Here is a 72,089-nt window from a genome sequence, read left to right as displayed (position 1 = left end):
AAATGAAAATGGGGAGATGGCACCAACTAACGATGAACCACTTGGCAGTACAGAAAATGAACTGCTCGGTACTGCAGAAAACAGCGAGTCCTCTGATCCAATACAACCTGGAGAAAAAGATCCCACACTGTCTCACTCAATCACAGATATAGAAGGATCAAAACTTAAAGTTGGACAAATAATTAAATACACAGACAAAGAAACAGGTCAAACATATGCTGGAAAAATAATCAGTCGAGCAGGAAAAGCCACTGGGAAAAACAGAAAGTGGTACAACATGGAGTACAGTGAGCCAGAGGAAATTGCTGGATCCATGGGTTCCATTAATGTGGAGCAAGTAAACAACCTTCATGTGACACTATCTAAGGATGCCAAGTCATGCACAGATAAAAACAGAGATGAAATATTAGTGGTGAAGGAAGACATCTATGGGCAGAAATCTGTGCCATCAGAAACTGAATTTGAATAAGTTAAATTTGAATTTGAATTGCTCGGATTGAATCGGAATTGTAACTTGAATAAATGCTTTTGAAAACTGAATTTGAATTAGTCTAATTTGAAATTGAATTTATGGTTTGAAAATGATCATCACTAAATTGAAATTGAATTTTAATTTGAAATTGAATTTATGGTTTGAAAATGATCATCACTAAATTGAAATTGAATTTTATATTTTGAAAATGAATTGATTTGCTTTGAAACTGCATTTTATCCTTTAAAAATTCAGCTCTCGAATAATTTCAGATTCACTTCTCACCATTCAGTTTCAGTTCTACAATTCAATTTCAGTTCCAAAATTCAGTTTTTTGGAACTTACATCCGGTTCCGGTTCAGACCTGACATCATGTGTGACATTTCCATCCTGGCATCAAGCACAAAACATGCTACCATTCAGACAATGCACTGCACAAACAAACTGATCAGAAAACTTAAATCAGAGGAGGTTACCCTGCGGTTTCAGTTCTTGGGTGAAAGCAAATCCCTCAAATTAGTGGTGTTTAGTGATTCCTCCATGGGCAACCTCTCAGACGGAGGCACACAAGGTGGACATTTTATCATGTTGATGGGAGAAGTAGGAAAGTTTTCGCCCATATGTTGGCAGTCAAAACGGATCAGCAGGGTGGCACGGAGTACACTAGCAGGAGAGACTTTGGCCCTTGTAGATGGGATCAACAGTGCTGTTTTTCTGGCTGCACTCTATTCTGAGCTCACCACTGGTGATGGTACACACAACATCTTGCCAATTGTCTGTGTAACAGACAACCATTCCCTTCTTGATGCTATCAAGTCCACAAAATCTGTAACTGAGAAGAGGCTTCGGCTCGACATCAGTAGCATCAAAGAACTTATGCACACAGGGACTATTCAGCACATCATATGGACATCTACTAAAGAGCAGCTTGCTAACTGCCTGACAAAAGTGGGAACATCAGCACTTGGACTGCTAAGAGCCCTGAGAGAAGGGGAATGGCAGCTAGAAAGCTGAAAGGACAAATGACAAAAAATAAAAATTAACACTCATAAAAATGTTTCTTTTAAACACTAGTTTGGAGTGTTATATTATGTTTAGCTGTTATATTGTTCAAAAAGAAAAAAAGGAAATTGTTCTAATCTGTTTTCCTTTAAAGAATGGTAAATGGCCTGCATTTGTATAGCACTTTACTCAGTCCCTAAGGACCCCAAAGCGCTTTACACTACATTCAGTCATTCACACACACATTCACACACTGGTGATGGCAAGCTACTTTGTAGCCACAGCTGCCCAACTGACAGAGGCGAGGCTGCCGGACACTGGCGCCACCGGGCCCTCTGACCACCACCAGTAGGCAAACATGGGGTTTGCCTACTGTACCTGTTAGCATCTTGCCCAAGGATATTTGGCATGCAGCCAGGAGGCAGCCTGGGATCGAACCACCAACCTTCTGATTAGTGGCTGACCTGCTCTGCCACCTGAGCTACAGCCACCCCGTGGGAAAAGGGGATATTGTTAAGATGTATCTGTCCCACTGTGCAAGTGTACAGTGAAGGGGGGCATGGCTACGTGTAGGCGGGAAGGGGACATAGAGGTTTCTGGGATGGGCAGTTCTTTTCCTCTTGTGTGTATGAATGAAAGAAGGTGACGATTAAAGTTGGAATTATCATACCAGTTGTGTGATTATTGGACTAACAACACAGACCCTCAGTCTTAAATACATGCTGAACATTTGTGGTTATATCCACATTCGCCTATTCACATAATTAACTGTGAGGGGACAACGTAGGGTTGTATATTTTCAAAAAAGATAAAGAATAAAATTATATTGCTTCTATTGATATTGTGTAACATTGCATACATAATCAATTTCATTCATAAACTCATGCTTGTGTACCTGCAGTGCTCAAAATCCTGGCCACATTCACTCAGATGTTACATTAAGGTTACAACTGCATATGTGGCATTAGTTTATGTGAACAGATGATTAAGAAATTCCTGAAGCAACAGCAGCTGCCCTTTTGCACATTTTGTTATGAGTCTGAGTAAAAAACAGCTTGAACAGTAAAACTGTTTTAATTTTAAAAGACGAAAAAACCTCTAAAATGTTTTGTTAGTTTCTTAAAAACTAAAATTCCTCTAAGCTGAGAAACGATTTGGATCAGTCGGTTTAGAAAAATAAAATAAAATAAAAAAGCTTGTAGTGTCTCAAATGTTTGCTTCGACTTATGAATGATCTTTATGTCATATCACTCAGCCATCATATCATCCAAACTATGATCTAGGATTTTAGTATTTTACTTGGTTGAGTAATTTAAACAGCCTTAGAGCACAGGATCAAATTAATTTAAAAAGCCATTCTCGGTATTGTGATGAATCTTATTACCCCCTTGCTTTGTGCTTTGATTCCTTTCGATCCTTCCTGTTATCCCAACCAGAACTCAGAGAGACTTCAAATCCCATGTGCCTGTAAAATAAATAGAAATATATATTTTTAGAACTATGTAGTTAAAGGTTTTTAGTCTTTTTAAAAAATATTTTCACATATCTGTGTTTATGTTTTTAGCTCCTATAACTGTGCCTTGCCTAGCCAGAGAACCAAACTGTCTTTCATTAAACAAACGAATTTAAATTAAAATAGTAATATTTAGACCCACACAGCATGCTCATCCAACTACTAATTTGGTTCTTAGTTGCTGAAGAAGATCCACATGTTAGAAAAAAAGAGTTATTCAGGAAAACGAAAATATTTCTGCTGCATACAGACTAAAATAAAATTTTCCTAACAGGAGTGTAAGGGATTTATGCTAACTTTATGCTAATGCTAAAATAAGATATTAAAGTTTAAGATAGGGTTTTCTTTTTTGGGGGGGTGGGGGGGGGGGGGGTCACCAAATATATTGTACACACTTTTTAAATATTTGAATTATTAAAAACAACATTTGTGAAATTACAGCAGTGTAATATCCTGCAAAATAATCGGCTAACTAAATCTGCAACCAGGTAACCGAACTTGCTAGCAAACCTGAGTAACTTGCTAAACATTATAGCTTATTAATCAAAACACAACAAAATTGTAAGAAAAAACAGGAGAAAGTCAATTCTTGTAGTCTTTCTAGTGTCCTAATGATTCATTCCAATCTTTTAGTAATATTTCCCTCAAAACAATTTTCAGAGTTACTCATCACTTATTGTAGCCACCTCACCTTTTCTGGCCGACTTTTGCTGGATCAGCGTTTGAATCATTAACTAGCAAGATGTGGTACTCCCTGTATGCAGAGAAATACAGTCTTCACCACAAAATTACACCACAGTGGTTAATAATAATCTCCATTCACATAAAAGCTGAGGGTGAGTTTAGCTCTTACTGTTTTAAATGTAAAAGTAGCTCCAGTCAGCTGAACCAAAGATGGAGGCAGTGTTGCCAACTCCTCAGTAAGGAAAATCGCTATTGGTTGTCCTAAAAGTCGCTAGAAGTCAAATGACGTCATTGTCTAATTTGCATAATTGGTCATGCTAATCTAATTGTAACCTATGTTGTTGGAGAGAGAAATAACATCATGGAAGAGACATAATGTGAGTAAAAAATGTCCTATGCATTTAGAGTTTATTTAGAACTACAACTTAAATTTCTTTTAGCAATTATTGTTTTTTTTAATGTCACAATTCCAACCCTGCTCCTTTACCCGGGCTTGGACCGGCAAAAGTGACCCGAAATAGGCACTGTGGTGATCACACCCACAAACTACACCCTTTTTGGCTCCTACCTCAAAGCACACTGTGTTCTGTTGATCTTATGTGCTGCACTAAATATTTAGTAGGCCTATTTACTGTTATATTCCCATATATCATTGTGATGTTGTTTATTCTATTACTCTTGTTCTCTTCTGCTTGTTTTCCTTTTTCTTTCTCAACAGGTGATCCAGGTGATCAATATATGCATTTTCTTTTTCTTTTCTTTTTTTTTCTGCCCATTCTGTTGGTTTTTGTTTTTTTCCCTTCTCCCCCGTTCCTCTTCTCAGCTGTTTCTCTTTCCCTCTTTCTTTCTCCCCTTCTTTCCCCCAGTCAAGTCTGTCCCGTATTCAGCAAGTGAAAATAAAATAAACAATAAAAGGTGAATCAAATAGACCATTATGGCAAGGCTGGGATGGTCAATTTGGTAAAGTAAATCCGTTGGGCATCTTTCTTTGCCTTTAGACAATAATTCTGATGGCAAAAGAGCCAAATGGGACAGGCAAAAAAAAAAAAAAACTGACTAGGTTACTTTTAAACATATAACACTGTCAAAAGTGTTAATTTAACACTCAGAGGTGTGGACCCATATAGACACTCTCTAGTGTTAATTTAACACTGGAGATTTTGCTGTAAACCTTGTGATCCACAAAACAGCATAAGAGTAAAAGAGTAAAAGAAGAACTTACAGCACCCGCTGCTTGTTAAGAGTAAAAGCAATACGCGCTTTCACGTCTTTTTTTAGCGACTTTTTTTTTTAAAAAGGGGTCTGAAAACTCGCTAAATATAGTGACAAAGTCGCTAAGTTCGCAACACTGGAAGGAGGGAACTTGGTTGGAGCAGAGGAAGGCAAACTGGCTAAAGCAGGAAGGAGGGGTTTCTGGTAGTGATGTGCGGATTGATCCTGAAATATCGATTCCTCCGATACCAGTCATTTATGTTCTAGAATCGATTCTCACATTAAAATATTGATATTTTTAGTAATTAAGGGTTAATTTGTAGTTTATCATTTACAGCAACACAGTGGAAAGAAACTATAACATTCGGATTGTCTACATTCAAAGAAACTACTTCCTCTTCCGCCTTTCATAATCATGTGCGAAATACGGCTGTATAAATGTCTCGCAGCCCCTTGGTGCGCGCACTCACAACAATGGCTGAGCGTAATTGTGCGGACGTATTTTACCTTCACAAACAGCTGAGACATGGTTTGCGATACATGTGGCAAAAAAGTGCTCCAAGAGTGAGGTGTTGTGGCTATACTTTCCCAACCTTGAGACCTCAGAATTAGGGAGACATTCAAAAGGGCTGTTGGGGGGGGGGGGTGATAAATACATTTTACAGGGTTTATTTATCGGATAAAATACGTTAAATGTCACCGTTATTATTGGCCGGCCCGGAAACAGCGGGGGTGTGCAAATTCAGAGGCTGCTTCCACTTGAGGACCCGCACTTCGCGGTCTAAAGAAAGCCGGGTAGTATGTCATGAGCTCCCTCGGTGGAGTGAAAATATAACCGGGCACTGACGTAAACTCTCGACCGTCTCACACTTTCTTTAATTAGTTTTCTGTTTGATGTTTATTCAGCTGTGTGAAAACCCCAGAGGAACCCTCCGGAGGGATTAATAAAGTTAAATTTAATTTAATCTAGTCGAATAACTTTAGTCTCAGCCAAACCGATTTACTCACGAACAAATAAAACACTGATAAAGCCAAACAATAACATTTTTAAGTTATCAAAGTGACTTATATATCATCTTTAACCCGAATAGGGAAAGACCGGGGGGGGGGGGGGGGGGGGGGGGTTGAAAACGATGTGTCGATGGGATCAGATATTTGAAGTTTATACAGCTACATTCTCACCTCAAAATATTGTAACGATGTTTAAGTGTTATTGGACAGTGACATGTTGGTTATCCCTGCACACTGTTGTTGTTCCTTTAAGATTCATGTTTGGTTGTGCTGCAGGAAGTAGTGAGGGGGGTGTACAGGAAGAGGTGGGGGGACCTGGTTGTTCTGTGTGTGTGCCAGACTGAAGAGAGGTGTAGTACGAGGGCGCTCTCCCCTGAGTTAGCAACCCGCTTGCTTATGTGCCGAATAAACGGACAAACTGAGACCCAACCGTCTGGTTCTTGTGAATGTTACATTGGTGTCAGAAGTGAAGAAAGAAAAAAGAACCCCAGAACGCCCGACGCCCTGTTGCTGGCGACACTTGCCGTTACGAGACGAGGATGTTGCCGGGCAGGATTAAGAAGGAGACGGAGGAGAGGGAGGTTCGTCCGCGCTCGCCCGCCCATGGAGTGAGGGAAACGGCGCTGCGGCTGTCTGCCGAGGCTGGATTTTCTCCAGGTTCGACTTGGCTCGGAAACTGTTCGCACAGCGGCCGCGATTCCGGCGGGAAGGAGTCGACCTCGCTTGGCGCGCCGTCACGTGATGTAAACAAACATGACGGCGCCCAGCAAGCTGCAGCGAATATAAAAACGCCTAAGTTCAGCGGCAAGACGCCATGGGAAGTGTTTATCGCACAGTTCGAGCTGTTAGCTGTTGCAGCTGGCTGGTCTGAGGAACATAAAGCTCTCCAATTGGCTTTGTGCCTGTGTGAGGATGCAGCTGCATGCCTGCTGCTGCTGACCGAGGAGCAGAGGGGAGATTATAATGCTCTGGTCGGAGCACTTCAGAGGCGCTTCGGGAAGTATAACCAACCTGTGCTGCTGAGGTCAGAGTTCCACAACAGACGCAGATTGCCAGGTGAGCCCCTCCGCATTTTGGCCCATGAAGTCGAGTGCCTTTGCTCCGTATGCAAACTCAGCTTGCTCGGCCGGCCACACTCTGAAGAGCTAGCGTTGGAGAGGGAGATGCTTGCAGGATCCTCTGGGGGCGCTGATGACGCACACGTGGTGAGGGCTGTGTCAGCACCTGTGGAACAGATGAAGACGCCAGTGGGCCTGTGCAGTTTGGTACAGGCAGCTTCGCTGCAGTCGCCTCCCCCTCGGGCTGGCCTACACCGCCGACCTCAGAGCTGCTGGGGATATGGACAAGTCGGACACATCATCAGGCAGTGCCCCAAGCTTGCAGCGGTTCAGGGAAACGCCCACGGGCCCGTGTAGGCGGGAGTACACGGGCCTGGGAGAACGACATCCCCGCACCACCGCCACCTCCACCCGGTGCGGCCATCACTGTGGGCTGGACCCAGGTTGGCGGCTTTTGCCATGTTCCAGTGACGATTGCGGGGGTGTCCTGTACGGCCCTGCTGGACACGGGGTCCAATGCAACGCTAGTCCGACCCGATGTTGTCCCAACCGGAGCTGCTGTGCAACCGACTAATGTGCAACTTAAGACTGTGACCGGTGACCTGGCCCCAATGAGAGGGAGGGGGGTGTTCCAGTTCAAGGTGGGGGACCTCGGTGTGTCTTATGCTGCCTGGGTGGCTAACGTGCAGGACGCCTGCATCCTTGGGCTGGATTTTTTACGAGCCATTGGTGGTGTACTGGACTTAAGCAAAGGCTTCCTCGTACTCCCTGATGGGAAGAAGGTGCCGCTTATTCCTCCCCCGGCCTGCACAGCATCTGCCGCGGCGTCCACCTCCACCCCTGCAGACCTGCCAGCAGAACAGCGAGCGGAGGAGGAGGAGGAGGAGAGGCTCTCAGCATTGAGGAGTATCTGGTCAAAGAACTGTGAGGGGCTGACTCCACAGCAGCAAGAGAGTCTATGGCAGGTACTAAAAGAGTTTAGTGACATTTTTGCCCTGAAAGAAAGTGATGTTGGCTTGACACACTTGGTAGAGCACGTCATTGAGACCGGGGATGCCCAGCCTATTAAAGTGCGCCCCCGCCGCCTGCCCCTGGCTCATCAGGAGGCTGCAGACAGAGAGCTGTGTGAAATGATGAAGGCGGGCATCATAGAGCCATCTGATAGCCCGTGGGCCTCCGCGGTGGTGATGGTGCCTAAGAAAAAAAGTCCTAGGATGCGTTTCTGTGTGGACTACAGACCACTCAACAAAGTGACGAAGAAAGACTCTTACCCCCTTCCCAGGATTGATGAGTCTCTCGACTTAGTAGCCGGGTCCTCCTGGTTTTCCACCCTGGACCTGCGGAGTGGCTACTGGCAGGTGCCACTGTCCCCGGAATCCAGACCGAAGACAGCCTTCTGCACTAACAGGGGACTATGGCAGTTCAAAGTCCTGAGCTTTGGCCTTTGCAGCGCTCCTGCGACCTTCGAGAGGCTTATGGACAGTGTACTGGCCGGCGTCCCACGGCAACGGTGTCTGGTTTACCTGGATGATCTTCTAGTGCACGGGAGCTCCTTTGATGCTGCCCTGGATGCCCTGAGACAAGTGTTGGAGAGGGTGGCGGCTGCAGGCTTGAAGCTGCATCCCGACAAGTGCCACTTCATGAGGAGGGAGGTGGAGTTTCTGGGCCACAAGCTGGGTCGTGAGGGCATCAGCACTTATGAGGAAAAAATTCACACCATTACCGAGTGGCCCACACCAGCAGACCAGAAACAGCTCAAAAGCTTCCTAGGATTGGCGTCTTATTACAGGAGGTTTGTGAAGGGCTTTTCCTCCATAGCCACACCACTCTTCCACCTGCTGCAGAAGGACCGTGACTTCATCTGGACCCAGGACTGTCAGCAGGCGTTCGACACCCTCCGGAGATCGCTGACAGAGTCCCCAGTCCTTGCCCCCCCTGACCCCGCCCTGCCTTTTTTCCTGGACACTGACGCAAGTAATGTGGGGCTGGGAGCGGTGTTGTCGCAGGTTGGGCCAGAAGGGGAGAAGGTGGTGGCGTACTTCAGCTGGGTCCTGAACAGGAGTGAGCGGCGCTACTGTGTCACACGACGAGAGCTGTTGGCTGTGGTGGCGGGGGTGAGACACTTTAAGTACTACCTGTGCGGCACAGCATTTGTTATCAGAACTGATCATGCTGCCCTTCAGTGGCTGATGTCTTTCAGGGAGCCAGAGGGACAGGTGGCTCGCTGGCTGGAGGAGCTTCAAGCCTTCAATTTTACTGTGGAGCACAGAGCAGGGATGCACCATTCTAACGCAGATGCCCTCTCTCGCCGCCCATGTGCTGCAGCTGGCTGCCGTTACTGTGAGAAGCGAGAGGAAATAGAGCGGGAACTCACGACAATAGACGGAGCAGCACAGCTCGCCTGCAGGGCTCTTCTGGTGGTGGATGCAGCGGAGTGGAGGGCACGGCAGGAACAAGACACGGACCTGCTGCCGGTCCTGCAGTGGCTGGAGAAGGGGGAGCAACCCCTTTGGGATGAGGTCACTGGGTTTTGCATCTGTACCAGGGGCTGTGGGCCAAGTTTGCAGCTCTCAGGCTGAAGGAGGGGGTGTTGGAGCGTGCCTGGAAGGATCCTGCCACGGGGGAGGAGAGGTGGCAGGTTGTGGTGCCAAGGTCGCTGAGGTCAGCTGTGCTGGAAGCCTGCCATGGGAGCACTGGCTCCGGCCACTTTGGGGTCTCCAAGACTCTCCGCCGCCTACGCCAGGGCTATTACTGGGGTCAAAAGCGGAGGGATGTGGAGGACTTTTGCCGCAGCTGTGATGCATGTTCCTCACACAAAGGGCCACAGGACCAGTCCTGGGCTCAGCTTCAGCAGCAACCAGCAGGAGCCCCAACACTGGGATTGCCAGGCTTCTACCGTTCTACCTTTAAAAGCCGGAGAGCAGTCAAATGCTGGAAGTGGAAGCTAAATTGGCTAGTCATTCATATGTATATTAGGTTGTTAACTAGGAATTCTGGAGGGAGGGGAGTGGGGGTGTGTGATTGAAGGGGTGGGGGAGTGGAGTGTTTCAGTTTGCCATCTTAGGGAGAAATCAACACACATGGGTGTAGGTCCTTTGTTGCTGACATTTATTGATAAAAACAGTACAAAAAACCAACCATTTGTACACATATGTACAAATAATAATAAAAAGTGAGTGAGTACATTTCAACATTTTCAGCAATCACTCACAATCCTGGCACTGCCTCTTCCTCTGTATCCTCTGCATTTTCTTTCCTTGGAGAGGGGGTCCGTACACCACAGAATTCTTCAGGGCAATGAAGGATTAGGCTAAGTGCAGTGAGCTTGTATCATATATATACCCTTGATCACAATTGATCAGACATTATTCTGATACAGAGGAGGAGATACTGGAATTATAATTAGTATCTATGCATGCATTTGTGATTTTGCATGCATAGATACCTTCCCATTGCTCACAATTTGAATTTGTTGGAAATAACAATTTATCTTATTTCTTAGGTGTTTCAACCTCTGCTGCATTTACCACATGTGTATCTGTAGCAGTGAACACATTGCACAGTGGCCTGATTTTTCTTGCATATGTGTTTGACCTGACACGTGGCTCTTTTTCCAGGGCAACCCGTCACACCCCGCTTAGCGACACTGCAAGCGATGCCACAATGGACCACTGATCAAAGACCACTGATCAATTGTGATCAAGGGTATATATATGATACAATCTCACTGCACTTAGCCTAATCCTTCATTGCCCTGAATAATTGTGTGTAAAAGGGCTATGGAAATAACAATTTATCTTATTTCTTAGGTGTTTTCAACCTCTGCTGCCACGCTGACGGCGTATGCGGCCAAACGGAAGAAGACAGTCTATATTCTTAGCAGCATGCACAGCGTGGTTCAGACTGATAACACTACCAAAAGGAAGCCAAACACTGTCACCCTTTACAACAAAACAAAGTGTGGCGTGGATGTGATGGACCAGATGGTTCGGGAGTACACTGTCCGCAAAGGAACACGGCGCTGGCCAGTTGCCGTGTTTTATAACATGATTGACATGGCAGCACTGAATGCACATGTACTGTATCAAGCATGCACCGGGACGAAGGAAAGACGGGTGGACTTCCTGGTGGCGCTTGCAACAGAGTTGGCTCGCTCTCATGTACCTGCGAAGAAGGCAAGAAAAGAACAGTTGCTTTGGACACAACCCTCCACACCCTGGAAAAAGAGCCACGTGTCAGGTCAAACACAAATGCAAGAACAATCAGGCCACTGTGCGATGTGTTCACTGCTACAGATACACATGTGGTAAATGCAGACTACAGATACCATGGCAGTGCCAGGATTGTGAGTGATTGCTGAAAATGTTGAAATGTACTCACTCACTTTTTATTATTATTTGTACATATGTGTACAAATGGTTGTTTTTTTGTACTGTTTTTATCAATAAATGTCAGCAATAGGGGTGCAACGATACACAAAATTCACGGTTCGGTTCGGTTCGATACTTTGGTGTCACGGTTCGATATTTTTTCGATACAAAAAAAATGTTCATGCCTTTTTAATTTGTCATTTATTAAAATTATAAATATATATTTTAACTCAAAAGTACAGTTTTTAAATTTAACCCTAACCCTTGTACGTGTTTTTTATTTTGACAGCGAATGTGCACCACTTATGTGCACCCCTGGTTATTTAGCACAGCTTAACTTTCTGTCTCGCTAGCTTGCCCTGCGCTCTTCCTTCTGATGATGCTGTCTGTGTTGAGCGCTCAGTGGATCTGCGCTGGACAGTGCAGCCTAGGCGGAGTAGTTGAACGCAGATTCACTGAGCGCTCAACACAGACAGCATCGTCAGAAGGAAAGTTGATAAAAAAAATTACAAATTTTGTATTGTTCTTTTTTTTTCTCCCCTTTGGTTTTCTTTCTTTCTCTCCCCTCTTTCTTTCATTCTTTCCCTCTGTCCTATCCCACAGTCATGTCTGTCCCGTTTGCAACTGAAAATAAAATAAATTCATAATTATAATAAAGGTCAATCAAATGGACCAATATGATGATCCACTTGGTAAAATAAATCCGCTTGGCATCTTTCTTGGCCTCAAGACAACAATTCTGATGGCTATAGATCCAAACGGGACAAAAAAAAAAAAAAAAATTTTTTTTTTTTTAAAAATTGTATTGTTCGATACATATGCGTACCGAACCGAAAGCACTGTATCGAACGGTTCAATATCGATACGAATATCGTTGCACCCCTAGTCAGCAACAAAGGACCTACACCCATGTGTGTTGATTTCTCCCTAAGATGGCAAACTGAAACACTCCACTCCCCCACCCCCTCAATCACACACCCCCACTCCCCTCCCTCCAGAATTCCTAGTTAACAACCTAATATACATATGAATGACTAGCCAATTTAGCTTCCACTTCCAGCATTTGACTGCTCTCCGGCTTTTAAAGGTAGAAACGCAAAATGATGACTCCGCGGGGGTCTAAGTGCCAATGGAGCAAGTAGCTGTGGAAGTCACGGGCCCATTTCCTCGCACAGACAGAGGAAACCGCTATGTTCTTGTGGCCATGGACTATTTTACCAAGTGGCCGGAAGCATACGCCATCCCAGATCAGGAGGCTGAGACTGTCGCTGATGAGTGGAGGGGATGTTCAGCCGCTTTGGAACAGCAGAGACCCTCCACAGTGACCAGGGGCATAACTTTGAGTCCAAGGTATTTGCTGCCATGTGTGAACGCCTTGGGATTAAGAAAACCCGCACCACCCCACTTCACCCCCAAAGCGATGGGCTGGTGGAAAGGTTTAACAGGACGCTGGCCCAGCAGCTAGCCATCCTTACCTCAGAACACCAACGGGACTGGGATTACCATCTTCCCCTTACCCTCATGGCCTACAGGTCGGCAGTGCAGGACTCCACCCAATGTACGCCTGCCCTGCTCATGTTAGGGAGAGAGCTGAGAACTCCTGCAGAGTTGGCTTTTGGGAACCCCCCGGACGCGCCAGAGGCACCACCGGGCCGGGACTATGCAAGGAAGCTGCAGGACCGGCTGGATTCTGCACATTCCTAAGCCCGAGAGCAGCTGGCGAAGGCAGGCCTGCGCCAAAAGAGGAATTACGACATCACCACTAAGGGGAGGCACTTCCGTGCTGGGGAGCTGGTGTGGGTCTACAGCCCAAAGAGGAAGAAGGGACGGTGTCCTAAACTGGATAGCAGCTGGGTGGGGCCTTGCAGCGTCCTAGAGCGAGTGGGGGAGGTTGTTTACAGGGTGCAGTTGCCTCCTAGGGGGAGGATAGTAGCGCTGCACAGAGACCGGATGGCCCCCTACAGAGGACAGTCCCTCCCCTCCTTTCCATGACCCTGCTCAGAGGGGCCCCCGACCGGGGCTGCGTTCCCCTCCCTCGGACTCTTCACTCCAAAGCCCCGAAGCTCCGCGTCCACCTCAGGGGCTCAGGAGGTCAAGGAGGGAACGTAGGCTACCACCCCGCCTCAGAGACTGCGTCGTTCCCTCGGGGACGAGGAACTTATTGCTGGGGGGGCAGTGTAACGATGGTTAAGTGTTATTTGACAGTGACATGTTGGTTATCCCTGCACACTGTTGTTGTTCCTTTAAGATTCATGTTTGGTTGTGCTGCAGGAAGCAGTGAGGGGGGTGTACAGGAAGGGGTGGGGGGACTGTCACTACCCGATCCGTACCGGAAACCCGATCGGTACCCCACATGCGCAAATCTTACGTCACTTTCTCTTTTTGCCAACATTGCGACATTCAATATATTTGAATGATACGGTTAGCGCCCAGTTAGCTCCTAGCATTTCTCAGCAGCTCTGCCTCCTTTTTGACTACCAGGACATTTAAACAATGAATAATCTATATCCGCAACAAATTTTTGCTTTTCTCCTCAACAGAAAGCGTTCCCCGATTGAACAACAGCGCCGTAAAATAAGAAGAATGGTGCCTAATGACAGAGTTAATAATACAGACTTTATAATATGTCATGTTCAGCAGCCAGATGAAGTGTTTACTGGCAATTGACAGTGATAGCGGACATTATCATCACTTTTCCAACAATCCTCTCCACACAGACAAGCATAAACACACTCGATTATCACTAAATCAAATTTAACACACGTTTGTAATGACGCTAATTCAGTTTACAATAGGGTTCATTCGCTAAGTCAGCAGGTGGCGGTATCCTCGTACACTGGGGAGTACACTGCCATTAAACGAACAGAAGAAGAAGAAAACCCCTGCACATGCGCGGTACGGATCGGGTAGACCCGATTTGTACGGTCTGACTTTGCACATGCGCAGTAAGGATCGGGAGTCCCGATCCGTCACTATCTTTTAATTTTTTTTATTTTTGTCTACATTATATTAAATGTTTCATTAGCGGAAACATGTTAAGAGATACTTGTTATTCTTAACATCTTAACAGATACTCTGACCTGTAACTATCGTAAAATGCTTCGACCGGAAGTAGACACCTTTCGCGCATGCGGGGTACCGATCGGGTTTCCGGTACGGATCGGTAGTGACAGGGACCTGGTTGTTCTGTGTGTGTGCCAGACTGAAGAGAGGTGTAGTACGAGGGCGCTCTCCCCTGAGTTAGCAACCCGCTTGCTTATGTGCCGAATAAACGGACAAACTGAGACCCAACCGTCTGGTTCTTGTGAATGTTACAATATGTTAAAAGTTTTTTTTGCGACCCAGAAAGAGAAATAAGAGTAATATTAAAACTAAGTAGCTGCTGCCATTGTTGGAAACTGGAATTGGCTGGGCCGCGCTATGAATTCTGCAATATGGTTTTTCAATTTTGTTGTCCAGGTGGAAATTTGGGAGAATGGCGGCTCCGGGATTCTCCCGGAAAAATTGGGAGGGTTGGCATGTATGGTTGTGGCAACATCACTAACCTTGTCAAACACCTCAGAGTAAATCATATCACAGAATATGAGGAGCGTATGTTGAGGCGAACTGAAGAGGAGGAGAGGGACAGGTGCTGCTGGGGCGAGACAGACGTCTCTCATGGAGTCCTTTAGTGCTGCAGGCAGGCAAGGTGTTCAAATAGCGCACAACTTCAGTTTTTTTTACTTACTATATGATGAACTCTGCATTATTAAGTGATAAGAACAAGTTATCTGATGTCCTGTAATCATTATGACGCTATAATTTGAGAAACAATAAATAAAATACGTTTTTGTATAAAGTATCGGTATCGGATAGGTATCGTCGATACCACCCTGAATAATACTTGGTATTGGATCGGAAAGGAAATCAGTGGTATCGCACATCACTAGTTTCTGGGCATGTGTGTGTGTATGTGTGTGTGTGTGTGTGTGTAGGAGAGAGAGAGTATGTGATGCATCATGAGCAGTGTTGGGTTTAAATTACTTTTCCACTGAAAAGGTAGAGTAACTAATTACTGTTCATTTTTAGGTATTTTAAATACAGTTACTTACAATGTACTTGGGTTACATTGTAAAATAACTAAACTCGCTGAAAATCATTATTTAATTTCAATAATTTATCTTCTAAAGGTAAAAATAAACTCTGCCGCTTTAACATCGCTGTAGTGCAGATGCACGTCATTTCGTGCCACTTTGCTGCATAGTCGTATTCTACAGCGGAAGATGTCGGACTCGAGGGCGTTCCAAGATGGCCGAGTAAGTACACGCTTACTACCAAGCTTAGCAAATGTAACCCTATAATACGGTAGCAACACTGTGTCAACTCAGACCTTAGAAGCTTTTTCGGTATTTAAGCCAGAAAAGGACTGATTTTGATCAATTAAGAGACAAAATGTCACAGCGTGACAATAAAAGACCCTCGTCTAGCTCCAAGATGAAGCTACTGCTAAAGGCTAATGCTAGCCAAAAAACCGGTGGGGGCCAGAAGCTGACTGTGTGATTATGTTACAGTCTGTTTTGACTGGAAAGGCTCAGGAAGCTTATTCAGCACTCAGTGCAGTTGATTGTCGGAGTTTTGCTACTGTTAAAGATGCAGTTCTGAAGGCGTATGAGATGGTACCACAAGCTTACCGTCAACGTTTCAGATCATGGAGGAAGTCTGATAAGCAGTCGCATATAGAGTTTGCGAGGGATTTAACTAAACACTTCAACAGATGGTGTTCTGCACTGGGAGTGTCAACTTTTCAGGATTTATGTGAGTTAATGGTATTGGAGCAGTGTAAAAATTGTGTTCCTCCTGAGGTTGCCACTTACATTGCTGAAAAGGGAAGTGACAACAGTTTCTGACGCTGCTAAATTGGCAGATGAATATATCTTGGCACATAAGGGGCAGGTTGGTAGAACCTGTTTTTCAGTTGGTGCTCCCGCTAGAGCTTTTGGTCAAACTAAGTTTATGTCATCGGATCCTGCGAAGGCAATTGGTGGTGTGAAGCCCAGTAAGTTTGGTCAAGCATGCAACTACTGCCATGGCGATGGACACTGGAAAGCAGATTGTCCCTTGTTGAAAAGCAAGTTAGCGCGTACAGGCAAACAGGTTAAGCCTGCGGTTCTTACCATTCCTATACTGGAATTGCCTCAAGTGGCAAAGCAGGACGTTTTGCCACTTGAGGGCGTACATGTGATTTTGGGGAATGATTTGGCTGGAAATTGAGTCTGGGCTGACAATTCTTTACCTGTTAAATCTAGAGTTCTGAATGAGTCCCATGAGTGTGAATAGGGTTTTTCTGACTTTGCAGCTTGTGCTGTTACAAGGGCTGCAGCTAAAAGGGATGCAGAGCCTGTAACTCAAGCAGAAGAGTGTAGAGTTGGATGTCTCGAGACTTTTACGTGGTCTTGGTCTCGTCTTGGTCTCGACGGACTTTTGTCTTGGTCTCGGTCTTGGTCTCGACGGACTTTTGTCTTGGTCTTGTCTTGGTCTCGACGGACTTTTGTCTTGGTCTCGGTCTTGGTCTCGCTGTTTCGGTCCTGCGTTCTCAAATCGACATAGTGTTCGGGAGATTTGGAGTCAACCATCAGCGGAGTGGGGGGGTGGCTTACTGGGCTTAAGCCCGGGTCATTTTTTCAGAAGCATGGGGTCTTTTGGAGTGTAATTTGTTAGTTAGATGCCTGACTGACAACTGTATAAAACAAAAACAACACACGAAGCACAGAGCGCACCGTCGTAAATTCCCCCTAATTTTGGTATGATCCGAGCTCAGGCACTAGGTGACTGAGCACAGCACCCATGTGAGCGAGGGGGGGAGAAGCTGCTGCAGACAGAGGAGAGCTTAAGGTTGACCAGTTACTAAAGAAAATCATTCGTACTGAACTAATAATGTAAATATGACGGTGTATCACAAAAGATTGATATCAAACTGATCACTTGTTTGCGTTACTTGCTCTTCGGGTGAATCCACAAATGGATAAATAAAAAGCCGAACGCAATGCTGATTTTTTTAGAGAGTCTTAGCTTACATTTCATATTTTTAGTTGTTACCCTCCACGGCTAAACAAACTCTCTAAATCGGTTTCAGTTGTGTACCGATGAACACAACAATGGACATAAGGAGCTTCTTTCAAAGAAAAAACTCAGGTAGATGTTATTTTATATATTATGCTTTGGATGTTGTTCAGTATATCTATGCAAAACAAGAGGAATTTCAATACACAGCAGTATATTCACACTTGAAACCAGATATTTACATACACTTTATGGAGAAAACATAAAAACTTTTTTTTTTACTTTTTTGTTAAACATCAATTTAGAGTAAACTTTTGTTTTAGGTAAATAAATGTTGAAATATCTTTTGAATTAGTTAAATGTCAGAATAAAAAGAGGGAGCTGTCTATTTTAATCACTTTCATCAAATTTAGGAGTACATGTACACTAAGTTTATCGTTAATTAATAAGAAAACTCCAGATGATTCCATTCTGAGCTGAAGAAGCTTCTGATAGGTTAGTAGAGTCCATGTGAGTAAATCGGTGGCACACCTGTGGATGCATATAAGGCAAAACACAGAGCCTGTTTCTTTGACATGGGAAAAATCAAGAGATGTCAACCAAAACACCAGGAAAAGAATTGTCGAGCTCCATAAGTGTGGCTCAATTTTGAATACAATTTGGTGCCATTTGCAATTAAGAAATACAGATAGTTTCTCTCTTTACTCTTAAAGTTAACAAATATGTTTTTTTATATTTATCAATCTAAAAAAATAAACATTTAGTCTGATTTGATGTTACAATTAAAAAAGTGTTTGTGTTTTTATCTGAAGAGTACATAAATATCTGGTTTCAACTGTATATTTGATGATGTTGGTGTTTGGCTTGATTGTCAGCACAGAGAGGGAGGGAGAGAGAGAGGAGAATGAGGACAGAACAGAGATGGAACAAGAGCAGGTGAGACACACATGTTAGTCAAATGGTTGTTTGCCAAAACTCATCAGAACATGTATCTCGTACCTAGTGTTTCTTTTTAGATACCATTTGTTACTTTTCAAATTCTATATTTATTAAGTTATGCAGGCTTGTTTGCACAACAAGGCTAAATAATTATATAAACTTTTCTCAATCTAAATATTGTACTTTGGTAGAATTAAAAAATAAGTGTAGTGCAGGTCTATGATGATTTTTAGTGCTACTATCATCTAGTTCTGATTCTGGTTCTGTCTTGGTTACTGTTGTAGTCCTGTTTTAATTCCGGATCAGTTCTGGGTCTTGTTGAATTGGGGATTAGTCCCTGTGTCTTGATACAGGCCCGACTTTGTTCTGCCTTGCTGCTTAAAACCCCTGGGTGGTCTTGGGGTCATTTTGTGGTTTTTTCAAATTTTGATTACATGCCATTTGCACAGTGTTGAATGGACTTCCAGAAGACGTCCTTCTGACCCGGCTGCCGGCCGTTGCGTCCTTCAAATACTTTTTATGTTTTTTTGGTGCAGATACACGGTAATTGGGCGGGTTAATAGGCAGGCAGATTTTCATCGCTGCGCTGAAAAGAATTAGTGCAATTCAGAGCACGCGCCCATTCGGCCCGACGCGACTTGGCGGTAATCATTTGAGGTGAAGGAAGGGGTCACCGCATGCTTTGCTGGCCACTGAAGAGTAACTCGCATGACTTTTGCAGCTCTTCAGCAATTTGCGGCTTTCAAACAGGAAGTGAGCATCCTCTCAATGAAAAAACCCCGAGTTTCATTATTGTCCACAATGAAGGGTCTGCACCGACGATGTTGGGTCTTTGCTCTTTGCATACGGCGAAGATGGCCTTCCAAAAGACGTCCTTCTGGCCCGGGTGCCGAGCGCTGCGTCCTTCAAATACTTTTTAATTCTTTGGGCGCAGATACACGGCAATGGGGCGGTTAATATGCAGGCAGATTTTCATCCCTATGTTGAAAAGAATTAGTGCAATTCAGAGCACGTACATTTGGCCAGACGGGACTCGGTGATAATCATTTGAGGTGAAGGAAGGGGTCATCGCATGTTTTGCTGGCCACTAAAGAGTAACTCGCATGACTTTTGCAGCTCTTTAGCAATTTGCAGCTTTTAAATAGGAAGTAAGCATCCTCTCAAAGAATTGCGTATCAATATGCAGCCAGATTTCATCTCAACATTGAAAAAAAATTAGTGCAATTCAGGGTGGTGTTGTACCTGGCTGCTCCGATCTTCTCCAGCAAATCCTCGATTCGAGGCATGGGGTAGGCATCAAAATCTGAAATGGAATTAAGCTTCCGGAAATCAATGCAGATGCGTAGGGAGCCATCTTTCTTGAAGATGATGACCACCGGGCTACACCACTCTGAGCAGGACGGCTCTATCACCCCAAGCTCCAGCATCTTCTCCACCTCCTGTCGCAGTTTATCCACTAAGTGTTGTTGAATCCGGTATGGACGTTGGCGGATGGGATGTCCATCCTTTAGGCGTATCACATGTTTGACAAGGGTGGTCCTTGGATCGGATCCCTGCTCGGGTTCTGTCTTCCCTTCTCTTGGCCATTCTCTTGCCACCAGAGCTTTCGCAGGGGCCTGGTGGGCACGCTCTTCCCATTCTTTCAGGAGATTCACATGGTAAGTCTGCTTCGGTTTCCTCTTTTCAGGATGATGAATCTCATAGGTCACTGGCCCCATTCTGCGAAGAACTGTGTATGGCCCTTGCCATTTTGCCAGAAGTTTACTGTTGGCTGAGGGGAGAAGTAACAACACCTTTTGACCAGGTTGAAATTCACGTTGCCAGGCCTGTTGGTCATACCAGGTCTTCTGGCTTCGTTGAGCATCTCGTAGGTTGACCTCGGCCTCTTCATGGTATCTCCCCAACCGATCTCTCATTTCCAGCACAAATTGCACCACTCCTTTATCATTTGGAGCAGAAGCAGGAGACTCCCAACCCTTCCGGAGGAGATCCAACGGCCCCTGCACATCCCAACAATAGAGTAGCTCGAATGGTGAGAAACCAGTGGAAGCCTGGGGAACTTCTCTGTACACAAACAACAGGAAGGGTAGCCACTGGTCCCAGTCTTTCCCAGTGGCTGACACAAACTTCTGCAGCATCCTCTTCAGAGTTTGGTTGAACCTCTCCACCAACCCATCTGTCTGTGGATGGTAGGGTGACGTCCTGATGGCAGAGATGCCTAGCTGGTTGTGGAAGAGCTGCATCAACCTAGAGGTAAAGTTAGTCCCTTCTTCTTCTTCTTCTTCCTCCTAGCGTTTTTCCCGCTTGGTTGCAGGGTCCGCTTTTCTGCAAAGTCGTCTCCACTTGGGTCGGTCAAGGGCGTCGGTCAGATCGACTTCGATCTTCTTCACGTTGTCCTTGATTCGGTCCATCCATCTCCGCTTTGGTCTGCCTCTAGGTCGACGTCCTTGGGGGCTGAGCCGCAGTGCTGTTCTCACCACTGAGTTCTCATCGCTCCGAACCACATGTCCGTACCACCGCAACCTCGCTTCTTGCATCTTATCTGTGATTGGCGCGACTCCCATCCTCTTTCTAACGTCGGTGTTCATGACGTGGTCCCATCGTGTCAAGCCTAGGCACCATCGCAGCATCCGCATTTCCATCGTGTGGAGGGCTTGTTCGTGCTTTGCGGTGGCTGGCCAGCACTCGGATCCATAGAGGGCGACAGGGCGCACTACACTCTTGTAGATCTTTGACTTGAGGCGATTGGGCATTCTTCGGTCACACAGGACGCCAGTGACTTGGCGCCATTTCATCCACGCTGCGTTGATCCTGGCTCGTACATCTAGTAGGATATCGCCGTCATTGCTGATCATCGATCCGAGGTATTTGAAATGAGGTACTTTCGCCAGATCTTCTCCATCGACGTTGACCGTGCCGTCGGTCTGGGGGCCAGCCTCTAAGTATTCGGTCTTGTTGGTGTTAAGCCTCAGGCCGAAGTCAGCTAGGCGAGTCTTCCACTGCTGCGTTTGATATTGCAGTTCTATTCGCGATTCATCAGCCAGGAAGACATCGTCGGCGTAGAGAAGTGTCCAGGGATGGGGTGACTGGAGATCCGCCATCACAGTGTCCATGCAAAGGATGAAGAGCAGCAGGGAGAGTGCCGAACCTTGGTGGACGCCCACATTGATGTTAAAGGGCGACGATGTTCCCACTGGGCTTCTGACCACGCTGGTGACTTGTCGGTAGAGGAGCTTTGTCCAGTTGACGTAGGCTTCAGGAACTCCATGTGATCGCAGGGAGTGCCAGATGAGGTCGTGTGGGACACGGTCAAACGCCTTTTCCAAGTCGAGGAAGGCCATGTGGATGGTCTTGGACTTCTCTCGGTGCTTCTCCAAAAGCAGGCGGGCAGCATGGATGGCGTCTGTCGTGCCACGCCCCCTGATGAAGCCACATTGGTTGGGCGTTAAGTTGACGATTTCTCGCATCCTGGCGTCGATGATCCGTTCGTAAACCTTCATGGTATGGCTTAGGAGTCGGATCGGGCGGTAGTTGGAGCATTCAGCCACATCGCCTTTCCCTTTCCAGATGGGCACCGTTATGCTGGTTGACCAGGCTGCTGGGACGGTCCCGTCTCTGATGATGCTATTGAACAGGATGGCGAGGACTAAGGCGCCTTGGCGCCCGAGCAGTTTCCAGACATCGGCTGGTATGTCGTCTGGTCCAGTCGCTTTGCCATTCTTCATATTTTTAACGGCTGTTTCCACTTCCTTGACGGTGATTGGCGGGACAGGTCCTGGGACGGGCGGGGCACTGTGGATTGGCTGGTGAGGGAACTCCACGTTGCAGATATCGGAGAAATACTCGCTCCAGCGATTGAGGATGGCGGGTGGGTCGCGGAGGGTTTGATGGTTAGCATCCTTGATGTGTTTGACCTGGCCAATATCCTGTGTTGCTCGATGGCGGCTACTGGCAAGGCGGTAGATTTTGTTCGCTCCTCCGGGTGTGTCCAACTCTTCATACAGTTGGTCATAGTGCGATGCCTTTGCCGCTGCTACCGCCTTCTTTGCGGCCGATCGTAGGGCCCTGTATTGCTGGTAGTCGCCATCGCTGCGGGATTGAAGCCACACTTTGAGTGCCGACTTCTAGGCAAAGTTAGTCCCTTGGTCAGTCAAAATCTCATCTAGTATCCCCACCCGGGAGAACAGCTGTACCAGTGCACGCAGAACATTGGGTGCCGTGAGCGCACGCAGAGGGAAAGCTTCTGGGAAACGAGTCGCATAATCACACACCACCAAGATGTACTGATGACCCCGATTACTTTTTACCAGAGGACCCACAATGTCCATAGTTATCCTACGGAAGGGGGTGGAGATGACCGGAAGTGGCTGTAGCAGGGCCCTGTCAGACTTGCGAGCTGGACAAGTTTTCTGGCAGGTAGGGCATGTACGGCAATATTTTTGTATGTCTGTGTACATTGACGGCCAAAAGAAACGTGAGCTAACTCGCATATAGGTTTTTTGGCGACCCAGATGACCTGCCCAGGGGAGGGTATGTGCTAGGTGCATAATGAGGGGTCTACAACTAGAAGGTATCACAAGCTGTTGGTGGTCACCGTCAACTGCATACAACACATTTTTGTCAACAATGAACTTCTCTTTCCCTCCCCATTTTCCAGTTCTCCCTTCAGTCACATTAGCAAACGAAACTTTCAACGTTTCATCCTCCCTTGGCAACAAAGTGATATTTTCTGGTACATCCCTTTTCATGCTCTTAGTGTCCGGCCCATTTGACCATAGCTGCTTCTCAAAGCGGCGTTGGCGGCGGGATTTTCTTGGCCCATTAGTGCCACCCTCACACAGACTACTGTCAAAGTCTGGCAAGGGTTGGCATTCAGCCTTCGCCTTGGCTCTAGTGACCACTGGGCCAGACACATTTAATTTAGCATTCCCCTTATCCCCCACATCAGTCTCTGTCCACTGTTCTTCTTTTTATTGCAGCAAGTCCATGAGTACAGGCAAGTCCATCCCCAGAATAACCTCTACAGGCAAGTTCTGCACCACCCCAACTGACAACAGGTAGGGCTGTTCATTAATAGTCACTGTTACCGCCACTTTTGGGTATGGATGTTTATCACCATGCACACACAAAACTTCTTCCTATCTGCTATAGTCCACACTGTTCACTGGTACGAAACTATGCTTAATTAAAGATGTAAATGTCCAGTTTTGTTTATTGATCTAAGCCTGAACAGCTACGCGTAGTGTCCAGTAGAGGGCTCTGTTGTTTAGTTAGCGGCAAGCTGCACTTCCAGGTCAGACCGGTTTTTGTGGAGCACATGTCCCAGTAGGCAGCTCTCAATGAAGCGTGAAGCAGCGTGATACCGGACTCTAGCGAAATTAACAATTTGCAGCCCTTGGAATGCGGAGCGAGGTACATGTTTTAAGTTGTATTTCTTTGCTTAACTGATATTTTGTTGTATTTTCTGCTTTATTTGAGTTCATATTTGTAATAAGCGTCTAAGAAAATGTATTTTGTGTTTCTGTTTAGTTTTCACGGTGCATTGGTGCACCTCAGCACTGTTAGATTCTGAATGAATCTCAAAGTAAAAATTACTGCACCCGTCGAGGCTCTCTCTATTTCTTCCTTGGTCCAAGGGACTGCTACAAAAGACATAAAACTACCAGTGTCCAGCAAAGCAGTAGCTTGCTGACCATTGACCTTTACTTTTTTATAGCGTTGCACATCCACTGGCTGGACCCTTGTGGGCTCCATCTCCAGCCGGGGTGCATAGCAGGCACCAGTGACTGTAGCCTTCCGGATAGGGCATATCGAGGCTTTATGACCTGTAACAATAATAACAAAGAAAGTCCTTACCCGCTGCTCGTAAGTTTGATGCCTTGGGGTTTTCTGGTGGCTCTGGGATGCTCTCCCTCTTCAGAAGACCCGATGATGGGAGTGGTGGTCGCTGTGGCGTCCCACATGAGCGTGCAGGTGGTGCTCCTTTACGCACATTGAAGTACTGTGACACCAGCTTAGCAGCGGTCAGTCCATCTGCTGGCTCATGCTCCCTCACCTCCCCTGGAAGTACCCGGATTAACTGCTCCAAGATGATAGCTTCTCCCATCTCTTCTTTAGTATGCTACTCTGGTCGGATCCAGCACCGATAGAGGCCCTTCAGGCGATAATAGGTCTCAGTGGGGCTCTCACCAGGTGGAACTGTATTGGACCGGAACTTCTGCTGATACGTCTCAGGGGACATGTCAAATTTGGTTAGCAACTGTTACGGATTCAAATATTGGGGATGGATACAAGAGGAAAAACCACATGCTGACCCATGACTGCACTCCATCATATAGCTCCAACCTCTTCATCAAGTTTGCGGACGACACAACGGTGGAGGGTCTCATTAGCAACAGGGATGAGACCGACTACAGAAGTGAGGTGAGACGCCTGGCCACGTGGTGTGTTGACAACAATCTCTCTCTGAATGTGGAGAAGATGAAGGAGATTGTTGTGGACTTCAGGAGAATGCACACCCAACATGCTCCTCTGACCATTGACGGAGCGTCTGTGAAGAGAGTGAGCAGCACCAAGTTCTTGGGTGTGCACATCACAGAGGATCTCTCCTGGACGTACAACACCACAGCACTGGCCAAGAAATCACAGCAGCGTCTCTTCTTTCTCCGCAAACTACACTCAACAAAAATATAAACTGCTCCCATTCCCCATGGGATGGACGTAGAGACCTAAAATTCATTCCAGATACACAATATAACCATCCCTCCCAAACAGTGGTCACAAATCAGTCCAAATGTGTGGTAGTGGGCACATCTGCCATATTGAGATAATCCATCCCACCTCACAGGTGTGCCACATCAGGATGCTGATCTGACATCATGAGTAGTGCACAGGTGTACCTCAGACTGCCCACAACAAAAGGCCACCCTGGAATGTGCAGTTTTTTGCGCTATTGGGGGTCTGGGGACCCAGAACCGGTCAGTATCTGGTGTGACCACCATTTGCCTCATGCAGTGCAACACATCGTCGCATGGAGTCTATCAGATTGTCAATTGTGGCCTGTGGAATGTTGGTCCACTCCACTTCAATGGCTGTGCGAGGTTGTTGGATATTCGTGGGAACTGGTACACGCTGTCGTATACGCCGGTCAAGCACATCCCGAACATGCTCAATGGGTGACATGTCCGGTGAGTATGCTGGCCATGCAAGAACTGGGACATTCTCAGCTGCCATCTGCCCTGAACAATGTGAACCATGATTCATCCGTGAAGCGCACACCTCTCCAACGTGCCAGACGCCATCGGATGTGAGCATTTGCCCACACAAGTCTGTTACGGCAACGAGCTGGAGTCAGGTCAAGACCCCGATGAGGACGACGGGCATGCAGTTGAGCGTCCCTGAGACGGTTTCTGACAGTTTGTGCAGAAATTGTTTGGTTGTGCAAACCAATTGCTCCAGCAGCTGTCTGGGTGGCTGGTCTCAGACGATCTTGGAGGTGAACCTGCTGGATGTGGAGGTCCTGGGCTGGTGTGGTTACACGAGGTCTGCGGTTGTGAGGCCGGTTGGATGTGCTGCCATATTCTCTGAAACGCCTGTGGAGACGGCTTATGGTTGAGAAATGAACATTCAATGCACGGGCGACAGATCTGGTTGACATTCCTGCTGTCAGCATGCCAATTGCACGCTCCCTCATTGCTTGTGGCATCTGTGGCATTTTGCTGTGAGACAAAACTGCACATTCCAGGGTGGCCTTTTGTTGTGGGCAGTCTGAGGTACACCTGTGCACTACTCATGATGTCAGATCAGCATCCTGATGTGGCACACCTGTGAGGTGGGATGGATTATCTCAATATGGCAGATGTGCCCACTACCACACATTTGGACTGATTTGTGACCACTGTTTGGGAGGGATGGTTATATTGTGTATCTGGAATGAATTTTAGGTCTCTACGTCCATCCCATGGGGAATGGGAGCAGTAACAAAGGTGTTGCATTTATATTTTTGTTGAGTGTAAGAAGAGCAGGAGCACCAGCCCCCATCATGTACACTTTTTACAGAGGCACCATCGAGAGCATCCTGTCGAGCTGCATCACTGTGTGTTTTGGAGCCTGCAATGCGTCCTGTCATAGAACCCTCCAACGCATAGTGAGAGCTGCAGAGAGGATCATTGGTGTCTCTCTCCCCTCCCTCCAGGACATTTACAGCACCCGTCTCACTAAAAAAAGCCCTTTGCATAGCGGCTGATCCCATGCACCCAATTCAAAGCTTCTTCAAGCTGCTGCCGTCAGGGAGGAGACTGCGGAGTCTCCAGGCCAGGACCAGCAGACTGAAGGACAGCTTCATCCATCAGGCTGTCAGGAAGCTAAACTCCCTCCCGATTCTGCCCCCTCTCCCCTCTTCTCCTCCATGGTCTCACTGAACTCTGTCACACACACACACACACACACACACACACACACACACTCTCTCTCTCTCTGACTCACTCACTGGCCTGCACCAGTTACAAGTCACTTTGTGGAGCATTGGACTGCCATTACCTCATAAGACTTTGTTGTTACACTATCTTTTACCGTACATTACTAAATCTCCATTTGCACTATTTGCCTATTTGCACTACTCTGCCTGGTTTACACTCAATTTCATTTACCCTTACTTGAACATTGTATATTGTATATTGTATAGCTTTCTTGTTATATGTAAAATTGTATTGTATTTATTTAAATTTTTTACTTTTTAATTATTTTACTTGCATTTTTTAATCATTCTGTTATATTTAAATGTTCATTTGCTATTTCATTTAGGGTTTGAGAGTAACGAAATTTCTATTCTCTGTATGTCCTGTACATGTGGCAGAATTGACAAATAAAGTTGACTTGACTTGACAATAACAACACTGGTCCGGCCGGGTTGAGTCAAACGATGATTTTAATGATCACACGCATAGGAGATGGACACCGTACGCAGACAGCATCAGATCTCAAAATGGTGGAGCATTGATCAAACTCTTATAGCCTCTAGTGGCCCCCACCTAATCATAAAAGCCTAAACATTCACATTCTTTCTCTCACACAGCGCCTAAGCTACGACCTTGGCTCCCTGTTTACCTGCTCCTGCTGAGATGGGGCAGAAAACTCCAGCATGTTCGGTTCTCTTCTAATTAGATAAATAAGGCGATGACTTTCTGCGAACAGTATTTCTTATAACTCAGCAGTATAATGCATCATAAAACAATATCATTCATTCACAATAAATCAGCAGTCTAATGTAATGCAAATCAGTTTAACAAATGCAATAGTTATCACCTTCTAATTCAGGAGAATAATGCAAACTAAAACTACATAATAATTCACAATTTTTAATTAGGGGTCTAACATGGCATAAAGTAATATTATAATCCCACACTCCCCCTGATGAGCTCTTTAGAATAAAGAGATCACCTACACCCTGCAATCCAGAGTTGCCGGGTTCATTTCTTCTCACTCCTGAGGCCCTTTGTCCCCCTGTTGGGTGAACCATATGTGAGATGACCTCTGTGTTTGCGCAGTTCAGATGCAAGAAAAACTATTATTACAACAACAATAGCAGGTACAGATGACACTCCCATCACTCCCCAGTTCTCCCACAGCTTTATTTTGGTGCTACCTTATACCCTTCAGACGTACTCAGACTAGAACCTCTGTCCGAGGAGCTTTTAGCCTTTATTTTATTGCTGCAGCCACCAGTGTCTTCCAATCGGGTGATCCTCTGCTCTTCTTTTTCAACCTCAGGGGTTAGACAACCCTTCAGTCGTTGCACAGATCAGGGGATTATTCTGCCCCGATTTTAAACAACGATCTGTGTATTCTGGGGTCACAGCTGTGTCCCCCAGAGAAAAGAACAGGAACGTGTCCCCCTTTTGACCAAGAGCCTCTCGAACCTCGTCGGTCTGGTGTTCCTGGATTTCCACCAACCCCTTCATGGTTATTGCTGTGTTAATGGGATCCATCCTTTTGAGGTGACTAGCTGGAGCCCAAAATGCCATGACACTTGAACCCAGTTGGTGTCTCGGCAGTCTCCACGTCTATCTCTGCTGCCAAGGATCCTCGTATATCTGTGACCTCATCTGGTGTCTGTTCCTTTCTCTGTAAGAGACAGAAAACCAAAACACCTCTCTTCCTAGCTCCAATAATCTAATGTTGTTATCCATTGTTCCTCTAGTGATTCAAAATCGGTTTAGCACATCATGTTCAGGACCCCCTGACCAGTAACTTATTCTAATCACAATTTAAGTGTGTGTAAGCGTGTTTGCATTTAGCCCTCTGCACTCAAAGTCAATACCTGCAATATATCAGTCCGGACCATCACGCCGAACGAAGCTTATGACCTTCAAAAGACCGAGTGCCAACTCATTATAAGCACATTTGCAGGGTGTGTATGAAAATTATTAAAACCACTCATTTTAACAAAAGACATAAAAAACAAATTAGCCATTTTTAATTCTAACATTTGCCCCCCCCCTTTCACAAAAATCATGTGTTTCCTTCCGCCTACCGTTCCACGGTTTCCTCGGTGTGGTACTCAGCTTCTCATGAACACAGGCATTTTATCTTCTAAACGCTATTCAGTTCATTTTAATGATTAATGCTTAAACATGGAAATAATGATTTATGCTTCTCCCTGGTTCTCTAAAAAGTCTGGAAACCTTTTGGGTCATTATTGGCTTAAGTTTTACCATACCTAAGTTATTAAAAACACAAATGAAGTCATAAAAATGTTCATATAACCCTTGTTTGATGTTAAAACTCAACTCCCCCCCTTCTGACACATTCCCATGTGTCAATTCAACGGAGCTAGAAAATTAAAGGAAAAGGTTAGTGACCTCATACCTCAGAAAGTATCAGACATTCTCCTATCCAGTGTCGTTGCTCCAGTCCTGTCATCCTGTGCCAGGGAATGAAATCAATTTAATTGTCATGTTAGATCTGTTCAACTCCTGGCTCCGCCCAGAGCCTGCGTCCGCAGAATTGCCAAGAAACAAAACCTGTATTAATATGAAATTCACTTCAATATGAACCTGTTGACTACTTTTGACACGGCAAAGGAAGATTCTCTCCTCCTCGAAGACAGGCACTGACTCCCACTTATCTCCCGGAGCCAACTGTCCCTTATGGAGACACAACATTGCAGCTACAAGGTTCTGCAGATTGTTAAGTTGATCTGTGTGTAATGCTCTGAATCAGGTATGTAATATTAAATGAACAGTGTTGGGTAAGTTACTTTAAAATAGTAACTTAGTTACATTACTAGTTACTTCTCTCAAAAGTAACTCAGTTACTTCAAGTTACTCGTTACTTTCAAAGTAACTAGTTACTAGGGAAAGTAACTTTGGTTTTACTCAGAATTCTCTTGTTAATGTGTTGCTTCCATAACTTTGCCAGTCTTCTAGCTTGCTTACTTGCCACAAGTGCACTGTGCCACCTACCAATAGAAAGGAAAAGATAATGTTCATATTTCCACGAGAGAAATCCCACGCCTGGACCGTCAAATTCTATTTCAAATTCAAATTTTTATTTGTCACATACACAGTCATACACAGTACGATATGCAGTGAAATGCTTACACAACTGCTCGTGACCTAAAGAAAAATGAAAAGGCTATGAATAAGATAGGAAATAAATATGAAAAGGGTAAATTTAACTAGGAAGGAATAAAATAAAAATATATAAATTAAAGTTGAAAATAAAATAACTGTACAACAAAATACACAATACACAGTATAGAAATATATAAGAATGTATGAGAAATATAAATATATATACACAATAACAGCAGCTGTACAAGTATTAAATGGAAATGAAGAATATAATGTCCATGTTGTGCAATCCACATTTGTAAGTGTCTTGTGCAGTGCAAATATGCTTAAAGTGATGAAGTGAAAACAATGTCCAGAATGTCCAGTGTGTGTGTAAGAACCATATGTGTGGGTCAGTACTGTGTGGTGGTGTGATTGAGAGACCGTATTGCCTGCGGGAAGAAGCTCCTCCTCAGTCTCTCTGTGTTGGTCTTCAGGGACCGGAATCGCTTTCCTGACCTCAACAGAGAGAACAGTCTGTTGTTGGGATGGCTGAGGTCCTTCACGATCTTCCTGGCCTTGGTCCAGCACCGCCTGCTGTAGATTGCATTCCAAAGGTTTCTCCATGTAATGATCTGCTAGGGAGTGTGGGGAGCCACAGCCCTGTCCTCTATGGTATCAAGCAGGTATGGAGGAGATCAAAACTCCAGACATCCAGAGGCCCCCAGAACACAAGAGACCAAGGAAGACCCACAGAGGGGCAGCCGCATCACTGTCCCAGTAGGAGCTGAGAGTCCCAGATGAGGGCTCATTCAGCAGCCGCGGAGCAGAAGCCAGGGGGAGTTGCATGTGACGCGCCCGTGAGCTCCGCCGGCAGCCAGCTGTGCCTGAGTGACCGAGCCCCAGGCCGAGAGGCCGGGGGCACCCCACCTCCGAAGTGGCCCGAGCGAGCCCCAATAAGTGGCCGCCAAGGAGTGAGCCGGTGTGTACCCGGACACCCACCCCCAGATACAAAGAACCACCAACGCACCGACACCTGAGGGAGTCCACCACCAGCAGGGGAAGTGGTGGTGGGTGGAGATGGGCCTCCAAACCTTGGAGGGCCCGAGATGTCCCCAGAGAGGTGGCGTCTGATACCCAACCTGACATATAGACACAGACACACAGGCACACACAGACACAAACATCCATTCCCACCCTCGTGCTCTCATGTGCACTTCACACTCAATCGACGTGGAGACAGACATAAAGAGACGCTGTACACACGATCACACTCCCCAAGCGTACTCTACGAACCGGGTCTAGGTACCCTTGCCCCTGGAGGGGGAAAGTGCACCCAGACCCAGGTGGTGTTACCCTTTTCCCTGCGGTGGGGAGAGGCAGACCGCCCCGACTCCGCAGCAGCAGGGAGGCCCCACACCCCAGACCGCAGTCGGACGGCCGACACCTCCCAGCCCCCCGCTCCAGCAGGCCGCAGAGAACGGGGGTGAGAGAAGACTCCAAACCTCCCTCCACCCGCTCATTGTAGTGTTGATGCATGTGTGTTCTAAGGTGCAATTAAAACCCAGGAGGGCATGGAGCTACCTGCCAGAGAGCAGCAGGTAAGCGCATAGTCCCTCCTGCTAGCCCTCAATGTCTACGTGTATTTAAAATTGAGAGGTGGGCAACGATGCCAGGGGTGAGGTGTACACCCTGATGGTAACTTGGACTCCGTGTATCATGCCCACCCCCAAGATCCTATATGTATGTGTAATGAGGGTGTGAGTAATGTGAATGTCTAAGTTGTGGGATAAAATTGAGGCAGAGGCAGCCAGAAGGGGACAGAGGGGGAGGGTAGCCTCCTCTGCACCCTGGTGACATACCCCTACTCCAAGGCCCTGCATGTGTGGGTGGTTGTGGTGGAGCGGGAAGAGGGAGGCAGCTGGAGATGGGGAGGGAAGGAAGGGAGGGGCAGGTGACCCCTCCCTGGGGCCAGCTCCCCCACTGACCCCAGTAGGCACTCCCATACTCCGCGACCCGCCAGGGAAAGGGGGCTCAGGCCCATCCAGACCGGGGCCCAGCGCAGCAGCGCCCCCCGGCCCCACAGAGCCCGGGACAGTCCACCAGCCCCACCACAGAGAAAACTGCACCCACCCCACCATCCACTCATCTTCCAGACTACATGAGACAATAGACGCCCAGGCTGAGATCTTCCTCCACCTCTCCTGTATCTCCCCCTCCTGCAGAGAGTTCCTGAGGAGAGGAAAGCTCCTGCAAGGTGTGACAATCCCCCCCACCGGTTGAAGAGCCCCACAGACGGCTCGACACATCGGCGGCACCCTGCACCAGGGATGGGCCCCCATGCACCCACCCGCCCAAAACCCCGGCAACACACAAACCAGGACCCAAGGCCCCGAGGCCCGGCCAGGGCCCCGGCCCAGAGACGGAGCGCCCCCAGACCCCCACGCCCATCCCGGACCCACCCAGGGGCAGACAGGCTACCAGCTCAGTAACCCACGTCCATCAGCACAGACCCTCCCCTAGCCCCGCTGCACGCAGCCACGAGGAAATAGTCAGAAATGAGCCCCCAACCGGACATGACCACTACCCCGGGTTGAGCCCCCCAAGGAAGATGCCTCCGGGGAACCCCCCGACGCCCTAAGCCTGTCCCTATCCCCACACCAATCACAACATTGAAGGCGGGACCAAACTATGACCCCCCCACCCCCACTAGGTGATGGAGCTGATCAAAGGAGCCCAGAGCAGTTGATCTGATGTGGTGGCCGAGGCTGTATCAAAACTAATGTAATCTAATAGATAATTTCTATATTGGTTAGAATTAAGATTGTTTTTATTTTTCCAGTTCATGAGGACAGTTTTCTTGGCTATGCATAGGGCAGTGAAAACCATATGGGCTATATTCTTTTCTGAAGTGACATTATCTAAGCTGCCCAACAAACACACTAAGGGGGAAGTTGGAATGTTACATTTCAGACACTTTGATAAGTCTTCACATATCTTGCGCCAAAACTTCTGCACTGGTGGACAGAACCAAAGAGCGTGAATGTAATTGGTGTATTGCTTTGACAGTGTGAGCAGTTGTTGGAAGATGTAAAGCCCATCTTGAACATCCGATGACCTGTAAGTTCAACATCATTAACTTCATAGCACCCACCCAGCTGTATAGAAACTCCGTCATGCTAGCTAGCACGCAGTACGGAAAAAGTCAGAATAACGAAAATAAACTCCACCTAAACTTGGTTCATATCTGACCCAGAGAGACTGCAGGTCATAACTTCTTACCTGAAGTTCAGTTCACACTTGGACCGGCGGCCGCCTCGGGTCTCTTTTCCTTCTGCGTCCCCTTTCTCCAGCCCGAGAACATGTTGCTTTCTCTCATCCACCTGCTGGCCTCCACCACTTGCTAATGTTACTGAATCTGTGGAAGCTCCACAATAGCCACCACACGAAATAACGAGTAACGACCCTATCTAAATCCCAGTAACGACTAACGCGTTCCTGATTTTGGCATAATAACTAGTTACCGTGCTCGTTACCACAATAATAACGTAGTTACTTTAACGCGTTACTTAATAACGCGTTAGTCCCAACACTGTAAATGAATGTTGTTTAATTAACTGCCACTACTTAAAACTTAAAAGATATAACTGAATAAAAAATCACAAAGAAAAGCATGATATCAGTGTTATGTAAGCGCGTGCGGCCTTCTATGCTCAAAGTCACTCCAGTCCATAGATCAGCCAAACATCGCGCTGACTGTAGCTTTTAACCCTTATTAACTTGAGCACAACTCTATAATGAGCAACAAACTGCAATATGTATAAAAATGATCATGGTTACACCTGCAAGGAAAGATCATACTGTGGTGGACCACTAGAGGGCTCCACTCACACCCAGTGTATAGGAAGTGTGTTCCTGTGTTTTGTGGCGCGATATGCGCAGTTCATGTTGGAGACGAATAAAGAAGGAGTGAGAACTGAGAGCTCTGTGTCGTTGATGCTTACCTCCACATTGGTGACCCCTGACTCGAGCATGCAACGGGCCGCAGATAACACAGACTCCGCTATGGATGCATCAGCGGCCGCCGGACCTCCGCCTCCTGTTACAGCTACGTTCGCTGTGGCGCTGAAACTGCCGGACTTTTGGCTCCATGACCCCCCGTCATGGTTTGTACACGTGGAGGCTCAGTTCGCCCTTCGCGGCATCTCGGCTGACGACACGAAGTATCACCATGTGGTGGCCTCGCTCGACCCGCTGGCCACCCGTCGCGCGATGGCGCTCCTCCGGGACCCACCCGCCCAAGGGAAATACGCTGCCATCAAAGAGCTGCTTCTTCGGCGCTACGCCTTCTCCGACACTGAACGAGCCAAAAAGCTCCTCAATCACGTCGGGGTCACCAATGTGGAGGTAAGCATCAACGACACAGAGCTCTCAGTTCTCACTCCTTCTTTATTCGTCTCCAACATGAACTGCGCATATCGCGCCACAAAACACAGGAACACACTTCCTATACACTGGGTGTGAGTGGAGCGTGTTGGACCACTAGAGGGCTCCACTCACACCCAGTGTATAGGAAGTGTGTTCCTGTGTTTTGTGGCGCGATATGCGCAGTTCATGTTGGAGACGAATAAAGAAGGAGTGAGAACTGAGAGCTCTGTATCGTTGATGCTTACCTCCACAATATGATTATTCTGACACCTTTAAATACACTCAACAAAAATATAAACGCAACACCTTTGTTACTGCTCCCATTCCCCATGGGATGGATGTAGAGACCTAAAATTCATTCCAGATACACAATATAACCATCCCTCCCAAACAGTGGTCACAAATCAGTCCAAATGTGTGGTAGTGGGCACATCTGCCATATTGAGATAATCCATCCCACCTCACAGGTGTGCCACATCAGGATGCTGATCTGACATCATGAGTAGTGCACAGGTGTACCTCAGACTGCCCACAACAAAAGGCCACCCTGGAATGTGCAGTTTTTTGTGCTATTGGGGGTCTGGGGACCCAGAACCGGTCAGTATCTGGTGTGACCACCATTTGCCTCATGCAGTGCAACACATCGTCGCATGGAGTCTATCAGATTGTCAATTGTGGCCTGTGGAATGTTGGTCCACTCCACTTCAATGGCTGTGCGAGGTTGTTGGATATTCGTGGGAACTGGTACACGCTGTCGTATACGCCGGTCAAGCACATCCCGAACATGCTCAATGGGTGACATGTCCGGTGAGTATGCTGGCCATGCAAGAACTGGGACATTCTCAGCTGCCATCTGCCCTGAACAATGTGAACCATGATTCATCCATGAAGCGCACACCTCTCCAACGTGCCAGACGCCGTCGAATGTGAGCATTTGCCCACACAAGTCTGTTACGGCGACGAGCTGGAGTCAGGTCAAGACCCCGATGAGGACGACGGGCATGCAGTTGAGCGTCCCTGAGACGGTTTCTGACAGTTTGTGCAGAAATTGTTTGGTTGTGCAAACTAATTGTTCCAGCAGCTGTCTGGGTGGCTGGTCTCAGACGATCTTGGAGGTGAACCTGCTGGATGTGGAGGTCCTGGGCTGGTGTGGTTACACGAGGTCTGCGGTTGTGAGGCCAGTTGGATGTGCTGCCATATTCTCTGAAACGCCTGTGGAGACGGCTTATGGTTGAGAAATGAACATTCAATGCACGGGCGACAGATCTGGTTGACATTCCTGCTGTCAGCATGCCAATTGCACGCTCCCTCATTGCTTGTGGCATCTGTGGCATTTTGCTGTGAGACAAAACTGCACATTCCAGGGTGGCCTTTTGTTGTGGGCAGTCTGAGGTACACCTGTGCACTACTCATGATGTCAAATCAGCATCCTGATGTGGCACACCTGTGAGGTGGGATGGATTATCTCAATATGGCAGATGTGCCCACTACCACACATTTGGACTGATTTGTGACCACTGTTTGGGAGGGATGGTTATATTGTGTATCTGGAATGAGTTTTAGGTCTCTACGTCCATCCCATGGGGAATGGGAGCAGTAACAAAGGTGTTGCGTTTATATTTTTGTTGAGTGTATATATATATATATATACTTACATTTCTTTGTGTCTGATGGTGTTGACAAAAACCTTGCACTTCCCCAGCAAAAACATAAATTAAAAAACACCTGGGAGATTGTACCAAAACATACTCAGACAGCCAAAACTTTGTGTAACAATTATATGTAAATATGTTTTGAAAAATCAAAAAATAACTTTTTTACCTGTTTTGTCCCTAATCTCAGGAATCGCTGAAATGCGAACTGCCAAGAAAAAGAATTGCATTTTTTTTTTAAATTTAAATTTAACCCTATTACAACTGTTGTGAAAATAATGCAGCATTTCATATAACACCATATCAACAGTCAAACATGGTGGTGGTAATGTGATGGTCTATGGCTGTTTTGCTGCTTGAAGACATGGACGACTGTAATTTGGAACCATGAAATCTGAAATGTTTAAGTGTGACAAATATGCAAAAAAGCTCCTGAGAAATCCAGATGAGGTTAAATCCTTTTCACATTCAATGAAAGATTGAGAAACATTTCCTTTTTTACATTTATTTTTTAAAAATCAACAACATCTGACTTTTTTTCCTCTACTATAAGAACCCAGAGGTTTATTCCCATGATGCACTTCTCTCGTGGAAACATGTAGTCCTCTGAAAGAGACACAAGCCGTCTTTTAGGCCAGGCTTCTTTGCCGGGGCTTAATCCTCAGATATAGCTGGGAATGAAAGATAGAGTTTCTCATTAAAACACCATTAAGATAACATTAAATACTGAAACGTCAAACTTAAGACTGTTAAGTAACAGGATTCTCAAAGCAGTTTTTAAATCTGATTAAAACATGTGATTTAAGGCCAACCTGAAGTAGCAACAGATTGGCAGACTAGACAGTTTAATTCCCGCACATTAGGAAATCTTACCGTCTTATTCTTTATTACATTTTTCTGATATTCTCCTGGGATGCTTTTTTACTTTAACAAGAAAGTTTTAAATGCTGATGTAATGGGACCCTAAACCCAGAAATCTGAACATTTCCTTATGAGTAGCTTCAGTCTAAAATGTTTATACAAGCTCTGCTAAATTTGGCATGGGCGGCTCACCCCCAGAAGGTTTCGGGGAATGTATCCCTCATGGTCACCGCATTGTGCCCACCACCACTCCGTTTCCACCTCATCCTCCCTTCTCAGCACTGTCATGCAGTCACCCTCACTGAAGCAAAGCTCGTCGTCACTCTGAGGCTTATAGTCCCACAGGGCATACACTACACCGTGATTCATCACACCCATCTTCTCCTGAACACCTAAAAAGACAAAAATAGATTAAAAGTTAATGAGTCTGATATTCTTTAAGCTTTTATGTGAAAATGTAATAACCTGAGACAAATTTAAACTACTTTAAGTCCAAGTCCATTTGCTGAAACACAAGCCTCACAAGTCTAGAAAACTTTTACAAAATTGATTTACTTCCTTGATATAACTGGTCTGAACCAAACCCCCTTAAAATGCATGAACCTATTCAACAGTCCTCAAAATCCAGGCAGATCACAACAAGATCCTTATGGCACCCAAGATCTTTTAAATCTCCTAAAGAACAATTAAGCAAATTCCAAACTCACCTGTAACCTGTACAGACACCCATCATAAATCAGTAAATCTCTTGTTGCTACAGAACACGCTCAACCCCTTGAAAGATTTGCGAAATTGTCCTTGAAATCAACAAATGTGTTATGAACTATGAGGCTTATCTCCCTGAACCCCTTTTGTTAATATGTTAACAGGTTTTGTCTCACCATAGAGGAACTGGGAGCACTGGACATAGCCATCTTCCATCTCTTCGCACTTGTCAGCAGCTGTCTGCATGTCACTATATGTTGTGGCGAATACAGCTGCTCCAGACTCGACAAGGAACTTACAGACCTGAACGTTGTTACAGGAGGCAGCACAGTGAAGGGGCGTCCTGGAGACACGAACAGAAGGAGAATGAGTAGTTAGTTAATAAGGACTGGTGCTGTGCCAAATTAATTTGTTTTCTTCCTACCATAGACAATGTAAAAGACAGACATAACATCCGGAAGTTATGTCCGGAGGTGTCACCATGGCTAAGTCCATCTTTTATACTGCCCATGTTTTCTACTGTTTCCTACATAGGCTCACCAGCCGTCACTGTCGGCAGCATTAACATTGACACCAAACTGAACCAAAAACTTGACAATCTCGGTGTGGCCGGCACAAACTGCGTTGTGCAGAGCTGTGATGCCCTCGTCGTTCGGCATACTAGGGTCATCCACCTGAAAGACACACAGTAACATACTGACCATATACCCTGGGGTGAAGAACAATTAAGGAATTTGCAAGTATAAATCTTTTTAGTGGATCTATAAAATAAGTATAGCAGTGTGTAGCTCCCACAATTTTTTGGTACATGTACAATGATAATAATGGGCTATTTTATTCTATTTGTTTTGTGTGACTCACATCATAGATAACCCTCTGGACAAGATCATATTCGCCCTCCAGAGATGAATCCAGTAGCAGGGCCAAAGGGTTGAACTTGACCCGCAAATTGTGGTTGGCTCGCTCTTTGCCAGCTTTATGGAGGTTTGATTTCTTACCCTAAGAAGAAAACAGAACTGCAATAAATTAGAAAAAAAATTGTGTTTGTATTTTAGGCAAACTGGATTTTTAATAACCTCTCAAAATCTGAGTCACCTCACTCACCGGCAGAACTGTGACCTGTCCTGCAACCTCTGGTGGCTGCAGGGGAACAGTATCATCTCCCTCTTCCAACTCCCCGCAGCTGGGGTAAGGTGGGGGTGGGTAAGGAGGGAACTCCTCTAGAAACGGTTCCTGGTGAGCTAAGGTTGATGGACATTTCTCTTTCTCCTTGTCCTTGTCTTCCAGCAGTGATAGCATGCAGTGGCAGGAAGTAGGATCAGAGATGGGTGAGCAAGGGGGTAGTGGGGGTGGGGTCAAACTTTTCTCAGGGAGTGGCTCTTTCAAGTCAGTTTCACTTTCATCCTGAACCCTGGCTACTCCATCTATGCCACCCATCCTGTCCTCATGAACTGTAGGCTGTATATGGATCCCTGCAGAATTAGCCGTCTCCATGGGGATGGTTTCCATAGCAACCAGAGTGGTTTTCTGGTAGAGCAGTTTCTGAATGTTGGGTCCTGCTGGGCCTTCGGGCTCTGTGATTGAGTTGCGTTTCTTCAGGGGTCGGGGTGCATGTTGCAGCCAGCGACGCAGATTATCCAGGTCAGCATCACTGGGGTTCCTGTGAGAGTTTGATATGAAGGGGAGGAGCTTGGTGGGTCTGAGCGGGCAAGGGATACTGTGTTCCGCTGTTTCTCCTCCGATACCTTCAGTGTTACCTGGGCAACTGTTGTCAGCTTCACTTCCGTCAGGTGCACAAAATTCAGAATTGAAGGAATGGTTTTCTGAGCTGATTGATTGCTGCCTGCTGCTGGCTGGAAGGACTGGTTTTCCATACACTAAGAAAAGAAAGAGAATACATGGATTCACAAGACATTTCTCACAGCAAGCTCTATTTGACCTCCATTAAACAAAAGCACAGATTACAAATTACATGTTTGATTATTGTTTGGGGTGAGAGGAAAAAAAACTCCCCCAAAAAACTTCATTATTGATAGATAAGTACCTGTTTTTCCTAAATACTGATACTGAAAAAGCTTGCTTTGCCAATAAACTACAAAGCAAAGGCAAATCAAGTGGTATCTAAATCAGTCCCTGACAACATGCCAGTAAATACCAGTCACAGCTGTTCCCTTCACCTCACATGGTGAAGTTTCCAAAATATAGTCTGAACAAGTACAACATCACAGAGGAAATGCTATCAAGTACTGGGCTATAAGTTTTATTTACATCCATCATGCAGGTATAATTAATGGAGTGAAATACTCCGTATTTTACTTCTAGGAGACAGGCTTATGGCCTGTATTTGTATAGTGCTTTACTAGTCCTTAAGGACCCCAAAGCGCTTTACACTACATTCAGTCATCCACCCATTCACGCACACATTCACACATATTGGTGATAGCAAGCTACATTGTAGCCACAGCCACCCTGCGCACTCCCGGCGCACTGACACAGGCGAGGCTGCCGGACACCGCGCCACCGGGCCTTCTGACCACCACCAGTTTTCTCTGTCAATCGTTCCTAGTTTAGTTATCTGTACAGGGAGTGCAGAATTATTAGGCAAATGAGTATTTTGTCCACATCATCCTCTTCATGCATGTTGTCTTACTCCAAGCTGCATAGGCTCGAAAGCCTACTACCAATTAAGCATATTAGGTGATGTGCATCTCTGTAATGAGAAGGGGTGTGGTCTAATGACATCAACACCCTATATCATGTGTGCATAATTATTAGGCAACGTCCTTTCCTTTGGCAAAATGGGTCAAAAGAAGGACTTGACAGGCTCAGAAAAGTCAAAAATAGTGAGATATCTTGCAGAGGGATGCAGCAGTCTCAAATTGCAAAGCTTCTGAAGCGTGATCATCGAACAATCAAGCGTTTCATTCAAAATAGTCAACAGGGTCGCAAGAAGGGTGTGGAAAAACCAAGGCGCAAAATAACTGCCCATGAACTGAGAAAAGTCAAGCGTGCAGCTGCCAAGATGCCACTTGCCACCAGTTTGGCCATATTTCAGAGCTGTAACATCACTGGAGTGCCCAAAAGCACAAGGTGTGCAATACTCAGAGACATGGCCAAGGTAAGAAAGGCTGAAAGACGACCACCACTGAACAAGACACACAAGCTGAAACGTCAAGACTGGGCCAAGAAATATCTCAAGACTGGTTTTTCTAAGGTTTTATGGACTGATGAAATGAGAGTGAGTCTTGATGGGCCAGATGGATGGGCCCGTGGCTGGATTGGTAAAGGGCAGAGAGCTCCAGTCCAACTCAGACGGCAGCAAGGTGGAGGTGGAGTACTGGTTTGGGCTGGTATCATCAAAGATGAGCTTGTGGGGCCTTTTCGGGTTGAGGATGGAGTCAAGCTCAACTCCCAGTCCTACTGCCAGTTTCTGGAAGACACCATCTTCAAGCAGTGGTACAGGAAGAAGTCTGCATCCTTCAAGAAAAACATGATTTTCATGCAGGACAATGCTCCATCACACGCGTCCAAGTACTCCACAGAGTGGCTGGCAAGAAAGGGTATAAAAGAAGAAAAACTAATGACATGGCCACCTTGTTCACCTGATCTGAACCCCATTGAGAACCTGTGGTCCATCATCAAATGTGAGATTTACAAGGAGGGAAAACAGTACACCTCTCTGAACAGTGTCTGGGAGGCTGTGGTTGCTGCTGCACGCAATGTTGATGGTGAACAGATCAAAACACTGACAGAATCCATGGATGGCAGGCTTTTGAGTGTCCTTGCAAAGAAAGGTGGCTATATTGGTCGCTGATTTGTTTTTGTTTTGTTTTTGAATGTCAGAAATGTATATTTGTGAATGTGGAGATGTTATATTTGTTTCACTGGTAAAAATAAATAATTGAAATGGGTATATATTTGTTTTTTGTTAAGTTGCCTAATAATTATGCACAGTAATAGTCACCTGCACACACAGATATCCCCCTAAAATACCTAAAACTAAAAACAAACTAAAAACGACTTCCAAAAACATTCAGCTTTGATATTAATGAGTTTTTTGGGTTCATTGAGAACATGGTTGTTGTTCAATAATAAAATTATTCCTCAAAAATACAACTTGCCTAATAATTCTGCACTCCCTGTATTTCTAGCCTAGGTTGTCTGGTATCTGGTCCTGTTCATGCCTGGTCTCACCTCAGTGTCCTCAGTGTAATGACAGGATTTCTGCGAGCAGTTTTGTAGAAATGGTGTCTAAAGGACCACTGATGGTTTTTTATAAAGTAATTATTGAAGTTAACTCAGGAAGATCAATTGGAGAAAAAGAGACAAAATAAATATCAGTGGTTCTGAAAGTACATGATGTTACATCTGTGAGATTGTTATGAGTAATTTTTTACTGCTGATCTGCACTGTGTTGGCACATGACATTGAAGAAGACAACGGGATGAATAATATCCTTAAATTAAGGATATAATTCCTCCCCTTGTACACTTTCAGAAAGACATCTGCTGTGATGAAATCTATTCCTCACTGCTGTGTAATCCATTATTGTAGATTGAAATGTTATTAGTAAACGATCAGACAAAACAGGGTTTTCAGGAAATACTGTTAACTGTTCAGTTTCGATCCCATATGTCATAACAAGATCTAGTGTATGATTAAAGTGGTGGGTGGGTTATTTTTTCATTTTGAATACAACGGATTAAATGCATGGATGATAAAATCACCTACAATAATTATCCTATCCGAGCTGAGCACTAAATCAGATAAAAATTCTGAGAAAACAGCCAGAAACCACGAGGCCCAAGTGAACAATAACAAATAAAGCTGTTTGTGTGGCTGTAATTTCAAATAAATTACAACTCTGCCTGTGTCTTTGGTTGATTAATAAGCTGGAGTGGAAGATTGCTGTCACACCCCGACTTATATTATTTAATAATAGACACTATTTTACTCTTTGGTGCATTTGTGGATACTATGTTTTTCTTTTGTTGTTATTTTTTATGTTTAAGTCATTATTTTGCTGATTTTTGGTTTGTTTTTTCTTGGTTTGGGAACAGACACAGTCTCTAAGGGGTTTTGGGGGATAACAGGGGGAGAGAAGCTGTGGAGAGGCGTGTAAGACTGCGACTCTGCTTCCTGATCCCAACTCTCGATAGTCACGCTTTTTTTGTGGGGGGGAAATTATTAGAGACATGGACAGTTTGGTGGTGTGGTGGTGTGAAGAGTGGAGAGGCCAAGGTACTAGTCAGTCGGCTACGAGCTAAGCTAAGGTAGTGAGTCCCTAAAGATGAATGAATACTTTGAATATAATTAGCAGGTTATTCAACAGAAAGTGTGCTTTGGATAAAGCATTTAAGGATTACACTATGTAATAATATAAGTTTTTAGATCAAATTTGAATCGAAATAAGCTACAGAAAACACCACTGTGTGCTGTAACAGGAACAGGAAGTGATGCTCTACCCCAAGACCAAGTGTTGGCAAGTTTGTCGCACACACCTTATTTTTCTGCAACGATGTAAATGCAAAAGCCTCTCCCCTGTTGACTGAATTTTGGTGTTTTGGTGAAATTTTTTAAATTCATATTTTTCTACTAAGACATATACTACATTTTGGTGAATAAGGAGGACCAGTGCTTCCAAGGACCAATCTTACACTGATCAAAATAATCAGAAAAATCCTTTTGGCCATAATTGTGCAGCCCTATCTTAACAGGAAGAGTATTCTAATACACGGGCAATCGTATCAGTGGATTACCTCGGGGCTGGCTCCGAGGCAGTGTTCCTTGGCCACTGTGTTGGTATCCCTTCCCCAGTGTAGCCTGCTGGGTGTACATCGAGTAGATTAAGGAAGCCGCCAGGGTCTGAGGTTTCTGAAGCACAGGTGGGGGACAATCAGAGAGTTCTGGGGTGTAGGGTCGCACAGCAGCAGCTGGAGGACTCTCCTGCTTGTTGGGCAAAGGGAGGGTGTTGCTATGACTGGATAGAATTCCTGGAGCCCTGAGGGGGGCCCCAACTGGCTTCACCTTACCTGGGAAGGTGCCAGTGTTATAGGGGGCTTTGGAGAAGGCTGACAGGCCAGAAGATCGGAATGGTTTGGGCTTGCTGGGAACTGGAGGAGGTGCTGTCAACTTGGAAAGACTTTTGGATGAGACCTGAAAGTAAAATATAGCAAACGTGGAAACACAGGGTTATACTCAGAGATTGATGATATAACTGCAAAATACAGAAAATGAAGCAATAAATCAAATATCAAAATGAGCTGAAATGTAAAATGGCTTTACATTAAAATTGTAAGTGCTCAGCAGCTATTAACCGGTTTGAGTTTGACTTTTCATATTTAGCCTTACAATTATTGTACCGTAATTGTCGGGCTATAAGCCGCTACTTTTTGCACAAGCTTTGAACCCTGCGGCTTTTAGTCAGGTGCAGCTTTTCTATGGATTGTCCATGATTTTTGTGATATCGTAAGAGGATTTGTTTTGTTTGTTCCGCTGTTGTACGGCACTACGTTGCCTGGCGAAAGGGCATGTGATCAGACACACAGTATCGGGGTTCAAGAGTTGTATGTTGGTCACATGTCCGTCCGCCAGGCAACGTAGTGCCGTACGAAGTAGCGCGAAAAACAAACTTCAAAGTAGCACTACGCGTTCAGCGGGAGGCGTGGATGATGAGCGGCGATAAACTTGCGAAAAGCAGGTTATGCTCAACTCCACCGGTGGATTCTGACAGCGTGGAAAAGTGTGAAAACATCCACGATCACCAACGGATTTCGAAGGGCTGGACTGCTGCATGATGGAGAGGAGGACACCGCCACGGCCCTTCTGAGGGTGTTCGACTCTGACACTGACAACGAGGATTTGTTTGGTTTTGAAAGTGACAACAAAGGAGAGAAGCTGAGAGTGGATGACGAAGCCACCCTGAGCCTGTTCGTTTCCGACACTGGAGAAGAGGACTTTGGTGGTTTTAGTGCGCAGGAAGAAGAGAAAGATGGTGGTGAATGACTGACTTTTCTTCTTGTTAAAGCCGTGTCACTGCACCTGAGCCTAAAAGGTAGTCCGAAGCTATTTTTCTGGTGTGCTGTAGGTTATTGTTATGTACTACATTTCTTACTCATTTATGAAGCACAGTATATGTTTCGTACTTGTAATTACCGCTACTTGTACATATACCTAAAAAGTTATGCAAATATGTACCCATAACTTGTTTTTCAAAATATTAATAAAAGGGGTGTGTCTCCAAACAGCCATCTCTTTCCTGACAATTCGCTTTGTGCATATTCTCTTACATATGATAAGTCAACATTGAAACACCTGCGGCTTTTAGTCAGGTGCGGCTAATGTATGTACAAAACAGGATTTTCTCCTGATTTTAGCTGTATGAGATGTAGAGACTAAATGGAAGCCCACTGATACCTGATTGTCCCTGAGCAGGTTCTCTGTGGAACGATTAGATCGTGAGGGGATGGGAGGAGGAATGTCGGACCCAGAGTAGCTCTTGTCTATGGCGGTCTCACCACCTAGAAAAGAGAAAGTAACTCTAACATCCATGGGACTTTGTTTAAACAATTTTCTATCTCCCAGATCTCATTCCTTCTATTCTCAGGTTGATTAGCCTGTCATTTGTACATGGTATTCTATGAATGCATGGATAGACCATCCTTAAATTAGGTTTTCAGTGAATGTCTCAATGTCTCAAAGAATCAGCGTGCCTGAACGTTTATGTGTCAGATTAGAAATGTAGTAACAAATGATTGTAAAGGCATAGAAAGTTTAAATCCTCTTTCTGCAAAAGGTAAAACAGAAACAGGACCTAACTGACCTGAGTTGCGGCAGCTTAGACTCGACATGCGAGGCAGAGTGGAGGCATGCTCGTAACCCCTACTGGATTCGGAAAATGAGCTTTCCCAGTCAAAGATCTTGCTTGTTTTTAAGGTGTTGAAACCTGTGAGGCAGAGATAACTACATCAAGTAGAGTTTTGGTACTAGAAATAGAAGTGACTAACTCAGACTCAAATAGTGTTTCAGCATGCTAGGACAGACTCAAAACATAGAAAAATATATTTCTTACATCACGGAAACATGTACCTGAGGCTGGTTTGACAGGCCTAGGAGGTGGCTTCAGTGATGAATCAGCCATGGGCAGGGTGACAGTGCCATCTGGGTATGCTGGCTTCACCAGAATCTCCTGGCGGACCGGCACAGGTGGCCCCTGAGAGCTTGATGTGGAGGATGACTGGATGTACGGCCCCACCGCTGCCACTCTGGAGCCCATGCTATATTGTGGGGCTGTACAGTCTGAAGCCACCTAGAGTGAGCAGAAATGTTTGACTGCTGCAGCCTTTTCGATCAGTACTTGTATATTAAGCAAACAACAACAAAGCAAAAATAAATGTTTTGTACAAAAAACAAACAAAAAAACCTTGAAATTGTAGAAATCTACTTTTGCTGATATTTTTTTCCTATATAAACTCACTGGCTGGTTCTCATTCTGCTGCAAAGCAGCCTTTTTCTTCCAGAGCCGTTCCCGGAGTTCAACCAACCGACGGTCCATCGCAGCTACTTCCAAGTTCCTTTTGTTCAAGCTGTCTCTCTGCTGCTGCAGCCTGCCACTATGATCCTGATTCAGCTTGTTTCTTAGCTGTTTGGAAAGGAGGGGGTGAGAAGTCAAAGTATGATTGAAAACCAACAGAAAAAATATTGTCTAGAATAATTTATTAGACACTAGGTTTAACCTCCTAGCAACTGTAGCTGGAAGTACTAACAGTGTGAGATAGAGGTATGTACAGCCTGATATCAAATCACTCCCTATATCAGTGGTTCCCAAGCTTTTTTTGCTTTTACGTTTAGTAAACAATTAAACAAATACAAGTTCACTCAGCAGCCGCGGAGCAGAAGCCAGGGGGAGTTGCAGTGACGCGCCCGTGAGCTCCGCCGGCAGCCAGCTGTGCCTGAGTGACCGAGCCCCGGGCCGAGAGGCCGGGGGCACCCCACCTCCGAAGTGGTCCGAGCGAGCCCCAGGTTCCAGGCCCCGATAAGCGGCCGCCAAGGAGTGAGCCGGTGTGTACCTGGATGCCCACCCCCAGACACAAAGAACCACCAACGCACCGACACCTGAGGGAGTCCGCCACTGGCAGGGGAAGTGGTGGTGGGTGGAGATAGGCCTCCAAACCTTGGAGGGCCTGAGGTGTCCCCAGAGAGGTGGTGTCTGATACCCAACCTGACATATAGACACAGACATACAGGCACACACAGACACAAACATCCATTCCCCCCCTCATGCTCTCATATACACTCACTCCACACTCAACCAACGTGGAGACAGACATAAAGAGACGCTGTACACACGATCACACTCCCCAAGCGTACTCTACAAACCGGGTCTAGGTACCCTTGCCCCTGGTGGGGGGAACTGCACCCAGACCCAGGTGGTGTTACCCTTTTCCCTGAGGTGGGGAGAGGCAGACCACCCCGACTCCGTAGCAGCAGGGAGGCCCCACTCCTCCCCAGTCGGACGGCCAACTCCTCCTAGCCCTCCCGCTCCAGCAGGCCGCAGAGAATGGGGGTGGGAGAAGACTCCAAACCTCCCTCCACCCGCTCATTGTAGTGTTGATGCATGTGTGTTCTAAGGTGCAATTAAAACCCAGGAGGGCATGGAGCTACCTGCCAAGGAGCAGCAGGTAAGCGCATAGTCCCTCCTGATAGCCCTCAATGTCTAAGTGTATTTAAAATTGAGAGGTGGGCAACGACGCCAGGGGTGAGGTGTACACCCTGATGGTAATATGGACTCCGTGATTGTGCCCACCCCCAAGATCCTATATGTATGTGTAATGAGAGTGTGAATAATGTGAATGTCTAAGTTGTGGGATAAAATTGAGGCAGAGGCAGCCGGAAGGGGACAGAGGGGGGGGGGGGGGGGTAGCCTCCTCTGCACCCTGGTGACATACCCCTACTCCAAGGCCCTACATGTGTGGGTGGTTGTGGTGGAGCGGGAAGAGGGAGGCAGCTGGAGATGGGGAGGGAAGGAAGGGAGGGGCAGGTAACCCCTCCCTGGGGCCAGCTCCCCCGCTGACCCCAGTAGGCACCCCCATACTCCGCGACCCACCAGGGAAAGGGGGCCCAGGCCCATCCAGACCGGGGCCCAGTGCAGCAGCGCCTCCCGGCCCCACAGAGCCCGGGACAGTCCACCCAACCCCACCACAGAGAAAACTGCACCCACCCCACCATCCACTCATCTTCCAGTCTACATAAGACAGTAAACGCCCAGGCTGAGATCTTCCTCCACCTCTCCTGTATCTTCCCCTCCTGCAGAGAAAGTCCCTTGTCCATCAGGGAAGTGACAGACAAGGTAAGCGACCCATGTTGTAGGTGACGTCAGACGCCAGAGATTTTGGCGGAGAAAAAAAAAGCAAATGGTAGCATAGAGTTTAACAAAGGTTTTTCAAGCTTCAGTATTACCAAATATACTAATCAATTGTCATATAACTAACATCATCTGTCCTATCACCTTTATCACCCTGGATGACAACGGGGAGAGTTTAGACGCTCTCCAAGATTACATCGACCGCTGTTTTCAAGATTTAGTAATGAAGAAGGCCCTGAGTGCATCTTCCCCGGCTAAAACTGAGACGCCGTCATCGAAGAGATGTCGCCCAGCAGACTCCCCCGGTACATCATCGCCTGCCGGCAAAGACATCACAGACATCCTGGAGTCAATCGACAAGCGATTGTCCAGTTTCGATGCGAGGCTGGCCCTGGTGGAGATCTTACACCGGGAATCTAAATCTCTGAGAGAATCCCTGGAATTCAGCCAGCAGCAGGTGGAAACGCTTGCCGCTGAAAATGCCACGCTACGGGAGTCGGTTAAATCTCTCACCGATAACGTGACCCAGCTAAACATTGAAAATAAAAAAATAAAAGAATCCGTTATCAATCTACAAGCCCGTAGCATGAGAGATAATCTTGTGTTTTCTGGTATTCCAGAATCTGCCGGAGAGGACGCAGAGGCAACGGTGAAAAGCTTCATTAAAATCCACCTGAAGCTGCCGGAGGACACCGTAAAGAACATCGATTTCGATAGAGTGCATCGCTTGGGGGGCGTGCGGTCGCGGACCGGGAGACCACGGCCTATTGTGGCCAAATTCGGTCAATTCAAACAAAAGGAACAGGTGAAGAGTCGCGGCAGAGAGCTGAAAGGAACTGACTTCAGCGTGAACGACCAGTTCCCCAAAGAGATCCTGGAACGACGCAAGGTCCTGTTCCCAGTTCGACGTAGCTTTATCCAGAAAGGCTCCCGTGCTGTCATCGCCGTGGACCGGCTCTACGTGGACGGACAGCTCTACAGCGACCCCGGCACCACACCGTGGTTATATTGACTGCACTCCAGATAAGAACCCGCTACACTCTTTTCTTATTCATTCACACTCTCTCCTTTAACATGAGTTTAACCTAGTAATATCAATATGATGTCATAGCAGATATAACACCGTCACCCTCCGTCATTGCTTTAATTGGAATGTTTCCGTTTCGTTTCTTTTTTTTTGGTGTTGCTCACAGTTCATGTGGTTTCTTTCTTTCTCTTGTCTTTCACTGCTGTGATCACCCACTTCCCCACTCACCTACAAACAACACCCTCTATTTCTCCATATTTTCACACCACGATCACGCAAACACATCAGCTCAATGGCAGCACATTCACAACAGCCTCACAGCACGCACAGATTTGCAGGACACATAACACAAGCCACGCTTGTTCATATTAGTGAATATTCACACACATAGTCAGACTTATGGAGCCTCTCACCACACTTCTTTTTCTCTTTCTATTTTACAAACAAGTGATGTTTCCACATCCTCTCCACCTGTCTAAACGAAACACCCAGCGTACATCATTAGACATACACACACAATTATGGGCATGCTGAGGTTTGTCACATGGAATGTAAATGGAGCTGGCTCCAGAGGAAAGAGGTTAAAGATATTTAACCAGCTTAAAAAACTACAGGCTACTACAAAACTACAGATGTTGTTTTATTACAAGAAACTCACAAACCTGTCACAGGTTTAAACGAACTTAAAACACCTGAGTTTCCTAACGTGTTTGCAGCCTGTTATAATTCTAGACAACGGGGAGTAGCAATTTTAATACATAAAAATGTTAATTTTACAGTACTCGATACAGTTATAGATCCAGAGGGTAGATTTCTAATTATTAAACTATCAATATTGAACAAAAAACTATGTATTGTAAGTATATATGGTCCAAATGTTGATGAACCCTCATTCTTCCACGGATTTTTTAGTGCACTCTCTGAACACCTTGATTGCACACTCATTCTTGGCGGTGACCTCAACCTTGGACTAAATAAAGACATGGATAGGCTCAACACAACAGGAACTCAGCGCAATTGGCAGTCCACAAATATAATCAATCAGTATATGAGCGACTTTGGTCTTTGCGATGCATGGCGCTCTCTTCACCCCACCAGTAAGGAATATACTTTTTTCTCGCATGTTCATCACTCTTACTCTCGTCTGGATTATTTTTTGGTCAGCAGCTCACTGCTGTGTGACATTTCAGACACTGAGATTCATCCTATAGCTGTCAGCGATCATGCTCCTGTATCTTTAACACTAATGCACAAGAATAACACTACGCCAAGAAAAAATTGGAGATTTAATATATCACTACTAAAAGATGAAGACTTTATTAAATATTTTAAAAAGGAATGGACTTCATATTTAGACTTTAATGAAATTGATCTGTTTCTTGACAACGTAACTCTTCCAAAATTACTAGACAGTGAAGCAATGGAACTGGATTCGCCACTGACGCCAAGTGAACTCCAGGAAGCCCTGATAGGTATGCCCAGTAATAAGGCTCCAGGTCCAGACGGCTTCCCTGCAGAATTCTACAAAGAATTCTGGACAATTTTGGCACCAGTATTCCACGGCATGTTGCAGGAAATCGAGGAAAATGACAGACTACCACCAAATATGAATTCTGCCAACATTAGTCTCCTGCTAAAACCAGGCAAAGACCCTTTATTTCCCTCAAGCTATCGTCCAATTTCTCTTTTAAATGTAGACCTTAAAATAATCTGCAAAGCTCTCTCAAAGAGATTAGAGAAAATGACCCCCCTCTTAATTCATCCTGACCAAACTGGTTTCATAAAAGGTCGGCACTCCTCAACAAACACTCGTAGATTACTTAATTTAATAGACTACTCATACGATAAAAACATCGAAACCATAATATTATCTCTAGATGCAGAAAAAGCATTTGACAGAGTTAACTGGAAATTTTTATTCGCAACTTTACACAAATTTGGTTTTGGAAACTCTTTCATAAACTGGATAAGAATATTATACAATTCCCCAACAGCTCGTATCAGAACAAATGACCAGACATCCTCCAGCTTCTGTCTCCTGAGGGGCACCAGACAGGGATGCCCACTCTCCCCTTCACTTTTTGCAATTTTTATCGAACCTCTAGCAGCAACATTTAGACAGGCTACAACAATTAAGGGCATAAAACAAAATGTAAGAACATAGAACATAAAGTCAGTCTCTATGGGGATGATGTGTTGCTTTTTCTGCAAAACACACAAACCAACCTCTCTGAGGTAATTACTTTAATAAACTGGTTTTCAAGAGTTTCAGATTATTCAATTAACTGGCCAAAATCTACAGTTCTCCCCATTAACTGCTCCTTCCATAATTCTTCCTCTGCCCCACTGCAATCCGGAAATATTAAATATTTAGGTATTAATGTCTCTAAGCTTTCAGACTTAACTAAATTAAACCACATCCCACTTCTAAAGAAAGTAGAAGGCGATCTGACTAGATGGAAATCTTTACCCATATCACTCATGGGAAGGGTCGCCACTATAAAAATGATGATCTTGCCAAAAATAAATTACTTATTTTTGATGATCCCTAACAAACCATCACAAGATTGGTTCAGATCTCTGGATTCATATATTTCCAAATTCCTTTGGAAAGATAAACCCCCGCGTATCAGCTTAAAAACGCTACAAAGAACCAAGGATAGAGGAGGATTAGATCTGCCTAATTTTTACCAATACTTCTTAGCCAACAGGCTTCAGTTCATCTCAGAATGGTTAAAATATACCTTCTTAGATGAGCCCTGGCTAGATGTTGAACAGGCACTATGCAAGGATCTAGAGATTTCAGACCTACCATTTATTAGCTCAAACATCAAAAGACATGAATGCTTTAAAAGTATCAACATCAGCTTTTCTCTGACAGCATGGTGGGAGTTTCTAAAAATAATGGAATCTTCATTAATCCCATGCAAACGTACACCTATCTGGAATAACCCAGACATATTACAAAACAATAATATGATTAATTTCCCAGAATGGAGTTGTAAAGGAATTAAATACTTAGAACATATATTAGAGGGAACAGAATTTATTCCATTTGACAGACTAGTTGCACAATATGGGATCGACAAGATTTTTAGAATATCAACAAATTAAATCCATAGTAAAAAAGAAATTTAACCTCAGTCAAGTTGAATTACAAACACCACTAAGTGCGGCATATTTTCTTACTCTTAAATTCCCCAAATTATTATTTAAAATATACAGAACACTTTCTAAATTAGATGAATCAATATCCCTTCCTATTGCAAAGTGGGAAGCAGATTTATCAGTCAGCTTAGACCAAAACTTCTGGTCTCAGATTTGCTTAAAATCCTTTAAATTAATTAAAAAACCCAGTCTGCAATTAATACAATACAAAATACTACATAGAGTGCACTATACAGGTCATCGGATGTTCAAGATGGGCTTTACATCTTCCAACAACTGCTCACACTGTCAAGGCAATACACCAGACAATTACATCCACGCTCTTTGGTTCTGTCCACCAGTGCAAAAGTTTTGGCGCGAGATATGTGAAGACTTATCAAAGTGTCAGAAATGTAACATTCCAACTTCCCCCTTAGTGTGTTTGTTGGGCAGCTTAGATAATGTCACTTCAGAAAAGAATATAGCCCATATGGTTTTCACTGCCCTATGCATAGCCAAGAAAACTGTCCTCATGAACTGGAAAAATAAAAATAATCTTAATTCTAACCAATATAGAAATTATCTATTAGATCATATTAGTCTTGATACAGCCTCTGCCACCACATCAGATCAATTGCTCTGGGCTCCTTTTATCAGCTCCATCACCTAGTGGGGGTGGGGGGTCATAGTTTGGTCCCGCCTTCACTGTTGTGATTGGTGTGGGGGTAGGGACAGGCTTAGGGCGTCGGGGGGTTCCCCGGAGGCATCTTCCTTGGGGGGCTCAACCCGGGGTAGCGGTCATGTCCGGTTAGGGGCTCTGTTGGCTCTCAGGTGACTATTTCCTCGCGGCTGCGTGCAGCGGGGCTAGGGGAGGGTCTGTGCTGACGGACGTGGGTTACTGACCTGGTAGCCTGGCTGCCCCTGGGTGGGTCCGGGACGGGCGTGAGGTTCTGGGGGCGCTCCCTCTCTGGGCTGGGGCCCGGGCCGGGCCTCGGGGGCTTGGGTCCTGGTTGGTGTGTTGCCGGGGTTGTGGGCGGGTGGGTGCATGGGGGCCCAGCCCTGGAGCAGGGTGCCGCCGGTGCGTCGAGCCACCTGGAGGGCTCTACAACTGGTGGGGGAGATGGTCACTACCCGGCTTTCTTTAGACCGCGAAGGCCGGGTTCTCAGGTGGAAGCAGCCTCTGAATTTGGACACCCCCGCTGTTTCCGGGCTGGCCAATAATAACGGTGACATTTAACGTATTTTATCTGATAAATAAACACTGTAAAATGCATTTATCACCCTAAATTACTAAAATATCGATATTTTAATGTGAAAATCGATTCTAGAACAGAAATGATTGGTATTGGAGGAACCGATATTTCAGGATCGATCCACACATCACTACCCCTAACTTTCAGTAGCTGTTGAAAGGATAAAGTTGTGGTATATCAGTGGTTATAAATACCATTATTACTTTGGGATTAGTTTAACACAAAGTTAGTGCTGATCTGGGAGCATTGCTGTGAGTCACAGTGCGCAGCCTAAAGGTCCTTTCACATCGGCGGCAGCATGTGCTGCTAATGCTAACTAAAGGCCAAGGATCCAGAATTTGTTGCGCTGGCTGTTGAGCTCTGTGGGTTTTTGCAGCAGCTCTACCTGTACTAGATGCACCTGCTCCTTGTCGTTTCTATCTCTGACTTTATGTCCTCTACAAGAGTTTGGGTTTTTTTTGCTGGTCCTTCAAATGTTCAGTAAAAACATGTATGCTAATTCATAACGAAGAATGCTTTGTAACTATCCCCACTAGTGAAGACTGTCATTTCCACAACACTGCCCCCCCTCCCCACCCCGAGGTCCGCAGCGCTGTTGAAAAGGCTCTAGAGGTCCCTGTATTAAGCACGTAAACCTGTCACACAAAAATCACCAAACTCGGACGACCACAGACTGTTTTCCCTTGTGGTGATGAAGGAAAACGCTGGGCTGGCATGTAAAAGGGCATTTATTCCCTTCAAGGACCTGAAGCTCCATAAAGCACCCCTCCAATAGCCAAACCTATCTGTTCTCTGATTGGATAGTTAAATTTGTGATTGACATGACATTGGCCAATCAGATGAAAGGAAGAAAAATAGGGTCAAAATTCGTACTTGTAACTTGAAACTTGAGTGCAGAGTTTCACGTGTATTTTTGGCTCAGTTCACACACAAACCTTTTTTACACACATACGAATTCGTTTTACACATACAAATCCTGATTTACAAATACAAAATATTTATGACCACAATTTGAGCCCATATAGTTGGTCATTATAAGAAGTGTTTGTGACCTAAACATCAAGAATGTGGGATACTGTTTGTCTGTGATTTGGAGAACCCAGTTCGTGCTCCCGACGCAGGGAAAACCAATTCTGCAGGGGAGGCCTATCTTGGCCTTGTGCAGGTAAAGCCAAAGGGAAGATATGCTTCACAATATTTTCTAGTCTTTGGCTTGGAAGGCAGTTGGTTTGGAAACATATTTGGCGATGCTTCATACCCTGCTTTGCATATGTGTGGAAGCCCCGCCAAAAACCTGTCCATTATGCTACCATGCCCCCCCCCTGCAATGGCTCTGCACCCCCCCCCCCCTCCCCAGGGGGCGGGCCCCACACTTTGGGAACCTCTTCTTGAGACTTAAGTCATGACACACTTCTCTCCCCAACATAAGTTGCCAATATACACTCAACAAAAATATAAACGCAACACCTTTGTTACTGCTCCCATTCCCTATGGGATGGACGTAGAGACCTAAAATTCATTCCAGATACACAATATAACCATCCCTCCCAAACAGTGGTCACAAATCAGTCCAAATGTGTGGTAGTGGGCACATCTGCTATATTGAGATAATCCATCCCACCTCACAGGTGTGCCACATCAGGATGCTGATCTGACATCATGAGTAGTGCACAGGTGTACCTCAGACTGCCCACAACAAAAGGCCACCCTGGAATGTGCAGTTTTGTCTCACAGCAAAATGCCACAGATGCCACAAGCAATGAGGGAGCGTGCAATTGGCATGCTGACAGCAGGAATGTCAACCAGATCTGTCGCCCGTGCATTGAATGTTCATTTCTCAACCATAAGCCGTCTCCACAGGCGTTTCAGAGAATATGGCAGCACATCACACCGGCCTCACAACCGCAGACCTCGTGTAACCACACCAGCCCAGGACCTCCACATCCAGCAGGTTCACCTCCAAGATCGTCTGAGACCAGCCACCCAGACAGCTGCTGGAACAATTGGTTTGCACAACCAAACAATTTCTGCACAAACTGTCAGGAACCGTCTCAGGGACGCTCAACTGCATGCCCGTCGTCCTCATCGGGGTCTTGACCTGACTCCAGCTCGTCGCCGTAACAGACTTGTGTGGGCAAATGCTCACATTCGATGGCGTCTGGCACGTTGGAGAGGTGTGCGCTTCACGGATGAATCATGGTTCACATTGTTCAGGGCAGATGGCAGCTGAGAATGTCCCAGTTCTTGCATGGCCAGCATACTCACCGGACATGTCACCCATTGAGCATGTTCGGGATGTGCTTGACCGGCGTATACGACAGCGTGTACCAGTTCCCACGAATATCCAACAACCTCGCACAGCCATTGAAATGGAGTGGACCAACATTCCACAGGCCACAATTGACAATCTGATAGACTCCATGTGACGATGTGTTGCACTGCATGAGGCAAATGGTGGTCACACCAGATACTGACCGGTTCTGGGTCCCCAGACCCCCGATAGCGCAAAAAACTGCACATTCCAGGGTGGCCTTTTGTTGTGGGCAGTCTGAGGTACACCTGTGCACTACTCATGATGTCAGATCAGCATCCTGATGTGGCACACCTGTGAGGTGGGATGGATTATCTCAATATAGCAGATGTGCCCACTACCACACATTTGGACTGATTTGTGACCACTGTTTGGGAGGGATGGTTATATTGTGTATCTGGAATGAATTTTAGGTCTCTACGTCCATCCCATAGGGAATAGGAGCAGTAACAAAGGTGTTGCGTTTATATTTTTGTTGAGTGTAGTTAAAGGTTTTTAGTCTTTTTAAAAAATATTTTCACATATCTGTGTTTATGTTTTTAGCTCCTATAACTGTGCCTTGCCTAGCCAGAGAACCAAACTGTCTTTCATTAAACAAACGAATTTAAATTAAAATAGTAATATTTAGACCCACACAGCATGCTCATCCAACTACTAATTTGGTTCTTAGTTGCTGAAGAAGATCCACATGTTAGAAAAAAAAAGAGTTATTCAGGAAAACGAAAATATTTCCGCTGCATACAGACTAAAATAAAATTTTCCTAACAGGAGTGTAAGGGATTTATGCTAACTTTATGCTAATGCTAAAATAAGATATTAAAGTTTCAGATAGGGTTTTCTTTTTTTTTGGGGGGGGGGGGGGGGGGGGGGAGTCACCAAATATATTGTACACACTTTTTAAATATTTGAATTATTACAAACAACATTTGTGAAATTACAGCAGTGTAATATCCTGCAAAATAATCGGCTAACTAAATCTGCAACCAGGTAACCGAACTTGCTAGCAAACCTGAGTAACTTGCTAAACATTATAGCTTATTAATCAAAACACAACAAAATTGTAAGAAAAAACAGGAGAAAGTCAATTCTTGTAGTCTTTCTAGTGTCCTGATGATTCATTCCAATCTTTTAGTAATATTTCCCTCAAAACAATTTTCAGAGTTACTCATCACTTATTGTAGCCACCTCACCTTTTCTGGCCGACTTTTGCTGGATCAGCGTTTGAATCATCAACCAGCAAGATGTGGTACTCCCTGTATGCAGAGAAATACAGTCTTCACCACAAAATTACACCACAGTGGTTAATAATAATCTCCATTCACATAAAAGCTGAGGGTGAGTTTAGCTCTTACTGTTTTAAATGTAAAAGTAGCTCCAGTCAGCTGAACCAAAGACAGAGGCAGTGTTGCCAACTCCTCAGTAAGGAAAATTGCTATTGGTTGTCCTAAAAGTCGCTAGAAGTCAAATGACGTCATTGTCTAATTTGCATAATTGGTCATGCTAATCTAATTGTAACCTATGTTGTTGGAGAGAGAAATAACATCATGGAAGAGACATAATGTGAGTAAAAAACGTCCTAAATGCATTTAGAGTTTATTTAGAACTACAAATTAAATTTCTTTTAGCAATTATTGTTTTTTTTAATGTCACAATTCCAACCCTGCTCCTTTACCCGGGCTTGGACTGGCAAAAGTGACCCGAAATAGGCACTGTGGTGGAGTTACTTTGTGTGTGTTTCACAGCAAAATCTCCAGTGTTAAATTAACACTAGAGAGTGTCTATATGGGTCCACACCTCTGAGTGTTAAATACAACACTGTTGAGTGTTAAATTAACACTTTTGACAGTGTTATATGTTTAAAAGTAACCTAGTCAGTTTTGAAGATTAACAATGGCTAACACTGAGCAGTGCTGATTTTCTAACACTGGAATATTTCTAACATTTTGAGTTATTTTCCTCAACAAAGCCCCCAGGGGGGCTAGGAGGAGGAGTTGGCCGTCCGACTGCGGTCTGGAGTGTGGGGCCTCCCTGCTGCTGCGGAGTCGGGGCGGTCTGCCTCTCCCCACCGCAGGGTTCGTAGACCCGGTTCGTAGAGTACGCTTGGGGAGTGTGATCGTGTGTACAGCGTCTCTTTATGTCTGTCTCCACGTTGGTTGAGTGTGGAGTGAGTGTATATGAGAGCATGAGGGGGGGAATGGATGTTTGTGTCTGTGTGTGCCTGTATGTCTGTGTCTATATGTCAGGTTGGGTATCAGACACCAAGGTTTGGAGGCCTATCTCCCCCCACCACCACTTCCCCTGCCAGTGGCGGACTCCCTCAGACATCGGTGCGTTGGTGGTTCTTTGTATCTGGGGATGGGCGTCCAGGTACACACCGGCTCACTCCTTGGTGGCCGCTTGTCGGGGCCTGGAGCCTGGGGCTCACTCGGGCCACTTCGGAGGTGGGGTGCCCCCGGCCTCTCGGCCTGGGGCTCGGTCACTGAGGCACAGCTGGCTGCCGGCGGAGCTCACGGGCGCGTCACTGCAACTCCCCCTGGCTTCTGCTCCGCGGCTGCTGAGTGAGCCCTCATCTGGGACTCTCCTCAGCTCTTTCTGGGACAGTGGCGCGGCTGCCCCTCTGTTGGTCTTCCTTGGTCTCTTGTGTTCTGAGGGCCTCTGGATGTCTGGAGTTTTGATATCCTCCATACCTGCTTCATGCCCTGGGGGACGGGGCTGTGGCCCCCCCACACCCTCTAGCAGATCATTACATGAAGGAACCTTTTAAAAAAACAAGCGCGTCCATGCTCACAGGTGTACACACGGGTGCTCACACACACAAACTACACCCTTTTTGGCTCCTACCTCAAAGCACACTGTGTTCTGTTGATCTTATGTGCTGCACAATAATGTTTAATATTTAGTATTTACTGTCATATTCCCATATATCATTGTGATGTTGTTTATTCTATTACTCTTGTTTTCTTCTGCTTGTTTTCTTTTTTCTTTCTCAACAGGTGATCCAGGTGATCGATATATGCATTTTTTTTCTTTTTTTTTTCTTCTGCCCATTCTGTTGGTTTTTGTTTTTTGCCCTTCTCCCCCGTCCCTCTTCTCAGCTGTTTCTCTTTCCCTCTTTCTTTCTCCCCTTCTTTCCTCCAGTCAAGTCTGTCCCGTATTCAGCAAGTGAAAATAAAATAAACAATAAAAGGTGAATCAAATGGACCATTATGGCAAGGCTGGGATGGTCAATTTGGTAAAGTAAATCCGTTGGGCATCTTTCTTTGCCTTTAGACAATAATTCTGATGGCAAAAAGAGCCAAACGGGACAGGAAAAAAAAAAAAAAAAAAGAGAACTTTTCCCCAACTCAGCCAATGGACCTCTGTATGATAAGGAATGTCGGCAAACTCTGAATCTATTTCCTGCACAAAAGACTGAAATTTACGGTAATTTAAACCTTTAGCTAGAATACAATTGACCTTTTGCGTTACAGTACTCATTACATGCTCCATTTTTAGGACATTACTACACAGCGTTTGCTGGTGTATGATGCAGTGATATGCTGTTAACTCACCCGTATGTTTCACATCCTGCATCTTTTACTCGAATCCTGCCGAATACTTCTCTTTTTTCACCACACATTGCGGGTGCTCTATCTGTTGTAAGTCCAACAGGTTTGTCCCAGGGCAGACCTGGATGACCTCTAATTTTCTGCTTTTTAAATTCAGATAAAACTGAGGTTATTCAGCCCTGAACATTTTAGAAATATGGTATCTAACCAGATTCTTACTCTGTATGGCATTACCTTGGCCTCCAGTAACACTGTGAGGAACCGTGAAGTAATTTTTGACCAGGATATGTCCTTCAATGCACATATTAAACAAATATGTAGGACTACTTTCTTTCATTTGCGCAACATCTCTAGAAATCCTGTCTCAGCACGACGCTGGAAAACTAGTTCATGCATTCATTACTTCTAGGCTGGTCTACTGTAATTCTTTATTATCAGGATGTCCAAAAAAACTGCCTGAAAAGTCTTCATTTAATCCAAAATGCTGCACAAGAGTACTGACGGGGACTAGAAAGAGAGAGCATATTTCTCCAGTACTGGCTTCTCTTCATCGACTCCCTGTTAAATCCAGAATTGAATTGAAAATCCTGCTCCTCACATACAAGGTCTTAAATAATCAGGCCCTCATCTTATCTTAATGACCTTGTAGTACCATATCACCCTTTTAGAGCACTTTGCTCTCACTCTGCAGGCCTACTTGTTGTTCCTAGAGTATTTAAAAGTAGAATGGGAGGAAGAGCCTTCACTTTTCAGGCCCCTCTTCTATGGAACCAGTTTGGATTTTGGAGACAGACACTATCTCAACTTTATTTAGTTTAGGCTTAAAACTTTCCTTTTTGCTAAAGCATATAGTTAAGGCTGGATCAGGTGACCCTGAATCCTCCCTTAGTCATGCTGCTGTAGGTGTAGGCTGCTGAGGGATTCCAATGAGGCATTGAGCATTTCTTCTTCAGTCACCTTTCTCACTCACTATGTATTAATAGACCTCTCTGCATTGAATCATATCTGTTATTAATCTCTTTCTCTCTTCTGTCTTTATCCTGTCTTCCTTCTCTCAGCCCAACCGGTCGCAGAAGATGGCCCCGCCCCTCCCTGAGCCTGGTTCAGCCAGAGGTTTCTTCCTGTCAAAAGAGAGTTTTTCCTTCCCACTTTGGCCACAGTGCTTGCTCATAGGGGTCATATGATTGTTGGGTTTACATCTGTATGTATTATTGTAGGGTCTACCTTACAATATAAAGTGCCTTAAGGCGAATGTTGTGGTGATTTGCCGCTATATAAATAAAATTGATTTGAACCGAATTTTCTCCACAATAGATGTGTGTCGTTTGTCTTCAATGATGAGGTATCTGGAGACTGCTGTCTTCAAAAGTGTTTTGTCATGCTCAATGATGTTGTTTGACCACTGTCACTTTTCTGCAGCCATTGGTATAGCTAATTTGATTCCACCCCATGTTTTATAGGCAATCTGAGTTTGGTTAAGTCACCCTAGCACTAGTGGTTTTAACTTAATCCAGATTAATTTAGTACAAGACTCAATAGTCCAGGTGGTAGTAATCACTGTGTTTCAGAAAGGGGATTATCAAGAACTGATTAACAATTATAGATTATATAGACGCATCTTTGTTCCCTACAAGAATTATGAGGAAACACTACACAATGTGTTACTCTTCTATCACTCCCAGTTTCAACATTTTGCCCATTTTCTTCTGAACAATTTGCCTGTTGTGCTCGAGTCAGGCTATGAATGCATTATCACCCCAGGCTGCATTTCAAAATAGCACTCTATAAGCAAAGTAATGTCAGGCAGGGGGGAGAACAAATGTGCAAACCGCTGCAAAATTGAGGTCACTTTTTCTTTTGTTAGATTAACAAGTTCAATGCGGCTCCCTATGTGGATGAGAGCAAGTGGTTCAGAAGATGTGGTAGATTGTGGTGCTTGGTCTTTCCCCCAGTGGTAGGACATCTATGTACATTCTGATTAAGTTATGAAGTTTATGTGAACTTATTAGCCTTATGATTTTACAACTGAAACTTGTGTAGATATAGGACCAAATGGCATCAAATGGTTTGACTGTATAGTACAACATACCCCAAAACTTCAACATTTACATACTGACATTATATCTTAAGCTTTGATTTTTACTTCTTCAAGAAGCATGTCTCCTTTCTTAATTTGACTGATCTCACATATGGTGGAATTATATAATGTCAAGTCTGAGAGCACCAGTGATTCCAGAAAATAAAGGTGACAGTAACTCATTAGATGATCACTTTTAATTAAAAACTCTTTCATGCACCTTATTTTCTGAGACTTTCTCTCGCCATTTCTTTGAGGACTCTGTGGATTTTTCCTTCTTTTATTTCATAATCTTAATTCGCTTCCCCAGAGGCTCTGCCTGTATCTTTTCTTCCTTCCTTTTCCTTTTGCCGCTCATCTTCTCCTGAGGATCTGCCTGTATCTTTTCTTCCTTCCTTTGCCTTTTGCTCCTCATCTTCTCCAGAGGCTCCTGCTGTACTTTTTCTTTTCTCTTTTCTACTTTGGCTTCACTCTTCATCTTCTCCAGAGGCTCCTGCTGTACTTTTTCTTTTCTCTTTTCTACTTTGGCTTCACTCTTCATCTTCTCCAGAGGCTCTGCCTGTATCTTTTCTTCCTTCCTTTGCCTTTTGCTCCTCATCTTCTCCAGAGGCTCCTGCTGTACTTTTTCTTTTCTCTTTTCTACTTTGGCTTCACTCTTCATCTTCTCCAGAGGCTCCTGCTGTACTTTTTCTTTTCTCTTTTCTACTTTGGCTTCACTCTTCATCTTCTCCAGAGGCTCTGCCTGTATCTTTTCTTCCTTCCTTTGCCTTTTGCTCCTCATCTTCTCCAGAGGCTCCTGCTGTACTTTTTCTTTTCTCTTTTCTACTTTGGCTTCACTCTTCATCTTCTCCAGAGGCTCCTGCTGTACTTTTTCTTTTCTCTTTTCTACTTTGGCTTCACTCTTCATCTTCTCCAGAGGCTCTGCCTGTATCTTTTCTTCCTTCCTTTGCCTTTTGCTCCTCATCTTCTCCAGAGGCTCCTGCTGTACTTTTTCTTTTCTCTTTCCTACTTTGGCTTCACTCTTCATCTTCTCCTGAGGCTCTGCCTGTATCTTTTCTTCCTTCCTTTGCCTTTTGCTCCTCATCTTCTCCAGAGGCTCCTGCTGTACTTTTTCTTTTCTCTTTCCTACTTTGGCTTCACTCTTCATCTTCTCCAGAGGCTCCTGCTGTACTTTTTCTTTTCTCTTTTCTACTTTGGCTTCACTCTTCATCTTCTCCAGAGGCTCTGCCTGTATCTTTTCTTCCTTCCTTTGCCTTTTGCTCCTCATCTTCTCCAGAGGCTCCTGCTGTACTTTTTCTTTTCTCTTTCCTACTTTGGCTTCACTCTTCATCTTCTCCTGAGGCTCTGCCTTTATCTTTTCTTCCTTCCTTTGCCTTTTGCCGCTCATCTTCTCCAGAGGCTCTGCCTGTATCTTTTCTTCCTTCCTTTGCCTTTTGCCGCTCATCTTCTCCAGAGGCTCCTGCTGTACTTTTTCTTTTCTCTTCCCTTCTTTGTCTTCACTCTTCATCTTCTCCAGAGACTCTTCTTGTATCTCTTTCTCCTCCAGTTGTTCTTTATTTTAAGAAAATAATCATTTACTTACTGATTAACTTAACATTGTTCATATTGTGCAATATAATGTTAATATTTACCTGAGGTTACTATTGCTGCAGATGACATTCCACTTTGGTCTTTCTTGTTGTTATCTAAGACCATATGAGAAATAAATAAATACCACTTCACCTTAAAGTTCTTTGAACTTGTGTATTTTTACTACAGCTGCTGGTTTCCGGTTACCAGATCTTGGTATTGTGTCTTCAAAGAGAGTTGACTGATGAAAAGTGAGCCTCTTCAAGCATCTGGTTTGGTGAATCACCCTTTTTTCTGAACTCTTATTCACAGTCATTGCTTTGTCTTGGCTTACATAGGCCTGCTGCATCTGAAAAATGATGATCGACAAAGAAAAACAAGGTTACTTTAGCTCATCTAGATGTAATGTTCAGATTTGTTATGTAACAACTGGAATTTGGTGTTGTAATCGTAATGAGCTCATCGCCGTTTCCCTGTCCTGTACATATAAAACACAGAAATGCAAGAAGAAGAAAAAAATTATAAATCAGTTTCATGTTGGTATTTATGGTTTTAGAAACAAATCAAACTGCAAGGAATGAACTTTAGCCCCCTATTTGTGAGTAAAAGCATTTTGTAATAGTGCACCACTATAAGTGCCTGTGCTGATTTGTTAGCAAATAGTTTTTGGACCGTCCAAGTCCTCAGAACTCACTGCTGGTATTATACATACACCAGCACGATCATTAGATTTACTGCAGCTTTCTACTCCTCCTCATGACCTCACTAAAAATGGACTGCAGCTAACTCACCTCTTCCTCAAACACATCTTTTCTGAATTGTCTTTGAATTTATCTGGTGAAGGTTTCCCATCATGTTCCATCCTCTTCGAATAAGCTGAGTTCTTCTTCTTCTTCTGGCTCCTCCCTTTAGGGGTCACTATAGTGGATCATCTGCCTCCATCTTATTCTATCCATAGCCGCCTCCTCGTTCATACCAACCCTATCTATATCCTCCATCACTACATCCACAAACTTCTTCTAAGGGCTTGCTCTTTCCCTCCTGCCTGGCAGCTCCATATGGAACAATATATTCACTATGCCTCTTCTACATATGTCCAAATCATGTCAGCTTTGCCTCTCTAACTTTGTCTCCAAACCGCTCAACATGAGCTGTCTCTCTAATGCACTCATTTCTAATCTTCTCCATTCTGGTCACTCCCAAACAAATCCTAGCTTGAGCCCTGCCATCCCCTGCCTGGCCTTTTGCACTGCTTGTTGCTTCGGATGCTTGACTCCAGGTATTTAAAATCATGTACCTTCAATACCTTTACTCCTTGCATATTTCATATGAGCTGACCATCTGACGTCAAAGAATACAAAGACATATTTTGTTGAATGCATTGAAACTGAGAACAAATTTTACCTTTTCCGTGGCCACTTTGTGAATCATTTGTCCCAAATGTTCTGCTTCATCCTTTGAATCATCTTTAGATTCATCCTGTGTGGGTCTGCTATCATGTGTCCCATCCTCTTCAGATGCTGCCGCCATCTGTTTTCAGAGAAGACAACAATATGTTTGGTCATTTTTGATAGATAGATTGTGGAAGCACTTAAACTGAGGATGAATTTCACCTCTCTTTGTGGCATAGGACACCCAGTTTTGTTTTTCTTGGCTAACTTAGGAATCCTTTTACGTTCTTGTTCTTCCTCCTCTTCTGAATAGCCTTCAGATTCATCCTGTGTGGGTTTCCAGTCATCTGTCCCATCATCGTCAGATGAGCTAACAGACTGCTTTTAGAGCAGAAAAAAATATATTTAACTCATTTTTCATGGATGTTTGGAAACAAAACACTTACACCTTTAACTGCAGGAGAAGAAACTCTGCTGGATTTTTCCTGCCCACCTTAGGAACCCATTCCCTCGCTTCATCCTCCTCCTCCTCTTCTGGATTGTCTTCTTGTGTGAGTTTCCCCACATCTGTCCTATCATTTTTGTAAAAGATGACCATCTGATTTTAGAAAAGTAAAAGTAAAAAGGTAAAAGATTAGTAATCAGTGAAAACACTAAAAACAAGCACAAGAACATACATTACATACTTTTCTCTTGCGCAACTGGTATGTCACTTTTTGTAGATGCTCCACCCCCTTTTTCAAATCCTGTTTAGTTTCTCTTATTGTGGCTCCGGCACTACCGGCACCCTCACCCTGACCTGGGCTCACCATCTGTTTATGGTACAAATTAAATATGTTTTGTTCATGATGGAGTAAATGATTATATATGAAAGAAGTGCAACCAATCAAAACTCTTACCAAGGGAATCAGGGCACACATACCTTGTTACTGCTACACTGGAAGAGCGTTCTGTCTAAAAGCTCCTCTGTTCCTGATGACTGCTGCTCTTCCTTGTCAGATCCTTCACTGTCCTCGTCCTGCACAGATCCTCTGTCCTCTCTCCTTTTCCTTTTATTTGCTGCATATGTTGCAATTGCATTGGTGGTCAGTGCTCGGCTCTGGAGTGTGTCCTCTGCAGGGTCCTCAGCTGTACAAAGCAATATCACTAAATATTAGTAAATGTAAGTGTATAGATAAATATATGACTTCACTTTAGCTTATTTAAATAACCTTGATAAAATCTTTTGGCTGTGATGGCAGCATGGCACATAAATGTTGCCACTCTGTCGTAAGATTTACGTCCCAACTGTCGCTTGGCCTGAAAGAATAATGTTTTAAAAAGAAACCACATGAATAAAACCCATGACACTTCAACCTACTTCATTGTGTGTCAAAAAATAAAAATGAAAGGTTTTCTCACGGAAGTGCTACAGGAGGAACGTAGCATGTTGAAGGTGGGGGCAATCCCCAGATTCATCATCTCCCAGGCTGCCTTGAAAAATACCGGTAGTCTATGAAGAACATCTCCACTAGAACTGTGGAAAAAAGTCGGTGCCTCCGAACCGCCTTCAACATACTCTCTGATATGATTGTAACGCTGCAACCAGGTATACTCATTCTTGTACAGGGGGACAGCTGCTTGCCCATGGTATCTTTGAGTTTGGTGCTGTTTAACCTAATACATGAAAAGACATGTGTTAGGTTTTGTATTGTTTATTGTCATTTATGCTTAGAAATATTTACTTATGTATGCTTAGAGTTTTATAATTAGTTTTAGATTGGTAGAGGTTTGATCCTTAATAGTCTGCAAACTTTGTGTGCATTAGAGAGCACTCTGGGAGCATGGGAGAGGTCGTACCTTCTCTTATTGTTTTATGGTAGGATAAACGTGGCTATATATGTTTTAGGCTAAGTGCCTTTTGTTTAGATGAACTGTTGGACTTCCAGACCAGCAGGTTTAGGGAAGTCACACACACACACACACACAGTATTCTTTGTTCACATGTATACCTATGTAAGATGTTATATGTTAATGACCCTATGCATATTCATGTAACCACAATAAAAGGAGTGCTATGGGGAACCTGGCTGAGAGTCTGACGGGGGTCAAGTGGTGGAACGACACTTGACTCCAGGCAGGTCTCCCTCATGCATGAGTAACACGAAGAACTTTGCCTACTTGGTGTTCAATGCTTTTGCTGTGTAATTATATTGTCTTCAACGTTCCAGAGAATAGGTTCAAGCTACAAACCTATCAACATGTTTATTCAGCTGAATAAAAAAATGTCTATGTATACTTAGATTTATATAGTTTTAGTACATACACGGATGATGCGGGCACCCTGCTTAGCTTTTTCTGCCATGTCAACCTCCTCAGTAGTCATGTTGATGATCACTCCCTTTCGGTGGCCAGTTATGGCAATAATATATCCGCCCAACAGTCCAAAAAAATTTTTTACTATTGATCTGTTCTGGGGTTGCTTCTCGAGGTAATCTGTAAAAGCACAAAGAGAATACTGTATGTATCAATATGCTATGGTAACACATACACTGCATTTACATTTACATGTTCAGTCCCTTTGTGCCGATTATAGAGGGACTTTACAAGCACCATGTCTCAAGGACCAAAGGTCTTAAAATATAAAACATATGTAATAAAAAATGATCAGAGTGGTAAAAAGAGCTTTTCTCACTTTTCCTAATTATAAAGTAGTTTTATTCTTAATCTAAGAGAAATCACAATGTAAATCTGATCAATATATAGATAACAAATGCAAAAGTGTTTGAGTAGTACAAATGGCTGCTATAATGACTGAGTCCTCTGTGTGTGTGTGTGTGTGTGTGTGTGTGTGTGTGTGTGTGTGTGTGTGTGTGTGTGTGTGTGTGTGTGTGTGTGTGTGTACACATGATCCAACTTCAAGCTAGGCAGTTTTGTGTGTGTGTCTGAAGGACAACAGGAAAGTAAGAACTGTGCCACCACCTCGTCACACACATAATCCAGAATACATAAAACAAATGAAATGTGTAAGTTAACCAGTGTAATGAATCAGAGAATAGAATAACAGTGATTCTAATAACAGGCCTCAGAGTGTCTGACCTTGGTGTGTGTGATGTATGATGTGACACAGTGGAGCAACTAATCTCAAAGAATATCTGATAAACAAAATGTATGTTTTCATAAAAAAAAAGGTTGCATAAAAAGTAAAGAAATAAATGGCAATTAACTGAATTCTAAAAAGCATTTGAATTGAAAATTGGATTATGTTACAATGAATGTTCATGTGAAAATGTCCTAAAGACAAATCTAACTGAAGTATAATCACATAAACTGAATGAAACAAAGGGCATTACATCCAGATGTGATAGAATGTAAATTCCTTATGTTAAGAATAACAATGAAAATGTAATGAAGTGTTTTACAAGTTTAAACATTTTTTACTTTTTGTTAAATCTTGTCAGATAGATAGACATTGATAGATGAGGTGTGGGAAGATGTGACGTCCGGCAGGAGAGGGGGGAGGAAGGGTGAGAAGGTGAAAAAGTGAGGTAAAGAAAAGATTTTTGTCTTCTGCAAGATGAGCAGCCCAAAAGATTGGATCGAAGGGGTTCACAGTTGAAAACCTGTCCAACCTGTGAATTCATTCCTTTTCTTCTGCTCATTGTTGCTGTGTTAGGCAGTTAATTTAGAAGGATTTTGATTTACATCATACTTCCAGTGGATGCCCAGCTGCTTGCTCATCCTTCCTCCAACCTCTCCTCACCAAAGAAAAGAACAAACTCAACATTACCTCAGAGCAGCTTAGTTGTATAAGTAGAGTTTAAGTAATCTGATTATTTTGGGGGGATTTTTTTTTCTCTTATGCCTTTAATAAAATTTCCTGCCATTAATGTCTAAATTGTGGACACGTTTTATGAAACAATAAAGGTAAAAGTCTTAGTATTATTCTTTATAAGTGCAAATAGCTCTTACACTTTGCTCTAGCCATAATAATGAAAATAATCTTTCCAATCATTCCAGAAATAACAAGATCAAAATGTGCAGGGCTCCATCTTAATGCAGAGCTGCACATATTTCACTGCGATGGTGATGTGTTTTAGCTCTGGCTTCATGTGCATTACATTGACCAAGCTGCACATTATTCTTCAATTTAAACTGGGCATCAGAGAAACGTAGTCATCAGACAGAAAAGACATGAAATCCATTTCAATGTGTGGTTCACATTGACTGTGTCAGCTCCCAAACAGACAAAAAACAAACTAAAAACCAGCAATAAACAACTAAAACATAAAAAAAAAAAATCACAAAGAAAGAGCAATACAGTATCCATACCTGAACCAAAGAGTAAAACAGTGAAATGTGGATTATTAAATATTAGGTCTCTCTCCTCCAAGTCTCAGTTAGTACATGACTTAATAATTGATCAACAAATTGATTTACTCTGCCTTATATAAAAACCTTGTTGCAGCAAGATGATTAGGTTAGTTTAAATGAATTAACACTCCGGAGTTATTCTAGCTACCAGAAATCTCGAAGCGCAGGCCAAGGGGGTGGTGTGGCAGCAATTTTTCACATCAGCCTATTAATTAACCAAAGACCAAGACAGACTTTTAATTCATTTGAAAGCCTGATGCTTAGCCTTGTCGACCCCAGCTGTAAAATTCAGAAACCAGTCTTACTTGTTATCATATATCGCCCACCTGAGCCTTACACACAGTTTCTCTCTGATTTCTCAGACTTTTTATCTGATTTAGTGCTGAGCTCCGATAAAATAATTAGTGTGGGTGATTTTAACATCGATGTAGATGCTAAAAATGACAGCCTCAACATGGCATTTAATCTGTTATTAGACTCAATTGGCTTCTCTCAAAATGTAAAAGAACCCACCCACCACTTTAATCACACTGGCATAGAAACTGAACATTTAACAGTGTTTCCTCTCCTGTCTGATCATTTCCTGATAACATTTACATTTACAATAATTGATTACACAGCAGAGGAGAGTAGACTTTATCACAGTAGATGTCTTTCTCAAAGCACTGTAACTATGTTTAAGAATATAATCAACTCTTAGTACCATTGAATGTTAGACTCTATTTCTCCAATTGATCTTTCTGAGTTAACTTCAATAATTACTTACTTACTTCAAACCATCAACGTGTCTTTTAGACCCCATTCCTACAAAACTGCTCAAAGAAGTCCTGCCATTAATTAATTCTTCAATCTTAAATATGATAGGACAATCTCCAAGCTTCCTTTCATATCAAAAATCCTTGAAAGAGTAGTTGTCAAAACGCTAGGAGATCATCTGCAGAGCAATGGTTTATTTGAAGAGTTTCAGTCAGGTTTCAGAGTTCATCACAGCACAGAAAAAGCTTTAGTGAAGGCTACAAATGATCTTTTTATGGCCTCTGACAGTGGACTCATCTCTGTGCTTGTCCTGCTAGACCTTAGTGCAGCGCTTGATACTGTTGACCATAATATCCTATTAGAGCGATTAGAACATGCTGTAGGTATTACAGGTACTGCACGGCAGTGGTTTGTATCATATCTGTCTAATAGACTCCAATTTGTACATGTAAATGGAGAGTCCTCTTCACACACTGAGGTCAATTATGGAGTTCCACAGGGTTCGGTGCTAGGACCAATTCTGTTTGAATTATATCTGCTTCCCTAGGCAGTATCATTAGAAGACATAGCTATGTCTATGCTATGCTATGCAGATGACACCCAGCTCTATCTATCCATGGAGCCAGATAACACACACCAATTAGTTAAACTGCAGGAATGTCTTAAAGACATAAAGACCTGGATGGCCGCTAACTTTCTGCTTCTTAATTCAGATAAAACTGAGGTTATTGTACTTGACCCTGAAAATCTTAGAAATATGGCATCTAACCAGATTCTTACTCTGGATGGCATTACCTTGGCCACCAATAACACTGTGAGGAACCTTGAAGTAATTTTTGACCAGGATATGTCCTTCAACACACATATTAAACAAATATGTAAGACTGCTTTCTTCCATTTGCGCAACATCTCTAAAATTAGAAATATCCTGTCGGCAGAGTGACGCTGAAAATCTAGTTCACTTCTAGGCTGGTCTACTGTAATTCATTATTATCAGGATGTCCAAAAAAACTGCCTGAAAAGCCTTCAATTAATCCAAAATGCTGCAGCAAGAGTCCTGACAGGGACTAGAGAGAGAGAGCATATTTCTCCTGTTTTGGCTTCCCTTCATCGACTCCCTGTTAAATCCAGAATTGAATTCAAAATCCTGCTCCTCACATACAAGGTCTTAAATAATCAGGCCCCATCTTATCTTAATGACCTTGTAGTACCATATCACCCTTTTAGAGCACTTCACTCTCACACTGCAGGCCTACTTGTTGCTCCTAGAGTATTTAAATATAGAATGGAAGGCAGAGCCTTTAGTTTTCAGGCCCCTCTTCTATGGAACCAGCTTCCAGTTTGGATTCGGGAGACAGACACTATCTCTACTTTCAAGATTAGGCTTAAAACTTTCCTTTTTGCTAAAGCATATAGTTAGGGCTGGACCAGGTGACCCTGAATACTCCCTTCTCTGCATTGAATCATATCTGTTATTAATCTCTGTCTCTCTTCCACATCATGTCTTTATCCTGTTTTCCTTCTCTCTCTCACCGGTCGAAGCAGATGGCCCCGCCCCTCCCTCAGCCTGGTTCTGCCAGAGGTTTCTTCCTGTTAAAAGGGAGTGTTTCCTTCCCACTGTTGCCAAAGTGCTTGCTCATAGGGGTTCATATGATTGTTGGGTTTTTCAATCATATGACCACCTAATCAAGGCAACTTTTGTTGTTATTTGGTGCTATATAAATAAAATTGAATTGAATCACGGTGATGTAAAGAACTGTAGGGGCTATGTCTTAACCCAGACCACAAACAATTTTACTTAAGAGGGATTATACAATCTATTTACAGATTTAAGCGTTGCAGTGATCCATACCCAGTGCGGCAGCAATCTTCTGGGGAGCCTCTTCAATGAACAAAGCATGTTTTTCTGCTTGGACAAGTCTGTCTGAAAACAAATGTAAGCACAATCCCTTAGACAGTTTACCTACTTTAAAGACATAATGTTAATAAAAGAGGTAGAGATATGTATTATAGACATACTAGACTTAGATCTCTGCACATTCAGCTGGTGCACGACTACTTCACGGCCAACATCTCTGTTACGTGCCCTCAGTTCGACCAAAAGGGTGTTGAACCTTTTTTTTCCAAGTCTGACTTGTGGTGGTGACATGTTTAATATATATTTCGTGAAAGCAACAGCATCCATGAGATAAGCTTTCTGAGTTGTTGGTTTAAACCCTTTTGCTTGCAGGTGTGCTAGAAAACTCCAAAGTCAAAAATACAAATTAGTTCATGTGTTAAACTGTATATGCACACATGTATATAGAAACTAATAATCATTCAAATTAAGCACTTACTCACGGACTTTTCCATGGTTCCTCAGAAACAGAAGGTCAACATTTGGAATTTCTGGGTCTGCCATGAATTCCAGAAAATGGATGACATGAGTGGCTCGCTGCCTTGCATTTTGACATAGTTTTCTGCTAGGGTCCACACCTTCTGCATGGGCCCTAAATTCCTCCACAAGTCTTACTGATGAGGCAAGAACAGACATCATATCAAAGTAAAGTTATATTGCACTCATTTTTAGGCCTCAGGTCTTTTACATCAGGGGGATTTTATTGACAAAAGACAAATCTTTTTTCAAGCTTCTCAATGCATAAAGAAAACCTCAATGAAGAGCAATTCTTAGAAGAACTCACTCTTCACAAATGAACTGAGTAAGGATTGCTATCCGAGGATGGTCAGTCATACTATGTAAGATTATCTCCAGTTAATACATTTTACAGTAGTAAGTTTGATAAGATATATTATTTA

General features: G+C 44.4%; 2 protein-coding genes across 2 annotated transcripts; both read right to left on the bottom strand.

Moving 5' to 3' along the window:
* Positions 1 to 36,561: 36,561 nt before the first annotated feature.
* On the bottom strand, positions 36,562 to 48,566 carry LOC308411798 (apoptosis-stimulating of p53 protein 2-like; the record flags this gene model as incomplete). Its single annotated transcript, XM_080905824.1, has 12 exons — positions 36,562 to 36,603; positions 36,986 to 37,185; positions 37,675 to 37,841; positions 38,039 to 38,172; positions 38,360 to 38,497; positions 38,603 to 39,375; positions 43,258 to 43,654; positions 44,915 to 45,018; positions 45,321 to 45,443; positions 45,587 to 45,806; positions 45,975 to 46,139; positions 48,555 to 48,566. The coding sequence occupies 12 exons, from the start codon at positions 48,564 to 48,566 to the stop codon at positions 36,562 to 36,564; spliced, it is 2,475 nt and encodes an 824-aa protein (XP_080761950.1).
* A 12,938-nt stretch (positions 48,567 to 61,504) lies between these two features.
* LOC308411797 (uncharacterized protein) lies at positions 61,505 to 71,467 on the bottom strand (the record flags this gene model as incomplete). The annotated part of the gene is made up of 10 exons (XM_080905823.1): positions 71,313 to 71,467; positions 71,146 to 71,217; positions 65,107 to 65,312; positions 64,871 to 64,996; positions 64,678 to 64,782; positions 64,407 to 64,565; positions 64,198 to 64,323; positions 63,001 to 63,142; positions 62,856 to 62,909; positions 61,505 to 62,775 (listed from the first exon to the last, which is right to left on the bottom strand). Exons 1-10 carry the CDS (start codon positions 71,440 to 71,442, stop codon positions 61,505 to 61,507), a joined length of 2,391 nt encoding a protein of 796 aa, XP_080761949.1. The 5' UTR covers positions 71,443 to 71,467.
* Positions 71,468 to 72,089: the final 622 nt, after the last annotated feature.

The sequence above is a fragment of the Rhamphochromis sp. 'chilingali' genome (genome assembly GCF_963969265.1).
Source record: "Rhamphochromis sp. 'chilingali' genome assembly, chromosome: 15".
In the NCBI taxonomy this organism is placed as follows: domain Eukaryota; kingdom Metazoa; phylum Chordata; class Actinopteri; order Cichliformes; family Cichlidae; genus Rhamphochromis; species Rhamphochromis sp. 'chilingali'.
The sequence above is the reverse complement of the archived record's forward strand: the minus strand, read 5'-3'. Positions and strand labels throughout refer to the sequence as shown.